The 72,089-nt window shown below is 43.6% G+C and overlaps 1 protein-coding gene and 2 pseudogenes across 1 annotated transcript; 1 reads left to right on the forward strand and 2 right to left on the reverse strand.

The window, feature by feature from the left end:
• Positions 1–13,891: 13,891 nt before the first annotated feature.
• On the forward strand, positions 13,892–33,206 carry LOC119925357 (annotated as a pseudogene).
• Positions 33,207–41,836: 8,630 nt separating this feature from the next.
• Positions 41,837–44,973, reverse strand: LOC119925358 (annotated as a pseudogene).
• An 8,180-nt stretch (positions 44,974–53,153) lies between these two features.
• Positions 53,154–54,047, reverse strand: LOC119925844 (olfactory receptor 4P4-like; the record flags this gene model as incomplete). The annotated part of the gene is made up of 1 exon (XM_038744323.1): positions 53,154–54,047. A coding segment is annotated over exon 1 (894 nt), but the record flags the coding sequence as incomplete, so codon positions are not given.
• Between the last annotated feature and the right edge of the window lie 18,042 nt (positions 54,048–72,089).

The following is a 72,089-nucleotide window of genomic DNA, read 5'->3' on the forward strand; positions in this document are numbered from 1 at the left end:
TACCTCGTTCTTGCCTGTCCCGCCATCGACCCCAGGCCCAAATCCTCCCCCTGGCCTGGAATGCCCTCCCTCCGCACATCCGCCAAGCTAGCTCTCTTCCTCCCTTCAAAGCCCTACTGAGAGCTCACCTCCTCCAGGAGGCCTTCCCAGACTGAGCACTCTTTTTCCCCTCCCCCTCTCCATCCCCCCCGCCCTACCTCCTTCCCCTCCCCAAAACACCTGTATATATGTTTGTACAGACTTATTACTCTATTTATTTTACTTGTATATATTTGCTATTCTATTTATTTTGTTAATGATGTGCATATAGCTTTTTTTCTATTTATTCCGATGACTTGACATCTGTCCACATGTTTTGTTTTGTTGTCTGTCTCTCCCTTCTAAGCTGTGATCCCGTTGTTAGGTAGGGACAGTCTCTATATGTTGCCAACTTGTACTTCCCAAGCGCTTATTCCAGTGCTCTGCACAAAGTAAGCGCTCAATAAATACGATTGAATGATTGAATGAATGAAAAAGAATAATCCTGTATATTAACTGTATGCTCCATTAAATGGCTAGCTGGGCTTTAATATTCCATCTGCAAGCGATTTTCTCAGACAGAAATCTTTGTGACATGATTTTATTTTCATTAACATTTGATCCAAAAGAGAATATAAAAGCTTCAATAAATCTAAAAATTAGAATGAATGTTTACTACCACAAACACTGGAAGGAGGCAAACAAAAGTATCTAAATGTTGATCCCTCAGTAGTGCATACTTTTTGATCTTATCCACTCACCTCAAAGAAGGGGAAAGAAGGATTCCTCTCTGTGTTTCTAGGTTTACTCTGACGATCAATGAAGTTGAGAAGTTTAGGTAATCTCCCAGACTGTGGTGAGTGGGTTCCTACCTATAGAGACAATATGTCCTTTTAAACATAAGATCTGTACTTCATTCCAAGCACAGCTAGCAATTGTATAACATACTTTAAAAATCTTTGATTCCCGTTTTGGTCAGAACTGATGCTTGGTAAGTGGCAGACTGATATTACTTTTCAAAGTAGTGACAATGCTAAGCACTGGAACTTGAAGTTTGAAAAAAAAAAGGACCTTTAACAACTCCAAAAGTTTTGCATTCAATTGCAGTACTTCTTATATTTGTGAAGCTTCTTACCTATGGAGTGGAACTTCCCCTGAAAAACTGAATCAGAGCAATGTATTATTGTCACTAAGAAGCTTATTGGGTAACTTTTTCTATTTAGAATAACATTGCTTTTAACTGATTACTCTGTGAGAGTCATTTTAAAGAAATATAGGTGTAACATTCATCCTTCATTCTTGTAGCTCTTACTTTTCCGCCATCACACCGCGTAGACCCCGCTGCTCCCGGGAGGATCCTCTCCTCAGAGCGCCAGAGAGGCCCGCCATAGACGACCGGGACTCCGTTCCCGAGAGGCCCGCCCGCCATCACACCGCGTGGCCCCCACTGCTCCCGGAAGGCTCCTCTCCTCCGAGCGCCGCCATAGACACCCACTGCTTCCATCCCCCCCCCCCGCCGACTTAAGCTTCCTTCCTTACTGTGCCCCCCAACCCCCTCTTCCAATCCTGTCCTGACTGACTCTCCCCGCCCCCCACCCCAGGGGAAATGCCTTTCTTATCTCCAAGTGACTTTAACGACAACCTCATTCGCACCTACTCAGCCTTCCTGTCCCGCCATCGACCCCTGGCCCACGTCCTCCCCCGGGCCTGGAATGTCCTCCCTTTGCCCATCCGGCAAGCTTGCTCTCTTCCTCCCTTCAAGGCCCTACTGAGAGCTCATCTCCTCCAAGAAGCCTTCCCTGACTGAACCCCTTCCTTCCTCTCCTCCTCGTCCCCCTCTCCATCCCCTGCATCTTACCTCCTTCCCTTCCCCACAGCACCTGTATATATGTATATATGTTTGTACGTATTTATTACTCTATTTATTTATTTATTTTACTTGTACCTATCTATTCTGTTTATTTTATTTTGTTAGTATGCTTGGTTTTGTTCTCTGTCTCCCCCTTCTAGACTGTGAGCCCACTGTTGGGTAGGGACTGTCTCTATATGTTTCCAGCTTGTACTTCTCAAGCGCTTAGTACAGTGCTCTGCACACAGTAAGCGCTCAATAAGATTTTCACAGTATCTTCTATTTCAGTTGAATATACAGAGCTATCCCAATAAAAGATAACAGTATTGAAAATGAGATTTAATTCAAGGGTTCAGGTCATACTGAGAATGAATTGCACCCTGTGCACCTGAAAATACAATAATTTCCTGGGAGACATATAGGTGGATTTCAAAGCCATTAATATATCAATGCAAGAGGTCAGATCAAAACATTCTCTCTGTTCCTTAGGGATGCCTCCATCCATCTGGAATATTTTAATGAATTAATATTTCTCCTAATTTGGCAGGACCAATTACTGCTGCCTGTTTTTCTCTAGAAAATCTTCTAAACTTCATAATGCCAACCCTCATTCTAGAGCAATAAATCAATAACCAGATGGTTAGTGTTCAATTTTATCTAGGCTCACTGATACAGTTACTTCAATTGCGTTTTATCTACGTCTGAGTCATCTACAGGAGACAATCATTCTGCTCTAAATGAATTAGCCTGAAGGCTCCTAGATGGCAGATATCACGTCTATTTACTGTAGGGTGTCCTCCCAAGTTTTTAGCACCATGCTCTTTACAGAGTAAGTGCTCAGTAAATACTACTGATTGATTCAAGGAAAGATTAACTCCACCGTTAGTGGGAGATGAAGCAGTGTTTGCCAAAATTAATCCGTGCAGCCAGAATGATGGAAAGGTACGATCACCTGAATCTTTGATGGATGTAGTGTTTCATCCTAGGATAATCACATTTCTCTGATTTAAGAAATGATTGTCTTAGTTTTACCAGAAAGCCCATAGATTTTGAACAGAATGGTTTCTAATTTCAGTTCCCAAACTGAAACTTTTTCTGACACTCCTAAGAGAATTTCATTTTATAAAGCTAAACTATACAGAGTTGGCTGGATTCACATAGGGCCAGTGGCCTCTGCTTGTAACTGGACAATAGTAATTATGGTATTTGTTCAGTGCATAGTGTAGGCCATCAATTTTACTAAGAGTTGGGGTAAACAGATATTTAAGAGTTACAGAGAAGTTAGGTGACTTGCCTGGTATCACAAACAGGCCAGTGGCAGAATTGGGCTTAGAACCCTGGTATGCTAGCTCCCAGGCCCTTGCTCTTACCACTAGACCACGTTGACTTCATAGAGGAGGTGGGAACATAAAGGTGCTTAAGAAATGGAGGGAGCGGTATATATTTATCATTCTATTTATTTTATTAATGATATGTATATACCTATAATTCTATTTATTAATATTGATGCTGTTGATGCCTGTCTATGTTTCGTGTTGTTGTCTGTCTCCTCCCTTCTAGACTGTGAGCCCGTTTTTGGTAGGGATTGTCTCTGTTGCCGAATTGTACTTTCTTAGCGGTTAGTATAGTGCTCTGCACACAGTAAGCACTCAATAAATATGAATGAATGAATGAATGAATGAATGAATGAATGAATGAATGAATGAAAGTCCATGACATTGGTCTCAGACCAACCTGCCAGGCTTCCACATATCATCTGAGGTACACAGATGGAGGTAGCCAGGGAAGGTAACTTAGAGAACCAATGTGGGCTAAAGGCAAGAGCATAAGCCTGGGAGTTGGAAGCCCTGAGTTGTAATCCTGGCTTTCCTGATGGGTGGCCTTTATCAAAGCATTGAACTTCTCTGTGCTTCACTTTACTCTGTAAAATGGGAGCTCAGTTCCTGATCTCCCTCCTACTGTTGACAACTCCGTTCTCCTGGAAACATTATTCTACCTCAGCTTCACTGACACTGTCCTCTCCTGGTTCTCTAGGAGGGAAAGAGATTGTATACAAACTGATTTTCTTGTATGTCCCCACGTGTTTAGTACAGTACTTGCCACAAAGTATATCACAATTATTATTATCATTCTTATTACTATTGGTAGTAGTAGTATTCCCATGAATGTTTATTAGTTACCTCATGTACTGGTAGCCACTTGCTTCTTACCTGCTGAAGTTCGCAGCCTCAAAATAGGAGGAGATTGACGCAAGAGCCGGAGGCCACATGAAGCACTAATTCTTTGACAAGTGAAACCCGGAGAGAGCTTTTCTGTCATCCTCTTAAAGTTGTTTCAGCCTTGACGATTTTCCCATGTCTCTGCACTGCTGCGATACTATATCTACATCAGAGACAACAGATTGTGGTTATATAGCATGGGCACTAGCCTAGCCTTTTTTGGGTCTCATGAACTCAAGCTGAATATTGCTGCTACTATTGAAAAAAAGTACTTTTCTCCTCAGTAATGAGACTACTTTTCAGCAAAAACCATTTAGAGAACATCTCAAATTTCCTGTTCAATATGCTTCTAGGTAGAGGATAAAAGACAAATGACTCTTCTCCCAGTATTTTAGATTCTCTTCCTTCTCTATCCATCTTCTTGTTTATTGCACAATGACATTTTATTAGGAGTCTATATAGAACACTAGGGAAGAATCCATTTTGACTTAGTGATGATTTAAATAATGGTAAAATGATCACACTTTGTAATAAATTCATTCAGTTTACTACGTCAATCAATCTCGTGTTTATTAAGTGCTTACTGTGAGCAGATCACTGTACTAAGAACTGTGGAGATTATAGTGTATCAATATAATGGACACATTCCCTGCCCACAGTTAGTTTACAATCTAGATGGGGAGACAGACATTAATGTAAATAAATGACCAATATCTACCTAAGTACTATGAAGCTGAGGCAGGGAGGTGAATAAAGGGAGCAAATAAGGATGACGCAGAAGGAGAGGGAGAGGAAAAAATGAGGGCCTAGACAGGGAAGGACTCTTGGAGGAGATATGCCTTTACTAAGACTTCAAAGGTGGTGAGAGTAGTCATCTCTTGGATATGAAGAGGGAGGGTATTCCAGGTCAGAGACAGGATGTAGGTGAGAGGTCAGTGGCTAAATAGATTAGGTCAAGGCATGGTGACTAGGTTAGGAATAGAGGAGCGAAGTGTATGAGCTGTATTGTAGTAGGAAAATGGTGAGGTGAGGTAGAAGGGAACATGGTGAATGAGTACTTTGAAGCCAATGGTGAGGAGGTTTTTTTTTATGCAGAGTTGGATGGATAATCACTGGAGGTTCTTGAGGAGTGGGGAAACATGGACTGTTTGTGTAGAAAAATGATCTAGGGAGCAGAGTGAAGTGTGGCCTATAGTGGGGAGAGACAGGAATCAGGGAGGTCATCAAGAAAACTGATATAGTAATCAAGGAGGGATAGGACAAGTACTTGGATGAATGTTGTAGTAGTTTGGATGGACAGGAAAGGGAAGATTTCAGTGATGCTGTGAAGGTAGAACTGACAGGATTCAGTGATGGATTGAAAATGGGGTTGAATGAGAATAGTAAAGGATAATGCCAAGGTTCTGGGCTTGTGAGACAGGAGGGGTGATGGTGTTGGGTACAGTAATATGAAAGGCACTGGAAGGACAGAGTTTGATTGAGAGGATAAGGAGTTCTCTTTTGGACATGTAAATTTCGATGTCAAGACAACCGAGTAAAGATGTTTTGAGTATAGGAGGAAATGCAAAACTGCAGGTAGGGAGAGAGATCAGGTCTAGGGATATAGATTTGGGAATCATCCAGATAGGGATAGTAGATGAAGCCATTGGAGTAAATGAGTTCTCCAAGGGAGTGGGTGTAGATGGAGAATAGAAGGAGAGGTAGAATTGAAACTTGAGGGGCAGCAGCAATTAGGGGGAGAGAGCCAGAAGAGGAGTCCACAAAAGAGACTGAGAACGAGCCACCTGAGAGATGGGGGATAATTAGGGGAGAACCGTGTCAGTGACGCCAAGGAGAATGGGAAGATTGACATTGTAGAATGTATCTGAGAGGCAGATGAGGATTAGGATGGGATAGAGGCTATTGGATTTGACAAGAAGAATATCATTTGTGATCTTTGAGAGGGTAGTGAAGGGGAGGTAAGCCAGATTGGAGGGAGTCTAAGGGGGAATTGGAGAATAGGTATTTGAGACAGTGGTTGCATACAGCGTGATCAAGGAGTTTGGAAAGGAATAGTGGGAGAAGGGGTGATAACTGGACAGAGCAAGTGGGGTTAAGGGAGAGTCTTTTACGGATGGGGAGACATGAAAAAGCGTGTTCGAAAGCAGTGGGGAAGAAGCCATTGGAGAGTGAGCAGTTGAAGTGGTAGTCAGGGAGGGAAGAAAGGAAAAGGCAAGTGCTTTGATAAGGTTCAAAGGGATGGAGTCAGATGTGCAAGTGGAGGGAGTGGATTATGAGAGAAAGCAGAAGATCTTTGAGATACTGCTCTGAGTACCTTTGAGAACTCCTAACCTTGGGCTTCAAGGCTCTCCATCACCTCGCCCCCTCCTACCTCACCTCCCTTCTCTCCTTCTACAGCCCACCGTGCACCCTCCACTCCTCTGCCGCCGATCTCCTCACCGTGCCTCGTTCTCGCCTGTCCCGCCATCGAGCCCCGGCCCACGTCATCTCCCGGGCCTGGAATGCCCTCCCTCTGCCCATCCGCCAAGCTAGCTCTCTTCCTCCCTTTAAGGCCCTACTGATAGCTAACCTCCTCCAGGAGGCCTTCCCAGACTGAGCCCCTTCCTTTCTCTCCCCCTCATCCCCCTCTCCATCCCCCCATCTTACCTCCTTCCCTTCCCCACAGCACCTGTATATATGTATATATGTTTGTACATATTTATCTTTCTATTTATTTATTTATTTATTTATTTTACTTGTACATATCTAATCTATTTATTTTATTTTGTTAGTATGTTTGGTTTTGTTCTCTGTCTCCCCCTTTTAGACTGTGAGCCCACTGTTGGGTAGGGACTGTCTCTATATGTTGCCAACTTGTACTTCCCAAGCGCTTAGTACAGTGCTCTGCATACAGTAAGCGCTCAATAAATGTGATTAATTGATCTCTTGAGATACTGCTGAGAAAGATTGACGATGGGACAGGATGGGGGAGGGACTCAGGAGGGGCGGGGAGCTCGAAGTTCAATTGAGTGCTTACTGTTTGCACAACACTGTACGAAGTACTTGGGAAAGTACAATAAAACAATAAACACTGACATTCCCTACCCTCAACAAGCTTACAGTCTAGAAATGGGGGGAATAGACATCAATACAAATAAACAAAAATTACAGATATATAAGAGTTATGGATGTGACGCGAATATCAAATGGTCAGAGGGCCACGGTGGCTGGCTTGTCAAAGGGAACGCCCACCCCGCCCCCACCCCATCAGCTCCACTGGAAGCAAACCCTCCGAAATCTCACATCTCTGGGAGCAGTGGAGTCTCCCCAGCCCCAGAGAGACGTTGTTTTCGAAAAGATTGGATGCGCCCACATCATCTTTATCATTGATGGGTTTTTCTGAGCCGTTGCTGTATGCAGAGAATTGCACTAAATGCTTGGGCGAGTCCAACACAAGAGATTCAGTAAAGCCATTCCCTGCCCAGAAGGAGCCCCAGGTACTTAAACCAAGGGGAGGTTTAAGGGAGATCATAATTTTCTCAATAAAGTAGGTGGCCCGTCATTAGGGGTAAAGGATGGAGGAGGCAGGCAGAGGAGGGAGTTAAAAATCTGGAATAAATGGTGAGGCATGGGTGGTCATGGGTGTCAGTAAGGAAGGAGAGTGTATTTTGCCGGGCAGAGGTAAAGCACACAAGGATGAACTTGAGGTAGACGAGGTCGGCCTGATATCTCGATTTCCTCCAGCAGTACTCTGTGACTCTGTGATTTGTGGCTTATATACAGGAGTGATGGAAGTGGACTGTAGGTGATTTAAGGCTGTGGGCTAGTGGTATGAAATCGATTAAAGGGTAGGTGAGTGAGTTGAGTTCAGTAGAGAGGGTGGTTTTCAGGGTGTCAATTTGGTAATCAAAGGAAGGTTGTTTGGGTACGGAGGCTAAATGGGGCATAATGATTTGAGAAAGTTGGACGAAGTCCAAACACTGGAGATTTCTTTCGGAGAACAGGACAGATTTGTTGGTATGAGGTATGTGGGAGAGAAGCCAGGTGAAGATGCTATTGTGAGATAGAGAGATATCACCTTTTGTAAAGGTAGAACTTGTACAGTGACTAGAGTTGATGAGATCAAATTTGTGTCCAATTTGGTGAGTGGATGAGCTGGGGTGGAGCAGGAGGTCAGTGGAGGTTAATAGTGATAGTGGGCAGTAGAAAGTTCTGTCAGTGTCGTTGGGCAGGTCTATATCCTGGGTGATGGTAGATGGTGTGCAAGGCTGAGGCTTCTCCAGGGAGAGAGCTCAGGATCCCCGGGCGGGTCTCTTTCCCAGGAGATGTTTGTTGTTTTGTGCCGATTAGTGGTCACTCGGCATAGAGAGCTGTCTCCTCAGGAGGGTCTCTGTCCCGGGAAATGATTTGTGGCTGCTCAGCAGAGAAATCTCAGTGTCCTCAGGCAGATCCCTGATCCAGGCGATGGGCGATGGTTTGCAGCCTCTCTGCAGAGTGATCTGTGTCCTCAGGCATATCTTTGCCCCGGGGGTTGTTCAGTGGTCTGTGCCAGTATGTCACTTACCCGCTTCTCAGAGGAGAGACCTAAGCATCCTCGGATATGTCTCTGTCCTGGGAGATATTAGATGATCCGTATTGCTTTGAGGTTTCTTGGTAAAGGAGTTACTAAGGATTTACTAAGAAAATCTATGAGTTCCAAGATAGCCCAGAAGCCTGGTATTACAGCCTGGGAAGAGTGTAATTGATATTTACTATCCACTCTAATCGAAGCTAATCATAAAAAGTGAAACAACCTAAAGTGTTGCACTACACTTTTCAAATAATTGTACACTTTTCACTTTTCAAAAGTGAAAGCAATAATAATAATGATGATGGTGATTTGTTAAGCACTTACTATGTGCCAGTGTCCCACGTGGGGCTCACAGTCATAATCCCCATTTGACAGATGAGGCAATTGAGGCACAGAGAAGTTAAGGGAGTTGCCCAAAATCACACAGCGGAAAAGTGGCAGAGCCGGAATTAGACCTCACGACCTCTGACTCCCAAGCCTGTGCTTTTTCCACTAAGCTATGCTGCTTCTCTACTAACACTGACATTGCTCACTTATCAAAATGTAAACATGTAGGCCTGAAGGGGATGGTATCAAAGGGACACTATAGACCAAAAATTCTGAGAGATCGTGAATGTAAGAAGGAAATCACAAGCTAGTTGTTCAGGAGTTTGAAAAGACTTTGCTAGCAGCCATGTAGCAGATTGATTGGAAAATGAGTGAAACTGATAGGCAATTAAGCTTCACCTGTGTCCAACTTGACTGTCTTGTATTTTCTCCTGTACTTATTACGGTGTCTGGCACGTAGGTAATGCATAACATAGACAATGAAAAAAAATCAGAAAATCTTTTTTATAATCAAATCATTTTAATAGGGGGCCAAGTGTCCAGTCATTCCTAAATTAGTCAAGGTGGACTGGGTGTAACAGGTTTTTAAATTACCATCAACGGCAACATGCACATTCCCATCAACATTCATTCCATGTTGTAACTTCACAAACCTGAAGCGGTAACTCCCCATACTTCATTACAGGATTGCCTCCCCTCAGTTTACTATTGTCAGTTATTTTTAATTATCTGTGCAGCTGCTTGCCACCACATACATGAATGATCTAGAGTTGATTAATTTCCTTTTTTAGATCAAACCTGAAGTTATAGGTGGGAAAGCACGAAACAATCCTGCTTAATTAGCATTTACTGTGTGCAGAGCACTATACTAAATGCTTGAGTTGGGGGCGGGGGGAACAATATAACAGTATAACTGACACATTGCCTAAAATGAGCTCCATGTTTGAGTCTGTTCAGTTTTGGTTGGCACCACAGATTAACAGTGGCATTAGGGATTATGACTACCCAATGTACTCATGATTGCAGTATTCCATGTTTGTATGTACGAACACCTTCAGCTCCCAGAATTCAATCTATTGGGAGGGATTTAAAAACATAATAAACTAGGAATGACTTTCCCTGGCCCAGAGGGAGTTGGTTCAGGTGAACAATAAACACTGTTTTCAGGGTTTAACTTTTGTAAAGTGAGTGGTATAATTTCTTATGTTTTGGGAACCAATGCTGTTCATTAGAAGAGCACACTGAAACCTTTGTGATGCTAAATGTGATGCTCATTAGGGGAAGCCAGTATGGCAAAGTGGATAAAGCATGGACCTGGGTAAGAAGGTCGTGGGTTCTAATCCCAGCTCTGCCACTTGTCTTCTGTGTGACTTTAGGCAAGTCACCTCACTTCTCTGTGCCTCAGTTACCTCATCTATAAAATGGGGAATAAGACTATGAGCTCTATGCGGGACAGAGACTGTGTCCAACCCAATTTGCGTGTATCCACGCAAATTAGTACACTTAGTACAGTGCCTGGCACATAGAAAGCACTTAATAAATACCATAACAATAATAATAATTATCTACCTATAGAGCCCACTCCTGCAGCCATTGTAACCCGAATATTACTGGTGATTTCCATATTTGTTTTGTCTGTGAAATTTAAAATTCCAAAATCAATCAGTGGTTTTTATTGAGCACGTACTCTGTGCAGAGCACTGTACTAGGCCCATAGGGAAAGTACAAATCAATAAAATTTGTAGATATGATCCCTGCCTACAAGGAGCTTACAATCCATAGGAAAGTCAAAGTCTGTGCTTAATCAACTAAAGGAAAGTTCAGCAGTAAATGAACAGCTAATATTAAATCTAATATTCAGAAATCTACAATACTTAGAGTGATTTTTATTTCACCGTCACCAAATATTCAAAGATATTTAAATAGCAACTGAAAAAATCCTATCAAGGACTTAGTTTTATAATTTATAGGGTAGGTCTAATATGAATACAATGAGGAATTCCAACAGGTATCTACCAATCTTAAATTTAGACAACAATTTAGATGATGTTTTCCTTTTAGGTGAGCAGACTTTGAAGGCAAGGCTTTTGAAAATCCAAATCCCTTAACGTTCAGGCGAACACAGTTTATGCTTAACTCCCAATGTGCAAAATTAAAAATTCAATGATTTCACAACATCCTTTAAGTGTAAAAAATTCAAGCATCCCATGGGCATGATTTATCCTAATGAAGCTTTCCATATTTATCTAAAGAAAGGTAAACAAAATGATAATAAGCTAATCCATTGCTCCCTTTGTTGTAAGCAATAGCCTGGGGACCACCTCTCAGGGGTCACCCCCAAATTTCAGAGTCCTTATCATCCATAAAATCAGCCTTTCAAATCAACCGGGGAGGAACAATCGCCTTCAAGAGGCAGGTAAATTTCTCAATAAAGCGTTCACCATGTGTTAGTAAATAGTGGACAAAGGATGCCTGTCTAGATGGCAGATTTGGCTTCTAATCCTCGATCTCTCACTTCCCACTTTTTCTCTTTCCTATTTCTTGAACTCTCTTGAATCTCACAGGGAGGTTGGGAGGATGGATGAGACAATACTATTAAGTTCTTCAAGACTGGAAGCACCTTGTAGGCAGGAGACATGCCTTCCGTGCCTGTTATACTGTACTCTCCCAAATGGTTAGTATAGCTCTCTGCACACAGTAAGCACTCAGTAAATATGCTTGATTAGCAGCAGTGTTTGATGAGCTCCAACTCTGAGCAATGCCCTCTTCTAGGCACTGTATGCTGAATAACAAAAGAAGGATAAAAAGTGGTTCTTTCCTTACAGGAGCTTGCAGTCTAATGGAGGAGATATGTCCAGTAGATAAGCATGATCATCTTACAACACTAGCTAAGGTGAATGAGTTATTTAAAACTACATATATAACTAACAGAAATGTACATGTTGAGTGGACAGTGAGGGAAGGGGTATTGTGGGTAGGGCTCATGAGGGGTTGGAATTTGCAGGGCTTGAAGAAATGGTGGAAGTCTGGTTTGGTAAAAAAAAGTGGGAAGGATTGGAACAGTGTGCATGTTTCCTCGGGCTGAGTGGAGAGAATGACCTAGGAGGAAGACAGTTGGCCTAGAGCTGTGATGTTCACAAGGAAACGATTTCACTTGATATTATTGAAAGGTATTCCTGTTGACTTCAAGTGATTCATTCATTCATTCAATCGTATTTATTGACCGTTTACTGTGTGCAGAGCACTGTACTAAGTGCTTGGAAAGCACAATTTGGCAACAGAGACAATCCCTATCCAACAACGGACTCACAGTCTAGAAGTGATGGAGTGCCACCATCCAATGTGTTGAAGAGTAGAGACTTGCTGTTTTGTGCAATATGTGATTGGACTAGGGACAGAGGGACGATAGGGGATGATGAATAAAGTTGCTAGAATGATCTAGTAATTAGGTCATAAAAGCTCTTTATCGGGCAAAGGGATGGCGAGAAGGAGCAGATTTGTGAAAATATTCTTCCCGAGTTTATTTTATGCCCATTAAAATAAACTATTCCACATGGCATGTGAACAGAAGGCATGTTAATACTTTGAAAAACTTCTTCATTTTGGAGGGCCAGATAAAACTACCCAGGGCTTTTAGTTTAGCTAGACTACCACAGAGTTGGCCACTTGATTAATTGTCTTATGTTTCAAATACATATAAACAGCTAAACTGCTCCTAGAAAACTGAACTGATCCTTAAACACTATACAGTTATCAAGTGAAGGAGTCTCAAGACACATTAGGGATTTTGTTTTATTCTTCTCTTTCACTTCACTAAATTTATTCAAAAATGAAATCCAACATTTAAAAAAAACAATCAAGACAACAGTAAACCTTTGTTATGGAAAGAATAAGATGCTAGGGAGTTTAAATAGTTTTCTTGATTCCCTGATTTTGAACTATTCCTCCTCTCACCACCATCCTGTTGATAGCACCTGTTCTTCTTGTCATTTTTCAAAAGTGAAGAAAGGAGGAGTATGGAAAGATTTCCAGGTACCTGAGAATAGGAAGACAAATACCTTTTTTTCTTTTGGGACCATCTAGTTCCAAGCCATCTGCTACTTGTCTGCTGTATGATTTTGGGCAAGTCACTTCACTTCTCTGTGTCTCAGTGACTTCATTCATAAAATGGGGATTAAGAAAGTGAAACCCATGTGGGACTTGGACTGCGTCCAACCTGATTAACTTGTATCAACCCCAGAGATTAGAACAGTGCCTGGCACAAAGTGCTTAAGTGCCATATAAAAATTTTTCACAATGCTAGAATTACAACACTACTTCCTTAACGAAGGGTCTTCAGAAAGAAAAGGTGGAACGGATAAGTGGGTAGATTTTTGGTTGTTGTTTTTGTGTGAAAATCTTTCACCCAGTCGTTGTTGGGCACATGAGCACCTAGCCTGTGTGCATGTGTGTAACTGTGTTTGTGTACAGACGGTTATGTGTGTGGAGATGTAGGTCGGTGTGTAGAGGTTTGCTTGTGTGAGCAGAAGTTGAGGAAACTTCTATGTGGGAGTCATGGATTGGGATGCTTTGTTCCCTGCAGAGAATCTGCAATTATTTAATTCCCCCAGCAGAATTAGGCCCTATAAAGGTGATAATATGTAGTGTGGTGGGAAAAATGTGCGTTCAATAATAATAAATATAAATACCAACTGATGATAAAATGAAACTCTTTATTTCTTTGCAGAATTTGTATTATTGGCTAACCTCACTACTTCCCCAGTCTCTTGAACTTGCTTCTGGACACTGACAACAAACACCATATATTTATTTCATGTTATGATCACCTCCTTGAAAAAATTGCTACTTATTTTTGTCCTGAACGGAGAAGACATATTTTGGATCCAGTTATTTATGCAATACATTGCTGAAAAAAAAAAAAACATGCGAATGAGGAAAGGCAATCAGCCACTTGTAACTGAATTCATTCTTTTGGGTTTCTCCAATCTCTATGAATTTCAGGTCATCCTGTTTATTATTTTCCTTGTAGTATATCTAATAACCTAATAACCTTGATAGGAAACTCCCTCTTAGTGTTGGTCTCCACGGTGGATCCCAGCCTTCAATCCCCCATGTACTTTGTCCTCAGAAGTCTGTACCTAATGGATATCTGCTATACGACTGCCATTATCCCCCAAATCCTCACCATTTTACTGTCCAAGGATAAAAGTGTTTCCTTTGGTGGCTGTGCAGCCCAGATGTATTTTGCCTTATTTCTCGGCCCCTCGGAGTGTTGGATCCTGACAATGATGGCTTATGACAGACAGGCCTCCATCTGTGACCTGCTCAGCTATTCACTCATTATGAACTGAAGGTTCTGTCTGCAACTGGCCCTGTCTTCCTGACTGGCAGGGATTCCCGTGGAAACAATACAGAATACACTGATGTTTACATTGACGTTCTGTGGGCCTAATGTAATTAACCATTTCCTCTGTGATAGCCCTCCTCTCTTAGACCTGGTGCGCACGGACACCTTGACGCTTGAGATATACAGTGTAACTGGGAGTGTGATCGTCCTGATGCTCCCATTTGGAGTGAACAGTGCATCTTACGTCCGCATCCTTGTCACCATCCTGAAGATGTCCTCTGCCGAGGGCCGTCACAAAGCCTTCTCCACGTGCTCATCCCATCTCATTGTGGTCTCACTGTTCTTTGGGGCTGCAAGTTCGACTTATTTCCAGGTGAAATCCTCCTACGCTCCTGAGACCAAGAAGGTGTTTTCTCTCCCCTATTCAGTCTTCACTTCCATGCTAAATCCCCTGATCTACAGTCTGAGAAATCAAGAGGTGAAAAGTGCTCTAAAGAGGATTCTGGGTAAAATGATATCTTCCCAAGATCAGAGAGGCTCTGATTTGTCAAGGTGACTTTCGTATTGAGGTATAAAGTCAATGACATTGCTCAGGCACTATTACTAGGCACATTCCTTTCTTTATCATTTGCTGAGGGCTCACTGTGTGCACGGGATATTCTGGGCTCTTGTAAAGACCATGGAGAAGTGTCAGAGGCCTATTCCTTATTCTCAGAATTAAAATAGACAACACCAGTAAGAACTCAGGCTAGTACAAAATAAAATATCAAGACATCAACACGTAAAATTGGACAATTGCTCTATCACTTAATGGTATTGATTGAGGGCTAATTGCAGAGCATGAGAACAATCTTTTATAGCATTACAGAATTACTAGGTACTTCTGTTCTACTGTTTTATTTAAAACGTTTGAAGAGAAGATCAGAAAAGAATATTTAGTAGTTCCTGGAGGTTGAAGGTTAGGTTGATTTTTCATCTCACAGACAGGTTTCTCTGCTCCTGATCCACTCCTATTTACAGGATCACTACCCTGTTATTCCAGGAAATACTCCCCCATTTGTATTTAAAAAGATGCTAGCCGTGTCTGAAAATAGAATAATGGATTTGAATTTTGAAGTAAAACTGTAAGTGAAGTGACATCTAGTAACTGTCTGCATCCAACAGAGCTCAAGTAAAGTATTCTTCTAATTCCAAAAGAATAAAAATAAGATCCTTGAATAGTAACGTCTAGAGATCTACCATGTATTCAGTTCCTTTAATCATACTTTTTGTAACGGTAGTAAGTGCTTGCTATGAGCTAGGCACTGTATTAAGCGCCGGGGTTGATATGAGCTAATCAGGTTTTGCATAGTCCATGTCCCACATGGGGCTAACAGTCTTAATCCCTATTTTACAGATGAGACAACCTGAGGGCACAGAGAAGTGAAGAGGCTTGCCCAAGGTCACACAGTAGATAAGTGGTGGAGCTGGGATTAGAACCCAGGTCCTTCTGACTCCCAGGCCCATGGTTGATTGACTAGGTCACACTGCTTCTCAATTCAGTTTATTTAGACAAGGTTGTGCATATCCTGTTTTGGGTGGGGTTATCATTTGTTAGACTGAAATAGCATTGAGGGTAAATATGACCCTTTAGAAGGTGTTTCATGAAAAAGAGAAAGAAATTCAAGGAGGATTCGAGGAAAGTAACACAGTTTAAGAAAGAGCCTGGACAGATAATCAAGTCTCACATGAGGCTCACAGTCAGAGGAGGGAGAACAGGTGTTGAATCTCCTCTATAGGTGTTCTCAATCTACACTCACTCCCTTGGTGGACTCATTCGCTCCCACGGCTTCAACTATCATCTCTACGCTGATGACACCCAAATCTACAACTCTGCCCCTGCTCTCTCTCCCTTCCTCCAGGCTCGTATCTCCTCCTGTCTTCAGGACATCTCCATCTGGATGTCTGCCCGCCATCTAAAACTCAGTATGTCCAAGACTGAACTCCTTATCTTCCTTCCCAAACCCTGCCCTCTCCCTGACTTTCCCATCACTGTTGACAGCACTACCAACCTTCCCGTCTCACAAGCCGGCAACCTTGGTGTCATCCTCGACTCCGCTCTCTCGTTCACCCCTAACATCCAATCTGTCACCAAAACCTGCCGGTCTCACCTCCACAACATCGCGAAGATCCGCCCTTTCCTCTCCATCCAAACCGTTACCCTGCTGGTTCAATCTCTCATCCTATCCCGACTGGATTACTGCATCAGCCTCCTCTCTGATCTCCCAACCCCCTGTCTCTCCCCACTTCAATCTATACTTCACTCTGCTGACCAGATCATCTTTGTACAGAGACGCCCTGGGCATGTTACTCCCCTCCTCAAAAATCTCCAGTGGCTACCAATCAACCTACGCATCAGGTAAAAACTCCTCACTCTCGGCTTCAATGCAGTCCATCACCTCGCCCCCTCCTACCTCTCCTCCCTTCTTTCCTTCTACAGCCCAGCCAGCACCCTCCACTCCTCTGCCTCTAATCTCCTCACTGTGCCTCGTTCTCGCCTGTCCCACCGTCGACCCTCGAACCACGTCCTCCCCCTGGCCTGGAATGCCCTCCCTCTGCCCATCCGCCAAGCTAGCTCTCTTCCTCCCTTCAAGGCCCTGCTGAGAGCTCACCTCCTCCAGGAGGCCTTCCCAGACTAAGCCCCCTCCTTCCTTTCCCCCTCCTCCCCCTCTCCACCCCCCGCCTTACCTCCTTCCCTCCCCCACAGCACCTGTATATATGTATATATGTTTGTACATATTTATTACTCCATTTATTTTACTTGTATATATTTACTATTCTATTCATTTCATCTTGTTAATATGTTTTGTTTGTTGTCTCTCTCCCCCTTCTAGGCAGTGAACCCGCTGTTGGGTAGGGACCGTCTCTATATGTTCCCAACTTGTACTTCCCAAGCGCTTAGTACAGTGCTCTGCACACAGTAAGCACTCAATAAATACGATTGAATGAATCCCTATTTTGCAGATGCACAGAGAAGGTCACCAGAACTAAGTGTGCAGAACTGAGATTAGATCCCAGGTTCTTTGACTCCCAGACCCATGCCCTTTGAACTTTGATATGCTGCTACCTATAAATGAAAATTCTTCTTTGGCTTGGGACTTGGCTTAGGAATCCACTTGTTGATGTATTTAGTTCAAGTGTGTGGTCCCCTCCTGTATTATCGGACTGAGTATCAGGGGGTTAAACATACGAGCAGAGCAGTTTGTCCACATTCAGTCATTCATTCGATCATATATATTTAGCGCTTACTGTGTGCAGAGCACTGTACTAAGCACTTGGGAGGTACAAGTCGGCAACCTATAGAGACGGTCCCTACCCAACAACGGGCTCACAGTCTGAGTGGCTTGACTTGGCCAGAGAATACATGATGATAGGAGATCCAAAGATCAAGGTGATGACAATGAGGTCGGAGGAACAGATGGGGCAGGCATTGTGACCTGAAAGAAGGAGAGATGATTTTGACATAGTACAGGAGTATCAAAAGGAAAGGAACCATTACAATCAGCATAGTCACGTCTTATGTCAGAACCTTGTAGGGGAAGATTTCCCCATAGGTTAGCTTCAGCACTGATGTAAGTCACAGAAACAAATGGTTACTTTTATCCAAATTGCAAAGGGCTGTGTCGAGACTCAATATATTTGCTCTATATGGACTGGAAGGGCTCTTTCACATAGCAGCCACTAGCTGGACATGCACGTTGTAGCTCATGATAGGTGGGTAATGCAAGGAGTTATATATGGCCACATAACAAGTGCATTCTCATAGCCTAGTAGAGGGAATGTGGGCCTGGGAGTCTGAAGGACCTGGATTCTAGTCCAAGCTCTGCAACTCATCTGCTGTGTGACCTTGGGCTGGGTATTTCATTTCTCTGTGTCTTAGTTCTCGCATCTGAAACTCATTGTTGGGTAGGGATTGTCTCTATTTGTTACTGAATTGTACTTTCCAAGTGCTTAGTACAGTGCTCTGCACACAGTAAGTGCTCAATAAATTCAATTGAATGATTCAGACAGAAAAACAAAACAAGTAGATAGGTGTCAATGCCATCTCCCCCCCGCCTTACCTCCTACCCTTCCCCACAGCACCTGTATATATGTATATATGTTTGTGTGTATTTATTACTCTATTTATTTATTTTACTTGTACATAGTCTATTTATTTTATTTTGTTAATATGCTTTGTTTTGTTCTCTGTCTCCCCCTTCTAGACTGTGAGCTCACTGTTGGGTAGGGACAGTCTCTATATGTTGCCAACCTGTGCTTCCCAAGCACTTAGTACAGTACTCTGAACACAGTAAGCGCTCAATAAATACGATTGAATGAATGAATGAATGAATCAGAATAAATAGAACTATAGCTATATACACATCATTAATGAAATAAATATGTAAATATGTACAAATGAAATAGAGTAATAAATATGTACAAATATATTCAAGTGTTGCGGGGAAGGGAAGGGGGTAGGGCAAAGGAGGGGATGATGGGGAGGGAAGGAGGTGGAGGAGAGGAAAAAAGGGAGGGCTTAGTCAGGGAAGGCCTTCTGGAGGAGCTGAGCTATCAGTAGGGCTTTGAAGGGAGGAAGAGAGCTAGTTTGGTGGATGTGTGGAGGGAGGGCATTCCAGGCCAGAGGAAGGATGTGGGCCGGGGGTTACGATGGGTCAGGCGAAAGTGAGGAACAGTGAGGAGGTTAGAGGTAGACGAGTAGAGTGTGCGGGCTGGGCTGTAGAAGGAGAGAAGGGAGATGAGTTAGGAGAGGATGAGGTGATGGAGAGCCTTGAAGCCGAGAGTGAGGGGTTTTTGCTTGATTCGAAGGTTGACAGGCAACCACTGGAGATTCTTTAGGGGGCGGGAGTGACATGCCTACAGCGTTTCTGTACAAAGATAATCTGGGCAGCAGAGTGAAGTATAGACTGAAGTGGGGAGAGACAGGAGGTTGGAAGATCAGAAAGGAGGCTGATGCCGTAATCCAGTCGGGAAAGGATGAGGGATTGAAGCAGCAAGGTAGCGGTTTGGATGGAGAGGAAAGGGCAGATCTTGACAATGATGCGGAGGTGAGACCGGCTGGTTTTGGTGACAGATTGGATGAGTGGAGTGAATGAGAGAGAGGAGTCATAGATGAACGAATGAAAAAGATGGTGATGAAAGTTATTAGTTCAATGTGGGATATTAATTGTTTCTGACCTTTTTAGTTTGTATCTACAACTATGCTTAGTAAAGTTCCTGGAACATAGTAAATGTTTAACGAATACCATTAAAAAATTATATACCATCACTGCCAGGAGGACACAGTCTGTAGCACCTAGAAAAATCAAAGTCTACAGCAAAGAAGCATAAACAGGGAAAGCAATACTTCTGTCCTGTGTCTAGGGGTCCACCAGCATTCTGGGGAGAGTAACTGTGGGTAATAGATTCCTAAGGGAAAATCGTATGGGGATGTTAAGTGTTTGATTTGCCTTGGTTTTATCTCTGTGGTAATAGTCAGGCAAATGACCGAGGATAACCTAAAAAGATGCCCCGGCAGTTTGGGAACACTGGGAAAATCCCATTAGAATAAATTCCATAACTTTCATATGATTTCTCATCAACGAAATAATAATAAAATTATGGTATTTGTTAAGTGCTTACTATGTGCCAATCACTGTTCTAAGTGCTTAGGTAGATAGAAGATAATTGGGTTGGACACAGTCTGTTGTTCCCCATAGAGCTCACAGGCTTAATCTCTATTTTGCTGATGAGGGAAGGAAGGCACAGAGAAATGAAGTGACTTGCCCAAGGTCACACAGCAGAGAAGTTGTAGAGTCCTGACCTCTGACTTCCAGGCCCATGCTCTATCTGTATTATATCTGCAAAATGGAACAGTCCAAGGTTGGTACTTCGGAAAAGAATGCTTGAATTGAGAGTCAGTGAGAACGGAAATATTCTTAATTCTATAGTATTAGCCCTTAATGGATTTCAAATACTTTTTACATGAAATTCAAGGTTTCTGTCATGAAATTCATTAATTTAATGCAACTTACATTTAATGTCATGTAACGTGCATATTCTTCAAGTCATCTTGGTTCATTGGAAAGGTTTTACACACCCCTGGACCAGTCATCCACTCCATCTTTCCCAAGATTTATGCAAATCACTCAAGATATTTCTATACAAATTCCATGTCAGTATTTATCCACACATTCCCGAGAACATGAGTGAAAGTTGTAAGCTCATTGTGGCAGGGAACCTTTCTGCTAAATCTGTTGTATTGTACTCTTCCAAGCACTTATCACAGTGCTCTGCACGTGGTAAGGGCTCAATAAATACAAAGATTGATGTTAACTCAGTAACCTAGTAGGTGTTGAGTCTCATGTTCGACAAGGATTAGTGTCTGATTTTTATTAACACCTGTCTCCCCCTCTACTCTCTATGTTCGTAGTGGGCAGGGAATGTGTCTACCAATTCTCCCATGTGATTAGCACAGTGGTCTGCACAAAGTAAGTGCTCAATGAATACCATTGGTGGTGATGATGTGGTCTACTTCACTGCCTCTTTAGTCTTAGCTTATGCTTTGACATACACCAAATGAATATCATAATTAATATCCTTATAGGTTGTTTGAAATAACTTCATGAAAACTTCCCCGCTGAAGCAATACTTAAAGCAGTGCAGTTGATGAGTGTTGATGATGAGGATCTTAGATGCCATATTCATACTGGCCAAATCACTTGGACTGTAAGCTCCTAATAGGCAACTTATCTACGAAATCTATTATGCTGTACTCTCCCAAGCGATTAGTACTGTGCTTTGCACACATTGAGCACTCCATAAATATGATTTATTGAGATTAATAAGAATTATGGTGAAAGTGGTATTTAACCACTCATTATGTGCCAGACACTGTACTTAATAGTGGGGTGGATAGAAGATATTCAGGTCAGACACAGACCCTATTGCACATGGGGCTCTCAGTCTACCAGAGGGAGGATTCTTGAATCCCCATTTTACATATGAGGTAGCTGAGGCACAGAGAAGTTAAGTGACTTGCCCAAGGCCACACATCCAATGAGTGGCTGTGCAGGATTAGAACCCAGATCCTCTGACTACCACGTTTGGGCTCTTTCCATTAAACCGTGCAGCTTCCTGTTTACTTTGTCTTCTGTTATTGCTCCTGAATCTCTTGTCACTTGTTGTGGTTCAGAATGCTTTCACTGTTTTCAGTCTTCCTTGGACTCAGGACAGCTGACAGCCCCGCTTCTCCAAAAGGGCAAAGCCCTCCGGTATGCACTCTGCATTCTACAAGTGGGGACCAGAGCAGCTTGACTCTTGACTCTTCTTGCCTATGGTCAGTATGCATTGAACATCATTTCACATCACAGCACAAAATACAAGCTCTTAGTACACTGCTCTGCACACAGCAAGCTACTCATTGAGTTCTATATAGAACTCACTGTTTTTTTTATCAGTGAGCTCTTTATAGATATTGATATAAAGAACTATAAAAAACCACTCCAGCGCTTAGTACAGTGACTGACTCATTTAAGCACTTAACAAATACCGTTATTATTATTATAATTATTGTTAAGTCACTTCTCTATATCTCAGTTACCTCATCTGTAATATAGGGATAAAGACTATAAGCCCCACATTTCCTGCCCTTTCACATCTTCTCCTGACAATCTCACTTCTCAGTCCAGTAAGGTGAAGAATATCCAAGCACATCAACTGCATTCTGAAACTAATCTAAAAAACTTATCTTTGTGATTGCTCAGATATCAGTTGATTAGAGGATGGGTTCTGTAACAGTGATCATGTATTTCCTCCTAAGATAATTGCTTGGCCCTCCAATTTGTCGTTATTATAACTCTTTATTTAGAAGAATGTATTCATCATTAATATTTATTGTGCTGGTAATCAATTGTATTTATTGAGCATTTACTGTGTGCAGAGCACGGTACTAAGTGCTTGGGAGAGTCCAATATAACAATGTGAAAGAGTTGGTAGCTACATTCCCAGCCCACAGTGAGTCTACAGTCTAGTGGGGAGAGGGACATTAATATAAATAAATGAATAAATCACAGATATGTATATGATGACTGTGGACCTGTGGATCACGGAGGGATTTATACTAGGTACATTGCTTTCTTAGGTGTATATGAATTGCATAAGGGGATTTTCAAATTACAATTCTACCTATTCAGAGAGAACCTCAGAGAAGGGAGAAGCAGGCTAAACTTCCTCATGACATAAAACTGTAGAAGGCAAATCTAAATAACAGAAGTCAATCAAATGGGCCCAGGGAAACACATAAAAGAGAATAAGGATTAGCCATTATTCAGTTTTTACATTTCTCCTTTCCCATGCATACAATCTTCAAAACTCTCAAACACAAGTAACAGTTTTGAGAACTTAAAACTGTTTGATACCTCGATTCTCTCAGAGTTTAAGGTGACTCATTGGAATGAGGTGGGATGCAACTCCTGAAATAGTTTACAACTTTAGAGAAGTAGCATAACCTAGTGAAAACAGCAGAGGTCTCAAAATCAGAGGACTGGTGTCTTAATCACAACTCTGCCACGTATCTGCTGTGTGACCTTGGGCAAGTCAGCAGGGCGTAGTAGATAGAGCACAGGTCTGGGAATCAGAAGATCATGGGTTCTAATCCTGGCTCACCGACTTGTTTGCCATGTGACCTTGGGAAAGTCTCGTCAAGGTGCCTCAGTTATCTCATCTTAAAAATGGGGATTGATACTGTGAACCCAATATGTGACAGAGACTGTGTCCAACATGCTTTCCTTGTATCCACCCCAGTGCTTGGTACAGTGGCTGGCTCATTTTAAGCACTTAACAAATGCCATTATTATCATTAATATTATTATTATTAAGTCACTTCTCTATATCTCAGTAACCTGATCTGTAGTATAGGGATAAAGACTATAAGCCCCAAATAGGATATGGATTGTGTCCAAACTGATTAGCTTGTATCTACCCCTATACTTAGTATGTTGCCTGGCAAATAATAGCACTTAACAAATACTATAAAGAAAACAAACAAAACCGAAAGGTTCTGCCCTGGGCCATGTGACTGAGCTGGAAGTTACTGCTTTTCAAAATAAAGGAGGATCTAACTCAATGCATTGGAATCCAAGAGAGTCTCACAAAACATTGGCAGGCACAAAAAGCGGTCCTATTTATATAATGAAATGGTTTAGAGACCTGCCTCTAGAAATTGGTCTAGATAATGAACTGTGTTCCCTCTCAGGATTGCACCTGGAGAGTATCTAGTACTCTACTAGTCTTGGCTATCGGAGGGAGAGTCAAGCAGAAGTATACACATTCTATCCTAGCTTGGGCAGTGGCTAACGAGTGGAAGGCAATCTGCCGCAAATCAAAACTCACTTGTGCTGGGCAGCAGCAACATGGGAGATGATATGGGATCCAAAGATTAAGGTGATGACAATGAGGTAGGAGAAGCAGATGGGGCAGGCTTTATGGCCTGAAAGGAGAGATGATTTTGACACAGTACAGAAGTATCAACAGGAAAGGAACCATTACAATCAGCATAGTCACATCGTATGGCAGAGGCTTATTGGGGAAGAGAGAGTGGAGGGTGGAGATTCAAAGAAGTAGGCAATGGTAAACCACTTCCATATTTTTAACAAAACTCTATGGATATACTACCAGTATGATTGCAGATGGAAGTGGAACATTCTGGGAAAGATGTGTCCATGGACTCGTTATGGGTCAGAGATGACTCATTCATTCATTAAATAGTATTTATTAAGCGTTACTGTGTGCAGAGCACTGTACTAAGCGCTTGGGAAGTACATGTCTAGACTGTGAGCCCGCTGTTGGGTAGGGACCGTCTCTATATGTTGCCAACTTGTACTTCCCAAGCGCTTAGTACAGTGCTCTGCACACAATAAGCGCTCAATAAATACGATTGAATGAATGAATGAATGAATGTCGGCAACATATAGAGACGGTACCTAGCCAACAAGGGGCTCACAGTCTAGAAGGGGGAGACAGACAACAAAACAAAACATGTAGACAGGTTTCAAAACCGTCAGAACAAATAGAATTAAAGCTATATGCACATCATTAACACAATAATAGTAAATATGTACAAGTAAAATAGAGTAATATATCTGTACAAATATATACAAGTGCTCTGGGGAGGGGAAGGAGGTAGGGCGCGGGGGGGGTGGGAAGGAAGAGAGGAAAAAGAGGGCTCAGTCTGAGAAGGCCTCCTGGAGGAGGTGAACTCTCAGTAGGGCTTTGAAGGGAGGAAGAGAACTGGCTTGGTGGATGTGTGGAGGGAGGTTATTTCAGGCCAGGGGAAGGACGCGGGTCGGTGGTAGATGGCAGGACACGTATTTTTTGGACTGAGTATCAACAGCTTAAATGTACAAGTAGAGAAAAAGGAGAGCAGCTTGTCCATATCACCTGAGTGGCTTGTCTTGGCCAGAGAATACATGAGGATAGCAGATCCAATCAATCAATCAATCAATCAATCGTATTTATTGAGCGCTCACTGTGTACAGAGCATTGTACTAAGCACTTGGGAAGTACAAGTTGGCAACATATAGAGACGGTCCCTACCCAACAGTGGGCTCACCATCTAGAAGGGGGAGACAGAGAACAAAACAAAACATATTAACAAAATAAAATAAGTAGAATATATATGTACAAGTAAAATAGATGACTAGAGTAATAAATGCGTGCAAACATATATACATATATACAGGTGCTGTGGGAAGGGAAGGAGGTAAGGCGGGGAGGATGGAGAGGGAAAGGAGGGGGAGAGGAAGGAGGGGGCTCAGTCTGGGACGGCCTACTGGAGAAGGTGAGCTATCAGTAGGGACTTGAAGGGAGGAAGAGAGCTAGCTTGGCGGATGTGGGGAGGGAGGGCATTCCAGGCCAGGGGGATGATGTGGGCCGGGGGTCGACGGCGAGACAGGTGAGAATGAGGGATGGTGAGAAGATTAGCGGGAGAGGAGCGGAGGGTGCGGGCTGGGCTGTAGAAGGAGAGAAGGGAGGTGAGGTAGGAGGGGGCGAGGTGATGGAGAGCCTTGAAGCCGAGGGTGAGGAGTTTCTGCCTGATCCAAAAATCAAGGTGATGACAATGAGGTCGTAGGAGCACATGGGGCAGGCTTCGTGGCCTGAAAGGAGAGATGATTTTGACACAGTGCAAAAGTATCAACAGGAAAGGAACCATTACAATCAGCATAGTCACATCGTATAGCAGAAGCTTATTGTGGAAGGTTTCCCCATAGATCAGCTTCAGTACAGATGCAAGTCGCAGAAAAATATGGTTAATTTTATCCAAATCAAAAAGGGCTGTGTGGAGACTCAATATATATATGCTCTTCCTGGACTGGAAGGGTCCTTTCACATAGCAGCTACCAGCTGGACACACACTTTGTAGCTCATGATAGGTGAGAAACTCAGGGGGTTACATATGGCCACATACCAAGAGCAGTCTCATGGCCTAGTGGAGGGAGTGTGGGCCTAGGAGTCTGAAGGACCTGGGCTCTAATCCCAGCTCTGCAGCTCGCCTGCTTGTGTGACCTTGGGTTGTGTATTTCACTTCTCGGTGCCTCAGTTCTCACATCTGAAACCCGCTGTTGGGTAGGGATTGTCTCTGTTGCTGAATTGTACTTCCCAAGCGCTTAATACAGTGTTCTGCACCCAGTAAGCGCTCAATAAATATGACTGACTGACTGAATGACTGAATGAATGAATGAATGAATGAATGAAAAAATGGTATGAAAACTATTAGCCCAGTGTGGGACATTAATTGGGTCTGACCTGATTAGTTTGGATCTACAACTATGCCAGGTACAGTGCCTGGCACATAGTAAATGCTTAAAAAGTAACATTAAAAAATTGTATACCATCATTGTCAGGTGGACATATTCTGTAGTACCTAGAAAAAGCAAATTATACAGCAGAGAAACACAAACAGGGAAAGCAATAGTTCTGTCCTGTGTCCAAATTTCCACCAGCATTCTGCAGAGAGTAACTGTGGGTAACAGATTTCTAAGGGAAAGATATATGGGGATGTGGAGTGTTTGATTGGCCTTGGATTTATTCCTGTAGCAATAGTCATGTAAATGATCAAGAATAACTCAAAAAGATGGCCCTGCAGTTTGGGTACACTGGAAAACTCCGATGAGAATAAATTCCCTAACTTTGATATGATTTCCCATCAACATAATAATAATAAAATTATGGTGTTTGTTAAGTGCTTACTATGTGCCAATCACTATTCTAAGTGCTGAGGTAGATACAAGATAATTGGTTTGGGCACAGTCCCTTGTTCCACATAGAGCTCACAGGCTTAATCTCCTTTTTACTGATGAGGGAACTAAGGCACAGAGAAACGAAGTGTCAATCAATGAATCAATCAATCGTATTTATTGAGCACTTACTGTGTGCAGAGCATTGTACTAAGCGCTTGGGAAGTACAAGTCGGCAACACATAGAGACAGTCCCTACCCAACAGCGGGCTCACAGTCTAGAAGGGGGAGACAGAGAACAAAACCAAACATACTAACAAAATAAAATAAATAGAATAGATATGTACAAGTAAAATAAATAAATAAATAAATAGAGTAATAAATATGTAAAACATATATACACATATACAGGTGCTGAGGGGAAGGGAAGGAGGTAAGATGGGGGGATGGAGAGGGGGACGAGGGGGAGAGGAAGGAAAGGGCTTATTCTGGGAAGGCCTCCTGGAGGAGGTGAGCTCTCAGTAGGGCCTTGAAGGGAGGAAGAGAGCTAGCTTGGCGGATGGGCAGAGGGAGGGCATTCCAGGCCCGGAGGATGACGTGGGCCAGGGGTCGATGGCGGGACAGGAGAGAACGAGTCACGGTGAGGAGATTAGCGGTAGAGGAGTGGAGGGTGCGGGGTGGGCTGTAGAAGGAGAGAAGGGAGGTAGGAGGGGGCGAGGTGATGGAGAGCCTTGAAGCCGAAGGTGAGGAGTTTCTGCCTGATGCACAGATTGATTGGTTGCCACTGGAGATTTTTGAGGAGGGGAGTAACATGCCCAAAGCGTTTCTGGACAAAGACAATCCGGGCAGCAACATGAAGTATGGATTGAAGTGGGGAGAGACACGAAGATGGGAGATCAGAGAGAAAGCTGATGCAGTAGTCCAGACGGGATAGGATGAAAGCTTGAACGAGCACGGTAGCGGTTTGGATGGAGAGGAAAGGGCGGATCTTGGCAATGTTGCGGAGCTGAGACCGGCAGGTTTTGATGGCGGCTTGGATGTGAGAGGTGAATGAGAGAGCGGAGTCGAGGATGACACCAAGGTTGCGGGCTTGTGAGACGGGAAAGATGGTAGTGCCGTCAACAGTGATGGGAATGTCAGGAAGAAGGCAGGGTTTGGAGGGAAGACAAGGAGTTCAGTCTTGGACATGCTTAGTTTTAGGTGGCGGGCAGACATCCAGATTGAGGTGTCCTGAAGCCAGGAGGAGATGCGTGCCTGGAGAGAGGGGGAGAGAGCAGGGGCAGAGATGTAGATCTGGGTGTCATCAGCGTAGAGATGATAGTTGAAGCCGTGGGAGCGAATGAGGTCACCAAGGGAGTGCGTGTAGATCGAGAACAGAAGGGGACCAAGCACTGAACCTTGGGGAACCCCCACAGTAAGAGGATGGGAGGGGGAGGAGGAGCCTGCAAAAGAGACTGAGAAAGAGCAACCGGAGAGATAAGAGGAGAACCAGGAGAGGATGGAGTCGGTGAAGCCAAGGTCGGATAGCGTGTTGAGAGAAGGGGGTGGTCCACAGTGTCGAAGGCAGCTGAGAGGTCGAGGAGGATTAGGATAAAGTAGGAGCCCTGGGATTTGGCAAGCAGGAGGTCATTGGTGACCTTTGAGAGGGCAGTTTCCATGGAATGTAGGGGACGGAAGCCAGACTGGAGGGGGTCGAGGAGAGAGTTGGTGTTGAGGAATTCGAGGCAGCGCGTGTAGACAACTCGTTCAAGGAGTTTGGAAAGGAATGGTAGGAGGGTAAGTGTAAGTGTCCTGCCCAAGGTCACACAGCCGAGAAATCGTTGAGTCATGAATGGTAGAGTCTGACTCCCAGGACCATTCTCTGTCTGCATTTCATTGACAAAATGGAACAGACCCAGATTGGTACTTAGGAAAGGAATGGTTGGACTGAGAGTCAATGAGAACAGAAATATTCTTCATTCTATATTATTAAACCTTAATGCATTCCATATAATTTTTACATGCAATTCAAGGTTTCTGTCATTAAATTCATTAATAAAAGTCATGTAACTTACATATTCTTCAGGGTTTTTACACACCCTTGGAGCAGTCATCCACTCCATCTTTCCCAAGATTTATGCAAATCACCCTGGAATATTTAAGTTACTTCCACATAAATTCTATGTCAGTATTTATCCACATATTCCCGGGAACATGGGTGAAAGTTGTAAGCTTACTGTGAGCAGGGAAACTTTCTGCCAAGTCCTTTAAGTTGTACTCTTCCAAGCGCTTATCACAGTGCTCTGCACATAGCAAGGGCTCAATTAATACCGTTGATTGATGTTAACTGTAACAGTAGGTGTTGATATGGGTCTCATGCTCGACAAGGATTAGTGTCAGATTTTTATTAATGCCTGTCTCCCTCTCTACTCTGTATGTTCACTGTGGTCAGGGAATGTATCTACCAACTCTCCCATGTGGTTAGCACAGTGGTCTGCACACAGTAAGTGCTCAATAAATAACAGTGGTGGTAAAGATTATGTCTACTTCAGTGCCTCCTTAGGCTATGCTTAAGCTTTGACATACACTAAATGAGTACCACAGTTAATATCCATAGAGGTTGTCTGAAATAACCCCAAGAAAACTTCCCCAGTGAAGCAATACTTGAAGCAGTGCAGTTGATGAGTACTGATGATGGGGATTTTAGATGCCACATTCATATTGGCCAAATCACTTAGACTGTAGGCCCCTTATAGTTAGGGAACTTGTCTACCACCTCTTTTAAATTGTACTCTCCCAAGTGCTTAGTACTGTACTTTGCACACATTAAACACTCCATAAATATGATTGAGAATAATGATAAGAATGATAGTGAAAGTGATATTTAACCATTTAGTACGTGCCAGGCACTCTACTTAACAGTGAGGTAGATAGAAGATAATCAGGTCAGATACAGTCCCTGTTGCACATGGGTCTCTTAGTCTGTCTGAGGGAGGATTATTGAACCCAGATGAAGTAACTGAGGCTCAGAGAAGTTAAGTGACTTGTCCGAGGTCACAAGGCAGACGAGTGGCTGTGCAGGATTAGAACCAAGATCCTCTGATTACCAGGCTTGGGCTCTTTCTATTAGACCATGTGACTTCCTGTGGACTTTGACTTCTGCTGTTGCTCCTGAACCTCTTGTCACGTTGTGGTTCAGACTGCTTTCACTGTTTTCAGTCTTCCTTGGGCTCAGCACAGCTCACACCCCTGCTTCTCCAAAAGGGCAAAACTTTGCATTCTGCAGGTGCGGACCAGAGCAGCTTGACTCTTGACTCTTCTGCCTGTGGTCAGTATGCATTGAACATCAATTCACATTGCTTAGAGCTGAATATAAGCTCTTAGTATACTACTCTGCACACACTAAGTTAATAAATGCGATTGAATGAATGAATGAATGAATCACATCTCCTCCTGGCAATCTCATCTCTCAGTCCAGTAAGATGAGGAATATCCAAGAACATCGATTGCATTCTTAAAGTGACCTAAGAAACTTTGTGATTGCTCAGAATATCAATTGATTAGAGGATGGGTGTGATAAAAGTGATCGTGTATTTCTTATTAAGATAATTGCTTGCACCTCCAATTTCTGGTTATTATAACTCTTTAGAATAATTTATTTATCATTAATATTTATTGTTCTGGTAACCGATTGTATTTTCTGAGCATTTACTGTGTGCAGTCCACCATACTAAGTGCTTGGGAGAGTCTAATATAACAATATAAAAGAGTTGGTAGCTATATTCCCAGTCCACAGTGTCCTTACAGTCTAGCGAGGAGACAGACACTAATGTAAATAAATTAGAGATATGTACATAATGGCTGTGGAGCTGAAGGTCAGAGAGGGATTTATAGTGGGTATAGTGCTATTGTACTTTCTTAGGTCTAAATGAATTACATAGGGGGATCTTCAAATTACAATTCTACCTATTTAGAGAGAACCTCAGAGAGGGGAGAAATAGGCTAAACTTCATTGTGACATAAAACTATAGGAGGCAATTCTAAAGAAGAGAAGAAAATCAAATGGGCCCAGGGAGATATATAAAATAGGATAAAGACTAAACATTATTCAATTTTTAAATTTCTCCTTTCCCATATGTGCAATCTTTCGCAGTATCCCCACCCCATCCCAGTTCTCCTTTCTCATTGCCACCCTTCTTCTCCCTCTCCCCGCCCAGGCCCCTGCCAACTCATCCCAATCCAAACCCTCCCCACCACTCACACCCTTCCCCCTCCCTCCCGTCTTTCTACAGCTTCTGTCAAGTGTGGCCTTTGGAACCCCCACTCCATTATATGTAAGCTCCCTTTCATCCTGGACCTATTCCTTTCCAGATCTCTACTCTTCCTCGCCCTAGCCGAAACATGGCTGTCTCCGGACGACACGACCTCTTCTGCAGCTCTCTCCAGTGGAGGCCTCTTCTTCTCCCACCCCCTCTCCCCCGACTCACAGGAAAAGGAGGAGGTGTCAGTTTCCTTCTCTCTCCCCAATGTCGCTTTCGCACTATCCCTACTCCCCCTTCCCTTTCCTTCCCCTCCTTTGATGCCCACATTATTCGCCTCTACCACCCTCTCCAGATTTGTGGTAGACCTAACATCTGGGCCTAGGTTGAAAGCCAGGCACCCCCCGGCCTTCCGTGCTCACAGGAAGACCTACAAGGAACAATGAAGGAAGTCAGGCTGCTAGATAAATAACTTGGCGCTGTTCTGAGAATTGCCTTAGGAACGTGCCGATCTAAGCATGAGCTCAGCCTTGCTGATAAGCTTGCAGTCATCCGCCTGTCACCTAACTCCCTTGAGGCTCCTCACTGTATAAAATCCTCCACAGTGTGCTGAATAAACAGTCTCCTTGTCCACCTTGAGATTCGCCGGGCCTGTGTAATTCCATTGCGCGTGCCTGTCTCCCGGCTGCGCCGGACTCGTGGAGGCAGACGGCAACAAATGGCGCCCGAACAGGGACAGGGACATGAAGCCTGGACCCTGAGATTCAGCACCGCAACCCTCACGAAGCAACTCATCACTGCGCAGTGACTCACCAAAGAAACGGAAGAGGTGAGGGCATTTAAGTTTACTTTCATTTTCAAACACCAGGCTTACAGCAGGGATGAAAATGGGACAAATTCAATTCCGTTCTCGGAATCATTATATCCAATTACTTAAGGATGTTGTAAAGGAGAGTGGGTTGATTATCACCACTGCCCAGATTGAACAATTTTTGGAATGCGTGGAAAAATGCTGCCCTTGGTTTCCAAAGGAAGGAATAGTGGATTTAGAACGATGGGAAATAGTGGGAAGGCAGATGAGTTCCAGACTACGAGAAGAAGGACCCCAGGCTTTTCCTATCGCTGCGTTCTCCTTATGGAACGTATTAAAGATGTGCCTTACTCCTGAACACAAAATTCCCTTGAAGGAAATTTGGCAGGGATAGATGTGGCCTCCAGCCCGGACGAAGCTATGATTTGTCCGGACCCCCCTTTGCCTCCCCCACCTGAATCTGCATTGATGGACTGCAATCCTGAGCTATGGCCGAAAGGAAAGTGGAATCCTTTCACTGAGCCAGCTCCGTCTGCACCACCACCTCCACCACACCCTCCATGGGTCCCGAAAGCAGCACAAACACCTCTGCAGCGAGCGATGGGGGCTGCTATGGAAGGGGGAGAGGTGATACCTATTGAACTGTTGATGGGTTTCCCTGTGATGGAGCAAACTGACCCTGGTAATCCTGGTCAGTTAATACGTACCCACGAACTCTTGAATTTCAAATTATTAAAAGAAGTGAAACAGGGTGCTGAGACATATGGACCCACGGCTCCTTATGTGCTGGCACTCATAGAAAGTATTGCTTCCTCAATCCTTTGCCCGTATGATTGGCAAACCTTAGCCAAGACTGTCCTGGATGGCGGAGACTATTTGCTTTAGAAGGCAGATTTTTTTGATTTGTGCGCGGAGCAAGCGCATCGCAATGATCGCGCCCAACCTCCAGTTCAAATCACTTTCGAGATGCTTACAGGGACTGGGCCTTTTGCGGACACTGCCAATCAATTAACTTACACTCTGCAAGCATATCAACAAATAATGATAGCGGGGAAAGCTACATGGCAGAAGCTCCCGGCGAAAGGAGAACAAAACTCCAGTTTTACAAAAATATTGCAAGGACCGTCAGAACCATTTGAACAATTTGTCAGCCGCCTGACGATGGCTATCCACCGCAGCGTCAGTGATAATGCGGCGGGAGTTATTTTATTAAGACAGCTGGCTTATGACAATGCTAACCAAGACTGCAAGCGTGCCTTAGCTGGGGGCAAACGGACCTTGCCCATTACTGACATATTACGCCGATGTCAGGATGTAGGGACAGCCTCTTTCAATGCTAATCTAATGGCCGCAGCAATGCAAAGACAAACTAAGGCAGACATGGCATGCTTTAGCTGTGGAAAGAGCGGACATATGGAGAAGGATTGTCGTAGCTCACGACAGAGCTCTTCCAGACCGCTACCAGCCTCAGTATGCCCAAAATGCAAAAAAGGACGCCACTGGACTTCTGAATGCCGCTCGATGTTCTCAAATAATGGCAGCCCTGTGCCGGGAAACGGACGCAGGGGCCGGCCCCAGGCCCCAACAGCAATAGGGGCAGCCATCTCTCTGCAATGCGCAGCTGTTCCGAAGGAACAGGCTCTGACTTCTCCCGACAACTGTCCACCATCGGTGAATTGCAGCAAGCCACTAGCGGCTCCGCTGGCTTCGACCTCCCCGTGGTGGGACACTTGATTATAACCCCTGAAATGGGGGTTCAACGAATCCCCAAGGGGGTCGCTGGCCCTCTTCCAAAGGGTACTGTGGGACTCATCCTGGGCCGTAGCGGACTAACCCAAAAGGGGTTGATTGTCTTGCCGGGAGTGGTGGATGAAGACTATTTGGGGGAATTAGCTGCTTTGGCATACAGCCTTCGGGTAGTGCAACTCCCTGAACGTTCACGCATTGCTCAATTGGTGATTTTTTCCTTTTTACGCTTTAGGCTTCGTTCGGACGAAGGATCCGCGGGGTCAAAGGGTTTTGGCAGCTCCGGCATAGGAGCTTATTGGTCCGCTGTCATTGGGCAAGACCGATCGAGACTGACGGTCCGTTTAAATGGGCGAGAGTTTATTGGTTTAGTAGACACAGGGGCTGATCGTTCAGTCCTTACAAGAAAGGATTGGCCCCCGGCATGTCCACTGCAAACCGGGACTGCCCCGTTAGAAGGCATCGGAGAGGTTACCCTCCCCTCTCAAAGTGCCACTTACCTACACTGGGAGCTTGATAGCCTATCAGGATACATTCAACGATATGTGTTAGATCGCCTCCCCATTAATTTATGGGGACGTGATCTTTTAGGACAAATGGGGGCCGTAATTATGACCGACAATTGTCACCCATGTAATTCACCGCGCCCTTTTCCTTCGCGGCCACTGCAAAGGTCGGGGCCAACCGCCCAACCGCCCAACGAATAACGTGGGCTTCTGATACACCACTATGGGTGGAGCAGTGGCCGCTACCAACCCCGAAATTGGCTGCTTTACAAGTGATAGTCGCGGAACAATTAGCGGCGGGGCATATTGAACCCTCCGATAGCCCTTGGAATTCCCCTGTCTTTGTGATAAAAAAGCGCTCGGGGGCCTGGAGGATGTTGACTGATCTCAGAGAAATCAATAAGACGATGCAGCCAATGGGAGCGCTGCAACCTGGGCTCCCGAACCCGGCTATGATCCCTAGAAATTGGCCGTTATTAGTAGTAGCTATTCAGGATTGTTTTTTCTCTATTCCGCTCCACCCGGACGATCGTATTCGATTTGCGTTTTCAGTCCCTTTGGCCAACAGGACTCAACCTGCTACACGTTATCATTGGACGGTCCTCCCCCAGGGAATGAAAAATAGCCCCACAATGTGCCAGACTTACGTTGCGCTTCTGATGGTGCCGTTCCGCGTCAAGCATCCTGAGGCATATATTATTCACTATATGGATGACATATTATGTGCTTGCGCCACCGCAGCCCAACTACACGCCTTACGGCCTGCTCTTCTGGCGGCTTTAGAATCTGGAGGGCTGCGGGTTGCACCCGAGAAAGTCCAGACAAAGCCCCCGATCACCTATCTGGGACATATTTTGACAGATCGGACAGTGTCCCCTGTGACCCCTACCTTGGATGTTTCAAAATTAAAAACCCTTAATGATTTCCAAAAATTACTGGGGGAATTACACTGGGTGCGCCCTTATCTTGGACTCCCCACCGATCAGTTCATCTCCCCCTTTTTGTTTTTCCAAAAAGGCTTTATCTAATCGTAACTGTGTTTGCAGAGCATCAGAAACATTTCTTGCAAGGTAATTAACAAAGGAGGCCTGTGTTATTTCAGTATGCAGGGTAATAGAGGATAAGGTGGTAGCAATAATAAGGGATGCCAAAGCGATAAACCCAGTAATTAACAATCCAACAAACCGACGATGTCGCCGTTTTGGAATACGAAAATGATCAGCTAGCATCTGCAGGGCAGAATCCGCAGAGGACTCAGCCCAAGGGTGGGATAATGAGGTGGGTAGTATAGCATGACGAGATTGTTCTACTATAAGAATAGTAGCAGTGGCATCACGGGCGGATATACATTGGGTAAGTCTACAATTATCAGATGTAATATTCCAGAGGGAAGGGAAGGGGATAAGGGACGGGTAGCCAACAAGGAAGGCTTGTGGTGGCAATATACATGCTCTTGTTTGCCATTCTTCCGTATGGATTGGGATAGAATTAAAAGGGACCTGTAATCGAGCAAAGGCAAGCATGATTGGACCCAAAGCACCAAAAGCCCGCCAAAGGTGGGGGTACAAAAGGGAAGAAGTTCCAGCACGAGAGGAACCTAAAGCCTGGAAAGCATCCGTGGGCAAGGACCCAAGATAACCATGCAAAGGGGATGAATATGTAAGGTTATCATGTCTGCCCCAGTTCAATAAAGTGGCTGGGGATACGTGCTAGGACATGTGAATAACCGTAGGAAAAGGTTGTCGACATGTTTGCCAAATAGGCAAAACCAACTCTGAAGGCGGCCAAGACGAGCTGACAAGCATACAAGAAGGAAGTTCGGGTACGGGGGGTGAGGTTCCCAGATGATGGGCTACAGCAGTCAAACGGGTAACCCCACAGTACACCTAACGGGGCTGGGGTTCACGCAATTCTCTTTCCTGAGCCCAAGTAATGATGTTGGTGTTGTAGATGAGGAGAAACATATAGGAGTACGGGTTGCAAGGGTTGCAATTATCTCACCTTTTTGCTACCTTGCGAAGAGCCCCGGAGCTCTCTTCCCCCCGCTCCCTTACACCACAAGCCGCCCGGGAGTTAGAGCAGGTAGTCAAAAAATTGGCTCAGGCTACGGTGGACCGTGTCACCCCAGGGATACCCTTATCCGCCGTTGTCGTTCCCACTTCTGTCATGCCTACAGGGGTTATATGTCAAGAACAACAATTGGTTGAGTGGATGCATTTGCCCACTCAGCCCTGCCGCTCTGTTTCCCCATATCTGACTTTGGTAGCCCAGTTGTTGGGTCGTTTAATTTGGCACATTACCGTCCATTCTGGGACCGGACCCTCTGCATTATACCAACCATATACTTCAGATCAACTTGCCACACTTCTTGGCAACGATCCCGATTGGCAGATCCTTTTGGCAATGCATACGGGGGCTTGGGTTACTGGTCTCCCAGATATTCCACGATTAAAGGTTTTCTCACCTTTTGCATGGGTATTCCTCTGCATCACGGTTCCGGACCCAATACCGGGGGCTACCACAGTTTTTACAGATGGAACGAAAGGCCGAGCTGCCTATTATTGTCCTCCGGACACTTTCCGCATTATCCCCATTCTGTCCCATTCCGCTCAACACGCGGAACTTGTAGCTGTGATGTCAGTCCTTCACGATTTCCCTCAATCACTTAATATTATCTTGGATAGCCGGTATGCGTGCTTTGTTACTCTTCACATTGAGACTGCTGCGCTCCGGTTTTCCGAGGCAGCCATTTTTCCTTTGTTCCAGGAACTTCAAACAACCATTCGCGTTCGTTCTCATCGTTTTTATATTTCTCATATTAGGGCGCATTCGTCCCTCCCCGGACCATTGGTTGAAGGTAATGCTTGTGCGGACCTACTTACTAGGGAAATTGCTGGTGCACCAAGAGCGATTATTTTTCTTGCACCACTGTTGGCTCCGGCTCTTCTCCCTTAGGACGCTACAGCCGCAGCCTCGCGAGCCCACCGGCGCTTCCACTAAGGGGCGGGAATGTTGCGCCGTCAATTTGGCATTTCTCGGGAAAGCGCGCGGGCTATTGTGAAAGCTTGTACCTCCTGTGTTACTACATTACCTGCGGCCTCTGAAGCCACGAATCCCCGTGGTCTTACGCCAAGAAAGCTGTGGCAAATGGACGTCACGCATTACCCTCCTTTTGGCAGATTGGCTTTTATTCATGTTACAGTTGACACCTGTACAGTATTTACTTTTGCGTCGGCTCACACTGGTGAATCAACCAAACATTTTATGGATCATTTATTTCTTGCTTTTGCCTTTATGGGAATTCCACAGATATTGAAAACCGACAACGGCCCCGCATACACTTCTAAAGCGTTCCGGTCTTTCTGTAATATTTTTGCTATCCACCATGTTACGGGTATTTCATACAATCCCAAAGGTCAAGCCATTGTCGAAAACCGTCATCGTTGTCTCAAAGCTTTTTTGGAAAAACAAAGAGGGGGAGATGAACTGACCTCTCCCCATAGACAATTATAATCTGCCATATATACCCTTAATTTTTTAACTATGGATGAGAAAGGTCTCACCCCCGCTGAAAAACGGGGTGGTAGGGACACTAAAGAACACCCCGAAAGAGTAAAATGGAAGGACCCCCTCACGCGACAGTGGCGAGGGCCAGATCCCTTATTAACGTGGGGCCAAGGGTATGCTTGTGTCTTTCCAGAAATTGAGGGCCGCCCGATCTGGATACCCACAAAGAACATACGTCGCGTCCTTTCTACAGCACGCCCTCACTCACCCTGCATACTTCAGGAGCTGACAGAGAACCAGGATACAGACTCCGTGACCCTTCCTCTGGAGGATCAGCAGCAAAGTTCCTAAAAATGATGATCGCTTTCCTGATTCTCGCCTCCTCCACTGTTGTGATTACTGAGGACTACTGGACCTTTGTTCCGTACCCTCCGTGGGTGCGACCAGTTACGTGGCAAGATCCGGTGGAAAATATTCTCACTAATGCTTCTGACCTTGTAGGGGGAGATGTGATCCCATGGGAAGCACCAGGAGAAGAGGCGCTTGTCAATGTCTCCCTCCTTGCTACTTGCACTCAACTTTCTTTTCAACGTTGTGATTATCATTACCCTCATATCTGTGTGACCCCATATTATTATAATGCCACATTTCCCGGGTTTTCGTGGTCCGCGATCCGCAATCGGCTCCAAGGAGCCTGGCATTCTTCGAATGTCTCCCTTGATTTGTCACACCTTGCCTTACTCTCTGATGCTATGCAAAATACCCCTCCCTTGGCCATTCATGCCGATATTGCTTCACCGATCATTTCTGACCTTGAGGCGTTTAAATCCTTTTAATTGGCTCTCAATGCTGCTTCATAGTCTGCCATATATTATTTTGTTGATCTTGGCCCTGTTTTGCCTGCCCTGCCTTGCCCGATGGCTATCTGTCTTCTTTCGCCCGCTTCTTACTCAACTCCATGCTTTGCAATTGTTTCAAAAACAAAAAGGGGGACTTGTGGCAGACCTAACATCTGGGCCTAGGTAGAAAGCCAGGCCCCTCCCGGCCTTCCGTGCTCACAGGAAGACCTACAAGGAACAATGAAGGAAGTCAGGCTGCTAGATAAATAACTTGGCGCTGTTCTGAGAATTGCCTTAGGAACGTGCCGATCTAAGCATGAGCTCAGCCTTGCTGATAAGCTCAGCCTTGCTGATAAGCTTGCAGTCATCCGCCTGTCACCTAACTCCCTTGAGGCTCCTCACTGTATAAAATCCTCCACAGTGTGCTGAATAAACAGTCTCCTTGTCCACCTTGAGACTCGCCTGGCCTGTGTAATTCCATTGCGTGTGCCTGTCTCTCCGCTGCGCCAGACGCGTGGAGGCAGACGGCAACACAGATTCTTCTAGCCGTCATCTACAGCGCCCCTCTCCCCGGCCCCACCTCCAATTTCTTTAACGATTTTGACCCCTTACTCCCCTTCCTTCTCTCCTTTTCCATGCCCACTCTGATCCTCGGAGACTTTAACATCCACATGGATGTCCCTGTTGACTCCTCTGCCACACACCTTCTATCTCTCCTTGATGCTGTCAACCTCCTGCTCCACCACACCTCGCCCACTCACCAACTTGGTCACACCCTTGACCTCATCATCTCCTACCGCTGCACTATCTCCACCCTCACCAACTCTGAAATCCCTCTCTCTGATCACAACGTTCTCACCTGCCTCTTCACTCATACTCCTCTCCCCTGTAAATCTGTGTTACTGCCTTACAGAGATCTCCGCTTTCTCGACCCCATCCATCTTTCGAGTGCCTCACACCACACCTCGCCTCCCTTTCCTCTCTACCCAATCTGGATGACCAGATTACTGCTCTCAGCTCTAGGCTCTCTACTCAACTCAACTCGCTCGCTCCCCTTTCCCTTCGCCACTTTCGTACCACTAGCCCTCAGCCTTGGATCACTGCCACTGTCCACCTCCTTCGCTCTTATGCTCGAGCTGCTGAACGCTGCAGGCGAAAGTCTAAACACCATGCCAACCTCGTTCATTTCAAGTTTATCTTTTCCTGCCTCAACTCTGCACTCTCCTCTGCCAGACAAAACTATTTTTCCTCCCTTATTGACACCCATGCCCATTTTCCCTGTCAGCTCCTCCGTACATTTAACTCCCTTCTCAGCCCCCCGGTTCCTCCCCCTCCTCCTTCTCTCACCCCCAACGACGTGGCCTCCTACTTCATTAGTAAAATTAACTCCATTATGTCTGAGCTCCCCAAAGTCATTCCTCCCCCTTCTCCAATCCCCGGGCTCTCAACCCTCTCCACAACTCTCCCACCCTTCCCAGCAGTATCCTCAAATGGGATCTCTTCCCTCCTCTTAAGTACTACTCCGGCCACCTGTGCTTCCGACCCCATTCCCTCTCATCTTATGAAATCTCTCTCCCCGCTCCTCCTCCCCTCCTTAATTCCATCTTCAACAACTCACTCTCAACTGGTTTCATCATTCCCTCTGTCTTCCAACATGCCCACGTCTCCCCCATTCTAAAAAAACCCCTTTCCTGACCCCACCTACCTTTCTAGTTGTCGCTTATCTCCCTCCTACTATTCCTTCCCAAAGTCCCTGAACGAGTCATCTACACCCACTGCCTTGAATTTCTCAACGCCAACTCTCTCGTCGACCCCCTCCAATCAGGCTTCCATTCCCTACACTCCACCGAAACTACCCTTTCAAAGGTCACCAATGACCTCCTTCTTGACAATTCCAACGGCTCCTACTCTATCCGAATCCTTCCCGACCTCTGAGCTGCCTTCAACACTGTGGACCACCCCCTTCTCCTCAACACGTTATCCAACCTTGGCTTCACAGACTCTGTCCTCTCCTGCTTCTCCTCTTATCTCTCCGGCCGTTCATTCTTGCTCTCCTTTGCGGGCTCCTCCTCCCCCTCCCATCCTCTCATGGTAGGGGTTCTTCAAGGGTCAGTTCTTGGTCCCCTTCTGTTCTCTATCTACACCCGCTCCCTTGGTAAACTCATTCGCTCCCACGGCTTCAACTATCATCTCTAGGCTGATGACACCCAAATCTACATCTCTGCCCCTCCTCACTCTCCCTCCCTTCAGGCTCGTGTCTCCTCCTGCCTTCAGGACATCTCCATATGGTTATCTGCCCGCCATCTGAAACTCAACATGTCCAAGACTGAACTCCTTATCTTCCATCCCAAACCCTGCCCTCTCCCTGACTTTTCTGTCACTGCAGACAACACTACCATTCTTCCCCTCTCACAGGCTCGCAACCTTGGTGTCATCCTTGACTCTGCTCTCTCGTTCACCCCTCACATTCAATACGTCACCAAAACCTGCCGGTCTCACCTCCACAGCATCGCCAAGATCCACCCTTTCCTCTCCATCCAAACTGCTACCTTGATGGTTCAGTGTCTCATCCTATCCCGACTGGATTACTGCCTCAACCTCCTCTCTGATCTCCCATCCTCCTGTCTCTCCCCACTTCAGTATATAGTTCACGCTTCTACCCGGTTCATCTTTGTGAAGAAACGCTCTGGGCATGTTATTCCCCTCCTCAAAAATCTCCAGTGGCTGCCAGTCAACCTACACATCAAGCTAAAACTCCTCACTCTCGGCTTCAAATCTCTCCATCACCTCGCCCTCTCCTACCTCACCTCCCTTCGCTCCTTCTACAACCCAGCCGGCACCTTCCGCTCCTCTGCCACTAACCTCCTCACTGTACCTCTTTCTCACCTGTCCCGCCATCGAACTCTGGCCCACGTCCTCCCCCTGGCCTGGAATGCCCTCCCTCCGGACATCCGCCAAGCTAGCTCTCTTCCTCTCTTCAAAGCCCTACTGAGAGCTCACCTCCTCCAGGAGTCCTTCCCAGACTGAGCTCCCTTTTTCCTCTTCTCTTCCCCATCCCCACTGCCCTACCTCCTTCCCCTCCCCACAGCACCTGTATATGTGTTTCTACAGATTTATTACTCTATTTATTTTACTTGTACATATTTACTATTCTATTTATTTTGTTAATGATGTGTATATAGCTTTATTTTTCTTTATTCAGGTGACTTTATACCTGTCCACATGTTTTGTTTTGTTGTCTGTCTCCCCCGTCTAGACTGTAAACCCGTTGTTGGGCAGGGACCATCTCTATATGTTTCCAACTTGTACTTCCTAAGCGCTTAGTACAGTCCTCTGCATACAGTAAGCGCTCAATAAATACGATTGAATGAATGAATGAATAAAGGTAAAAGCAAGTTCCCACATACTGGATGTCTGACGCCTTTTGCATGTGAAATAGACAAAAAATTCCATATTTTGACACAATGTCACCCTAGATGGAAAAGGGTGAGTATTGAAGACATACCTGTATTCTCTCTCGGTGATTGAAGTAACCAGAGGGTTGCTTCCTAGGGGCCAGGAACAGAGTTTCTTGGAATCCATGCATGATGACCCAGTAGGAAAACAACTTCCTAGTTCATGTGACTTTAGAATAACTGCGACAGAAACTTTTTCAGGGCAACAGTCACCTCCTTGTTACTCAGACTATATATCATGGGGTTAAACATTGGTGTTACAGTGGCATAGAACAGGGAAAGAAATTTATCCACATCCGCTGAGTGGCTTGACTTTGGCTTTAGATATGTGATGATAGCAGATCCAAAGCACGAGGTGACAACTATAAGGTGGGAACAGCAGGTGGAGACAGCTTTGTACTTCCCCGTGGCTGAAGGTAACTTCAGGATGGTGGAAACGATTTTGACGTAGGACACGAATATCAAGAGAAATGAGGCTGTCGCAAATAGCAGAGCTACAGCATAGACTGAGTGTTCATTCATAGGTGTGTCCCCACAGACCAGTTGAAGTATTGGTGGGATATCACAGAAAAATGGTTCAGCTTGTGGGAATCACAGAAGGGCAGAGAGAATATCTGTTACATCTGCCCTATCTGGACTGGAATGCCACCGATCCAGGAACCAGTTGCTCTCTGGGAACATGTCTTGTCAGCTATGATGATTGGATACTCTAGGGGTTACAGATGGCCACGTAACGATTGTAGTATATCACAGCCAGGAGGAAGCACTCTGTGGCACCAGTCATAAGAAAGAAATACATCTGGGTAGCAGAGGCTGAGAAAGGAGTCGTTCTACTTTGTGTCCAAAGGTTCATCATCATTCTGGGGAGAGTCACGGAAGTGTAACCCCCTTCTAAGACGGACAAATTCCTAAGGAAAACAATACATAAGGGTGTGGAGAGACCGATCGATTTTGGTTATTAAAATAATTAAACTATTTCCCAGGATCATCATGTAAATGACTAAGAATGTTGCAAAAAGAAAACTCTGAAGTTTGGGAGGGTTGGCGAGTCCCATCAGAACAAACTCTATCACGGTGGTGTGATTTTGCCCTGTGAGTTTCATCTGCAGAAATAGCAATGTCAAAGAATGCAAATCAGGACAAAGCATCATGAACTGATCCTGAATAGAAGAGCAAACGCAATCAACCAATCAATGAGATTTATGGAGTGCTTATCATTTGCAGAGCACTGTACTAAACACCTGGGAGAGTACAACAGAATCAGTGGACACATTCCCTGTCCACAATAAGCTTACAGTCTAGAAGGAGAGACAGATATCAATATGAGTAAATAATTTATAATACAAAATTTAAAGATATGTACATAAGTGTTACGGGATTGGGGTGGGGTTTTTATGAAATATCCAAAAGTCACAGATACAAGTCCATAGACGTAAATAACAGGAATTGCAATAAAAAGCATATGAAAGGAGATGGAATTAATTGCATTAGGTTAAGGGATTTTACGGGAGGACAGGCTATTTGGAGTATGGCTTTTATCTGCCTTGTTGCCTGGGTGAGAACTAGGCTATTAGCCTCCTTTTGACTGTGTAAGCAAAGGTAGACCTAACATAACCCAGCAGTCCCTTTCTTCAGGTTCCCTAGTTAATTTTCCAGCGCTGAAGCAATGATGTATAGATATAATTATATTTATTCTGACGGTTTAGACACCTGTCTACTTGTTTTGTTTTATTGTCTGTCTCCCCCTTGTAGACTGTGAGCCCGTTGTTGGGTAGGGGCCGTCTCTATATTTTGCCGACTTGTACTTCCCAAGCACTTAGTACAGTGCTCTGCACACAGTAAGTGCTCAATAAATACAATTGAATGAAAGAATGAATGAATGAATAAATATGTCATGAAAAAATGAAAAATGAAAAAATCGTCGACTGAAGCAATTTCAAAGGATGACAGAAAGATTATTGCTGGATTTCACCTGTCAGTCAAGAAGAAGAACCAGTGCTTCAGGTGGCCTCTGGCTCTTGCCCAATCCCTTCCTGTTTTGGGGCTGCAAACCTCAACAGGGAAAAAGTACAGTGGCTTCTGGGACACGAGAGAAATCATGCAGATTCATCAATCAATCAATCAATCAATCAATCGTATTTATTGAGCACTTACTTTGTGCATAGCACTGTACTAAGCGCTTCGGAAGTACAAGTTGGCAACACATAGAGACAGTCCGTACCCAACAGTGGGCTACTACCATAACTAGTAGTACTAATAAAGATAATAATAATTGTTAACTACTATGTGCCAAGTACCATATAAAATGTTTGGGAACATACAACAAAATTAGGTTGAATACAGTCCCTGTCCCTCCCAGGAGAACCAGAAGAGGACAGTGTTAGTGAAGCTGAGATAGGATAATGTTTCAAGTAGAAGTGGGTAGTTGACAGTAGAAGGGAGATCAGGAGTTGAACTCCTATTTTAAAGTGTGAAGTGAGGCACAGAGTGGTTCATTGGCTTCCCAAAGGTCACCCAACATGCAATCCAGGATTATAAACCAGGACCTCCAGCTCCTCGGCCCGTGCTCTTGCTTCTAGGCCACATTGAGACTCTAAATTACCCTCCCTGACAGCCTCTATCTGTGAACACCGGATGTCATTTCAGAGCCCGGCAAGCTGGTCTGAGATCAGTGCCATGGATTTTGTTCTCTCACTCCCTTTCTTAAGCATCTTTAAATTCCAACCTCCTCTATAAAGTCATTTCTGAAAGTTGAGTTCAGCTAAAACTTTTTACCAAATTAACTTCCAGCTTCATAAAAAACATTTACTAAATGCCCAGTAATAGATGTATTCCTTCATTCACTAAACTTATTTGCTCCATAGCTACCAAAATCTCATTTCAGAATAACCTAGTATAATTGAATACTAGTCAAAAAGTAAACTCTCTTCAGTGAAAACATAAAACTTTCGGCCTCTAAGAAAATTGTAGAAATATTAAACAATGATTTGCAATAGCAAAAGCAAGGGTTTTTTTCATATGTGCCATAAGACATGACAGTTGCCCTAAATTAGTAACTAAATAATAAATTGGCACGTAGGTGCAAAAGGTGGTTAAATGGTGACGAAGATTTGGAGTATTGATTGGTCAGAAAACGGTACCCTGGAGGGTTCGTTTAAAGAGTTATTTGTCTTCAGAGGTAACATGGTCTAGAAGTGAGAGCAAGGGCCTGAGAGTTAGGACACCAGGGTTCTAATCCCAAATCTACCCTTTCCCTCTTTGAGACCCCTGACAAGTACCTTAGCTTCTCCTTGTTTCAGTTTCCTCATCTATAAACAAGGGGATTAAATATCTGTTCTACTCCAACTCTTAGAAGAGGCCTTGGTCCATAGTAAACACTGAATAAATACCACAGTTATAATTGTCCTATTACAAGCAGAGACCACTAGTACTATGTGAATTCAATCAATCAATCAATTGTATTTATTGAGCTCTTACTGTGTGCAGAGCACTGTACTAAGCCCTTGGGAAGTACAAGTTGGCAACATATAGAGACGGTCCCTGCCCAACAGTGGGCTCACAGTCTAGAAGGGGGAAACAAAGAACAAAACCAAACATATTAACAAAATAAAATAATTAGAATAGATATGTACAAGTAAAATAGAGTAATAAATATGGACAAACATATATACATATATACAGGCGCTGTGGGGAAGGGAAGGAGGTAAGGCGAGGGGGATGGAGAGGGGAAGGAGGGGGTGAGGAAAGAGGGGGCTCAGTCTGGGAAGGCCTCCTGGAGGAGGTGAGATCTCAGTAGGGCCTTGAAGGGAGGACGAGAGCTAGCTTGGCGCATGTGGGGAGGGAGGGCATTCCAGGCCAGGGGGATGATGTGGGCCGGGCGTCGACGGCGGGACAGGCGAGAACGAGGCACGGTGAGTAGATTAGAGGCAGAGGAACGGAGGGTACGGACTGGGCTGTAGAAGGAGAGAAGGGAGGTGAGGTAGGAAGGGGTGAGGTGATGGAGAGCCTTGAAGCCGAGGGTGAGGAGTTTATGCCTGATGCGTAGGTTGATTGGTAGCCACTGGAGATTTTTGAGGAGGGGAGTAACATGCCCAAAGCGTTTCTGAACAAAGACAATCCGGGCAGCGGCATTAAGTATGGATTGAAGTGGAGAGAGACAAGAGGATGGGAGATTGGAGAGGAGGCTGATACAGTAGTCCAGATGGGATAGGATGAGAGCTTGAACGAGCAGGGTAGCGGTTTGGATGGAGAGGAAAGGGCGGATCTAGGCAATGTTGTGGAGTTGAGACCGGCAGGATTTGGTGACGGCTTGGATGTGGGGGGTGAACGAGAGAGCGGAGTCGAGGATGACACCACGGTTGCGGGCTTGTGAGACGGGAAGGATGGTAGTGCCGTCAACGGTGATGGGAATTCAGCAAACTCCATGGTAAAACTTTATAAAAGAAATGAAATTCTCTTCGGAGTGTCTGAAAAAATTTCAGCATGGGAATTGAAATTAGAGAACAATCTGTTCCCTATCTATATGCTTTCTGGTAAAAACTAATACAATCATTTCTTACATCAGAAAAATGTGGTTATCCTTGGGTGAAGCTCTTCATCCATCGAACATTCAGATGTCCAGACATTTCCATACTTCTGGCTGCTAAGCTTAATTTTGGCAATCACTGCTTCAACTCCCACTGAAGTGGGAGTTAATCTTTCCATGAAGTACTAAAAGCCTTACTGGGAATCAAGCTATCACTGGAATTAATTCAGCACTTACTCTGTGAAGAGCACTGTTCAAAGCACTTGAGAGCATAGACTACAGTAAGTAGACATGATCTCTGCCATCTATGAGTTACAAGTTAATTAGTTTAGAACAAAAAGATTGTCTCCTCTAGAAGACATAGACAAAACACAACTGGAGGAAGTGTATTATTGGGCTCAGATGAAATCAAACGGTAACCACCCTGGATTCTTGATTTATTGCTCTAGAATAAGGATTGTGTATTTTGAAGTTTGGAAGATGTTCTAGAGAAGAACAGATGGCAGTAAATGGCCCTGCCAAACCAGGAAAAACATTACTTCATTAAAATGTTCAAGGAATGCCAGAGGCATGGAGACATCCCTAAGGAACAGAGATTTTTTTTAATTTGATCTCTCATATTTACACATTCCCAGCTTAGAAATCTACTTCTATTTCCCCCAGGAAATTATTGTATTTTCAGGTGCACAAGGTGAAATTCGTTCTCAGTGTGACAGCATTCACAAATTCAATCTCATCGTCAACACTGTTGTCTTTGCATGGGATAGCTCTACATATTCTACTGAAACTGAAGACACTATGCTAATTAAAAGCTACAAGAAAAAAGCGTGAATGCTATGCATAGATTTTTTTGTGACTTTTATAAAGTAGTTAGTAAAAGGCAGTGCGATTTTAATAGAAAAAGTTGCCCAGTAACTCATTTCACACATCGCCTTGGTTCAGTCTTTCAGGGGAAGTGAATGCAAATCTTTTGGAGTTACTAAAGGTCACATTTTTTCATTCAAAATTGAAGCTCCTGTGCTTTGCATCGCCACTACTTTGACAAGTAAAATCAGTTTGCAACTTTACCAAACATCAGCACTGACCAAAATGGGAGTTCAAGATTTTTGAAGTATGTTATACATATGCTAACTGTGCTTGGAATGAAGTATGGATCTTCTGCTTAAAGGGGTACACTATCTCTACACCAAGTGAACCACTCACTAAAGTCCAATTAACCTTCTTGGCTTAAGTGATCAGCGGAGTAAACCTCCAAACTCGTAGAGGAATCCTAATTTCCTCTTCATTGAGGTGAGTGGATAAGATCAAAAGTTATGCACTATTGACGGTTCAACAGGTTAGAGACTTTTGTTTGAGTCCTTCCTGTGGTTGTAGTAATAAAAAGGTATTCTAATATTTAACTTTATTAAAGTTTTTATATTTTTTGGATTAAAATTTAGTGACAATCAAATCATGTCACACAAATTTCTTTCTAAGAAAATTGATGGCAGATGGAAGAGATTACTATTTAATGGAGCATATAGTTCATTCATTCATTCATTTATATTTATTGAGCACTTACTCTGTGCAGAATACTGCGCTAATGGCTTGGGGAAGTACAATGAAACAATAAACACTCACATTCCCTGCCCACAAATTTACAGAATTATTCTTTTGAAGTTTATTGCATAAACTATTTATTTTAATCTTCATAATATTTGCAATCTGAGCCATGTGTCAGAGTTTTTCCTCAGTTTCTCCATTTGAGTCTTAAAAACACTGAGTTACTTTATTGTTTTAGACTTTTCATTAAATTTGGGAGGAAACAGCAATTTCTAGCAGATCTTTGTAAATTTACTTCTAAATAAATTCCTTTGTTAATATGGATCCATGGGCAGGAGTTGGTGAGGGTGGAGGTAGTGCAGCGGTTGGAGATGATGAGGTGGAGGGTGTGACCAAGTTGGTGAGTGGGCGAGATTGTGTGGAGCAGGAAGTTGGCAGTGTCAAGGAGAGATAGAAGGGGGCAGCAGAGGAGTCACCAGGGACATCCATGTGGATGTTGAAGTCTCCAAGGATCAGAGTGGGCATGGAAAAGGAGAGAAGGAAGGTGAGAAAGGGGTCAAAATCGTTAAAAAATGTTGGAGGTGGGGCCGGTGGTGTGGCGGTAGATGACGGCTACAAGAATCTGGAGGAGGGGGTAGAGGCGATTAACATGAGCTTCAAAGGAGGGGAAGGAAAGGGAAGGGGGAGGAGGGATAGTGCGAAAGCGACACTGGGGAGCGAAAAGGAAGCCGAAACCTGCTCCTTTTCCTGTGAGTCTGGAGGTGGGGGGCGGTGGGAGAAGAAGAGGCCTCTGCTGGAGGGAGCAGCAGAAGAGACCGTGTCATCCGTAGTGAGCCATGTTTCGGTTAGGGCGAAAAGGAGGAGGAGGAGGAGGAGAGAGCTGGAAAGGCACAGGTCCAGGATGAAAGGGAGCTTACCTATAATGGAGCGGGGCTTCCAAAGGCCACACTTGGCAGCAGCTCTGAAGGGAGGTGAGGGAGGGAGAAGGGTGCGAGGGCTGCGGAGGGTTTGGATTAGAATGAGTTGGTGTGGGCCTGGGCGGGGAGAGGGGGAAGAGGGGCTGCGATGAGAAAGGAGAATTGGGATGGGGTGGGGGCGGGGAGGAGGGGAAGGAGGGGGTTGAAAGGGAGGGGTTGAGGGTTGGCGCTGGTACAGAGGGATTCTGGGGAGGGGGTGAAGGGGAGGGGTGGTGGTGGGGGAAAGGGGGGAAAAGAGCTGGGTGGGAGAGGGGAAGGGGAAGGTGAGGAATGAGAAGGGCAGTTGACAGCAGGGGAACTGGACGTTCATGGCGAGGTCAGCAAGGTAAATAACAGCGCAGCGGGTAGTTAATTAACATGCAGTAGCAATAATGCCAAGTTTTTAAAAATTATTTTAAAATCAATTTTTTCAACACGACTTTGTTAATCTCTACTTTGCAAATATATGAAATTCCCTTCATTGTGACCCAACATTTCATGTACAACCAGAATAAATAGTAACAGTAAAAATTAAAAGTCCTCACCTGCCCTTCTTTGCTTTCTCTACCCTCTCTTTATCTTCATCCCTCTCTTTATCTTCCTCCACCAACTTAATGATCATTTTCTTCACTCTTTTCCTTCTGGCCTTAGTCTCCTACTTTGTCCTCCTGATAGATCTTTTACTGTGTTACCTTCTACCATTTAGGTATTTACAATTACCCAGAACAATTATTTCTCATTCTGCTATCTAATTATGATAACTGAGCTCGACTGCAGCCTCCCGGCCCCATCTCTCACAGTCTCCTATTGGTTATCCCAGCAAGCTCCAGCTCTTGGCAGTCAACCCCAGGGTGCCTCTGGGTCTCTTGTACATTCCTACACAGTTTGGAGCTGGATTTTGTCCTGTTTTCCCTGAAATGTTGTTCAGCTCAAATCAACACATTTTACACCCTGAGGGTTAAAAATCAGGTCCCTAACTTGAAATTTCAAAAACTAGAATTACCAAACCTCAAAAGCAGAAAGGCCAAAATCTGGTATAATCATTATGGTACTTGTTAAGTGCTAACGATGTGCTAAGTTCCATATGAAGATCTGTGGCAGAAATAAGATAATCAAGTGGGACACAGTACCTGTCCCACATGGGATTCATGATCATAGCTTTCCTATTCTCCCACTCTGTTTGCATCACCCTGACTTCCTCCCTTTGTCCTTCCCCTGTCCCAGCCCCACAGCACTTATGTAAATATCTGTAATTTATTTATTTATATTAATATCTGTCTTCCTCGTCTGGACTGTAAACTCTCTGTGGGCAGGGAGTTTTGTTGTATTGTACTCTCCCAAGCACTTAGTAAAGTTCTCTGTATACAGTAAGTGCTCAATAAATACAATTGAAAGAATGAATAGCAGGAGAGTATGGATGCTAACCTTGCCCCAGACCTATCCCTAACATTACCCCTAACCTGAAATCTAATCCTAAAAATAACCTAAACCTAGTCCAACTAATAATACTAGCTAAATCAGATCCTGATTCCACTCACTTTATACTATAAAGGCTGAGTTCTTAGGTAACAAACTTCTCTGCCTTGTCTTTCAGAGTGCCATATTCTCCCAAAACCACCTCAAATGAAGGGGTTGTCACCTAAAATTCTTCCCCCCTTTCTTAAAACGCTTGTGAAAATGCTTGTGAAATATTTTGTATGAACCAACCCCAGCTGCCCCCGCCCCCCCCCAACCCCCCGTTAATTTAACAGCATAGGTTGGCACCAGAAGATTTGGTGATGCAAAACCCTAAATAGTCTCCTAAAGTTCTAAAAGAGTCAGTGAAGCTCCTTCTGTGCCTCACCTACCATCAGGGAGTGACTTATGCATATGCCACAGAAGACCCACTGAAAACTAACATTTACTGACACCACACAACCCATACCAAAACATAATTTCTGTTCCCTAGAAGTTTACAATTAATTTTAACATCATAACTGATTTTTCATCTCATTAAGCAGAAACGTTTCTTTTTAGTGACAGTGTAATTTCGCATTAAATGAGGGAATATACAACTGTGTAAAATACAGTCACTGAGTTGGAGGAAGAAGCATCATGGCTTAATGGAAAAAGCATTTGCCAGGGAGTCAGAGTCCTTGGGCTCTAATCCCAATTCTGCCAATTGCCTGCTATTTGTTTGACCTTGCCCAAATCACTTAACTTCTCTGGGCCTCATTTCTCCTGTTATTCCTCCTACTTAGACAATGATCCCCATGCAGGACAGAGATTGTGGCCAACCTCATTGACTTGCACCTATCCAACCACTTAGGACAGTGTTTGAACCATAGTAAGCACTTAGCATATGCCATAAAAAGAAGGAATTATCATCTGAAACACAGGTAGGCATCATGTTGCTTCCTAGCCTATGGACAAAGGAACTTGCATTTGCAGTGCAATTGTTTGTAGTGCATTTGGAATGTACCCAAATGAGTAGGTGAATGATTCCAAGGATAGCTAGGAGTGGAGAGAGACATAGGAATACATTTCACCTGCATGATTTTCTCTCTAAATGCAGTTTACAGCACTACACCTTCCTCATGGCCATTTTTATTGCTCAGCGTGTAGATGAAGGAGTTGAACCTGGGGGCAGTGATGGTGTAAATCAGAGCAAACACCTTATCCTCAGGGAAGGTCTGGGCCGGCCGGAGGTAAATGAAGATGCAAGAGTCAAGAAAAGCAGTGCCAGCATGGTGATGTGGGAATCTCAGGTAAAGAGGGCTTTGTGCCATGCTTCCAAAGAGTGGATATTCAGACTGGCTAAAATGGTGACATAAGAGAAGGCCAAAACTACAAATGAGATCAATACAATTGTCCCTGAATTGGCGAGGACTAAAAATCCAGTCACATCAGTGACTGAGCAGACCAGTTCTAAGAGAGGGTAAACATCCATGAAATAGTGATCAATCTTATTGGGACCATAGAAGGGCAAATATATGACAAGGAGTTACTGAACGATGAAATGGAGAAATCCTCCTCCCCAGCGTACTTCAACCTCTGTGGCACACTACTGCTTGTTCATGATGACCATATATTGCAAGGATTTGCAGATGGCAATGTAGCGATCATAGGCCATCCCCACAAGGATGAAGACCTCAACTCCATTAAGTAACTGCATGGTAAAGAGTTGCATCATGCAGTCACCAAAGGCGATGCTGTTCTTCTCAGAAAGTAAATCTCGGACTAGTTTGGGAATAACCATGGAAGTGTAGCAGATATCCATGAGGGATAAATGGCAGAGAAAGAAGCACATGGACTGCTTGATAAGGGAACTGCATCTGACAGTGATATGGATGGGGAGATTCCCTAGCAGGATCGCAACATAACAGGAGAGGAACAGCCCAAAGGAGAATATCTGTAAATTTCTGTCCCTGAACAGTCCTAAGAGAACAAAGTCTGTGACATTGTTCCTATTTTCCATCCTGGGAATAAGGAATATTTATCTGAAATGATTGAAAAATGAAACACTGTAAATAACATTTAGAAAATTGCAGTTCATTGCACATATAATCGAATACAACTTGCAATATTGTTCCAGCATGTGTGAAAACACTGCAAGAGAAATTTAATATCTTTGCTGAATATACATTCCTTTCATTTCTAGTGATATGATAAAAAAAATTTAAAATTTATTTTGCACTCACCATGTGCCAGGCATTGTGTTAAGAACCGTAAGACAGGCTAATCAGATAGAAACCAGTCCTTCTCCCATACAGGGCTCACGACCACCACTCATCCTCTAGCTCTCTTCTTCCCTTCAAAGCCCTATTGAGAGCTCACCTCCTCCAGCCCTCCCCAACACCTTTAAACTACCTCAGCCTGGTGAATTATTCCCTTAGCAAAAGTTATACACCATGTACTGAGCAAAGTGAATATGACTTTTTTAAGGTTATTTATGTTTCTACGCTGATGACACACAAATCTACATTTCTGCCCCTGCTCTCTCTCCCTCCAGGCTCGCATCTCCTCCTACCTTCAGGAGTAATAAATATGTACAAATATATACAAGTGCTGTGGGGCAGGAAACGGGGTAGAGCAGAGGGTGGGAATAAGGGTGATGGGGAGAGGAGGAGGAGCAGAGGAAAAGGGAGGCTCAGTCTGGGAAGGCCTCACGGAGGAAGTGAGTTCACAATAGGGGTTTGAAGAGGGGAAGATAGCTAGTTTGGCAGATGTAAGGAGGGAAGACATTTCACGTCTTCCAGGCTGTATTAAATATCGGCCATTAAATATTAAGGTGGAGGAAGGCATGTTTACAGTCCGATAAACTGTAAGAATTCTCATTTCTCCTGAGCGTGGGAGAAAACCTGTGTTGATTGTACAGAGAAGAGTTGGGTGGATAGAATAAGCCAAATGCAGGAGGGGAGGAAAGGAGATGTGGACATGCATTTCACCTGCCTGATTTTCCCTCCAAACACGGCTTCCAACACCACACCTTTCTCATGGCTGTTTTCATCTCTCTGTTCCTCAGAGTGTAGATGAGGGGGTTGAACATGGGGGCAATGATGGTGCAAAACAGAGCAAACACCTTATCCTCGGGGAAGATCTGGACTGGCCTGAGGTAAATGAAGAGGGAGGGCAAGAAAAACAATGCCACCACGGTGATGTGGGATGCACAGGTGGAGAGGGCTTTGCGACGTCCTTCCAAAGAGCGGGTCCTCAGACTGGCTAAAATGGTGATGTAAGAGAAGACCAAGACTGCAAAAGTAAGTAACACAATTGTCCCTGTATTGGCAAGGACTAAAAATCCAGTCACGGCAGTATCTGAGCAAGCCAATTCCAGGAGAGGGTAAACATCGCAGAAATAGTGATCAATCTTATTAGGGCCACAGAAGGGCAAAAAAATGACAAGGAGACACTGGACCATGGAATGGAGAAATGCTCCTCCGCAGCACACTGCAACCACTGTAGCACACCGCTGCCTGTTCATGATGACCATATAGTGTAAGGGTTTGCAGATGGCAACATAGCGATCATAGGCCATCCCCACAAGAATGAAGATCTCAACCCCACCAAATAAGTGCACAGTGAAGAGTTGTATCATGCAGTGGCCGAAAGAGATGGTTTTCTTCTTAGACAGCAAATCTCTGACCAGTTTGGGAGTCACTGTGGAAGTGTAGCAGAGGTCCATGAGGGACAGGTGACAGAGGAAAAAGTACATGGGCTTCTTGTTGAGGGAACTGCATCTGACGGTGATGAGGATGAGGAAATTCCCTAAGAGGATTGTAATGTAACAGGAGAGGAACAGCCCAAAGCAAAATATCTGCAAATTTTTGTCACTGGACAGACCTAAAAGAACAAATTCTGTGACATTCCTATTTTCCATCCCGGGAATGAGGAATATTTACCTGAAATGATTGCAAAATAAAACATCGTAAATAACATTTGGAAAATTTCAGTGACCAGTTCATTCTACTTATAATTGAATATGACTTACAATTGTGTGTTGATATATATTAGAACACTTAAAGAGAAATTTTATATCTTTGCCTAATATGCAACCCTTTCATTTCTAGTGAAATGATATTTTTTTTATTAAGCACTTACCGTGTGCCAGACATTGGGCTAAGTACCAGAATGCAGGTTAATCAGATAAGTAAACAGTTCTTCGCCCATATACAGCTCACAATCTAAGAAGTAGGGAGAGTGGGAATCCTATCCCCATTTTACAGCTGAGAAAACTGTATTACAACAGATGTAGCCTGGAAAGAACGAGATCCTGGGAGTCACAAGATTCGGATTCTAATTCCAGCTCTTCCACCTCCCTGTTGTGTGACCTTGTCCAAATTAACATCTCTGTATCTCAAGTTCCTCAACTCTAAAATGGGTATTAAATCCTTCCTCCCTTCTACTTAACCTGAGAGCCCCAGATGGTACAGGGACTATTCCTGGAATGATTATCTTGTATTACCACAGCGCTAAGTGCAGTGCTTTGCATATTGTGTGGCCTTAACAAATACCACTATGAAAATAATAGTGATAATAATTATCCTGCATTGTATTCTTGTATATAACACAAAGTGCCTAACAAATGTCATTATATATCAAGCAATCAATCATATTTATTGAGTGCCTAATGTTTGCAAAGCACTGTACTAAGTTCTTAGGAGAGTGCAATATCACTGAATTGGTAGACACATTCACTTCCTGATTATTATCAATACCGTTATTAAGAGATTGAGTGGATCAAGGTCACCCAGCAGTCCAGCAGTCCAGGGATAGATCTGGGACTAAAATCCATGTCTCCCACTAGCAGTCCCATGATCGTCCCACTGGGCCATGGTGACCAACAACAAACATATTCTGCTAGAGATCATATCTGCCACATGAGAAGGTTTCAAAATTCCAACAATCTGATTTTCTGTCTCTAATAAATCCCATGATTCACTGGATTCCTTTAAGGACCACCTGACTAGAAGCAAGAAATCACATGAAAGTGTTTATTGAGTTATTTTTAAACCATCTTTGAGATCTTCCTAAAGAGAAACGGCTGGTTAAACAATGAATTTTATCTGTCTCATGATAGTTCAGAAATAAGCTTGTGATTTAAATGAAGACCAAAATTTACAATCCATGCTCAACTTTCCAAAGACAGTCATCCAATCTGAACCTAGGCCATAGCAATCTGGCTTCCATTTTATACTAAAATGATAAGGAACCTGCAGAGGAAAAGTTCAGGAACCAAAAGATGAGAACTGAGAGATTAAGAGAAAACTCTCATGTTATAAAAGAGAACAAATAAACTTACCGGTTTGTTAATCTTCATGCAATGATGCATTTCTGTGTGCTTCGATCTTAATTCCAGGCATATGAACCAAAAGTTTTTTCAGAGCTGCATCAGGACAAAACTCAGACTTCAGTGGAAGTCCAGCCTTTACAATGGATGGAGACAGTTTCTGAGAAACTGGAGTTTCTGAATCTTGAATTATCTCCGGTTTCCCGAGAGTCAAATTTATTTCCTTGGGGCTGTCTGAGCCATGCATCCTCAAGCACCTATGTCTGAGCTCAGGGGGGAACAAAAAAGGAAGGAAACACAACTGCAAAGTTGTCCCCCTTGACCCAGAAACTGCTTGGTGTAGAATTATCTTTGGGAAAAGCTTTGCCTAGAAGACCCAGCTAATAAAGCAAAACAGGTCCAGGGACTCTGCCAGCTCCCAAAGTCCCTGAAGTCTTCCTTATCAAAGGTGGAGGTGGAATAAACGCAGGAACTTTTCTTCATCAAGTTGAAGCCAAGCTTGAGTAAAACAGATTTAATCAGATTATACCCTCTCAAATACTTATTCAGTTCATTTGCACTGACAGCCATCCTTACCCCTTAGGCAGACAGAGATTAATGTGCACTATTATTTAAGAATTTAATGATTCATTTGTCCATCTTTCCATTTTATTTTTCATCCAATTGGAATAATTGGAAATTATTCTATGACAGTCATCTCAAATAGGCTGTAGTATCTTTAAGGTCAGGGATCAAGTCTTTTACCTCTACTGTATCCTCTCAAGGTCTTAGGATTGTGCTCTGAATACAATCAGCACTCAATGATTACTATAGATCTATTGTTACATGAGCCAGTTACAGAAAGCAAATGTATAACCCTAATGGTGCACATAAGGGGTAAACGTTTATACATTCTTTAACAGACAACTGTTTCATCCTACCAGTAGGCTACAAAGTGATGTTGTTGTGAAAACATGAAAGAATGCACCAATCATATAGCTAAAGTGTCTTTAAAGAGAAGCTAGTAAAAATCATTTTTGCTGTCGATTTTCATCAGTTTATGTTACATGTGCGTCCCTAGGTAGCACACGTTATTTACACAGTCTGCATAATTTATGTAATTTTAAGCTTTTGCTCAATTCACATATACGGGTTTAAAAAATAGCAGGGAAATGAGTTAGAATTTCAGTTAAAATGATATTTAAACAATCAGCAGGAATGCCTAGGTAATGCAGAGCCTTATGTAAGTTATGCTAATAGCAATTCAGGAACTTCATGTAATTTATATACCTCTGTGATTCGCATTCCTTACACAATTCCTGTACCTAATGTGCCTGCCGCATCTTAAGTAATTTCCATAACTTGAGAGTCTCCCATCCACTGCCCTACTCCTCCGGCCCCATCTGCTACCAGAGCCAGGACAGACTGCAGTGGGGAGGAGGCTGCAGGCACTCACCGGGCCCATGAACACTGCCCTGTTTTCCCCACTCTGGGAACCCCAATGACCCCCATCACCTCTGGGTTCAGACTCAATGAGGGGCACAAATTACAGCCCGACAGCACCTTCTGTATGACTTTGGATCAGTCCCTTCAGTCCATAATAATAATAATAATAATTGTGGTATTTGTTAAGCACTGTACTACGTAAGCACTGGGGTTAATACAATGTAATTGGGTTGGACATAGTCCCTGTCCCACATGGTGCTCAAAGTCGTAATCATCTTTTTATAGATGAGGTAACTGAGGAACGATAAGTTAAGTGACTTGCCAAGGTTAAACAGAAGACATGTGGCAGCTGGGATTAGAATCCAGAGCCCTGCTCCCTCTTACCTCACCTCGCTACTCTCCTATTACAACCCAGACCGCACACTTCCCTCCTCTAATGCTAACCTTTTCACTGTACCTCGACCTCATCTATCTTCCGGTCCACCCCTCCCCCAAGTCCTGCCTCTGACCTGTAATGCCCTCCTTCCTCAAATCCAACAGACAATAACTCTCCCCCTCTTCAAAGCCTTATTGAAGGCATATCTCCTCCAAGAGGCCTTCCCTGACTAAGCCCCCCTTTCCTCTTCTCACACTCCCTTCTGCATCACCCGGACCTGCTCCTTTGGTTCAACTCTGTTCACAACCCCTCAGCACTTAGGTACATATCTGTTATTTATATATTTATGTCTGTGTCCATCCCCTTGACTATAAACTCAATGTGGGCAGGGAATGTGACCGTTAGTTGTTGCATTGTACTCTCCCCAACGTTTAATTCAGTGCACTGCCCATAGTAAGCGTTAAGTACAATTGAATGAATGAATGAATGAATGAATGAACTGGGATTCAGAAGGACCTAGGTTTTAATCCTGTCTCTGCCACTTGCGGCTTTGTGACATTTGTGAAGACACTCCACTTCTCTGTGCCTCAACTACCTCATCTGTAAAAGGGGCATTAAGCCTATTAGCCCCGTATGGAACACAGACAGTGTCCAACTAGATTAGCTTGTAACTACCTCAGTACTTATGTACAGTGCCTAGCACATAACAAACACTTAACAAATGCCATTTTAATTAAAAAAACCCTCTGACCTTAGAACCCCTCATCATGCTTCCAAAAATCAACTTGTAGGCAGTACCCTACTGATCGTTTAACTGCCAAATGAAAATTAGCTTCACATTATAACATAAAACTGTAACAGAGATATATGGACAGTCTCATGGGGATAGGTCCTTAATGCTCCTCTGACTTTTGCATCAAATTGTTCAGTCCATGAATATTGTATCCAGTGTTCTGAAAGCTACTTCTCTTCCATTCTAGAAGGTTCACCATTTTTTCCCACTGATCAGCAGCCATCTCCCTATTCTTAGTTTCTTTTTCTTTCAAGTCCTATAGCCTCACATCACAATTTCAATTGCAGAAGAAGGTACCACCTAGAGCACTGCCCTTTTTCTTTAAATGAAAGACATGATCTCAAATAAATCCCTTCATTAAGCAATTCTAGGCTTCCCCAACTCCTTTAAACGATCTCAACCTGATAAACTATTCCCTTAGCAAAAGTTATACACCAATAGATCGAGTGATGTGAATATGATTTTTTAATGCTATTTAAGTGCCTATTGTGTGCCAAGCACTGTACCAAGTGTTGGGGTATACACAAGATAACCATCTTGGACACAGTCTAGGTCCCACATGGGACTCAGAATTTCAATTCCCATTTTACAGGTGAGGTAGTTAAGGCACACAGAAAGAAGAGACGTGACTTACCCAAGGTCACACAGTAGGCAAATGGCAGAGCAGGATCAGAACTCAAGTCCTCTGACTCCTAGACTCCTTCTCTTTCCACTAAGCAAGACTATTTCCCATTTAAAATCAAAATGCTATTCCCCCATGTTTGAAAAGAGCTTTCAAACCCACTTTGTGCCTCACCTACAGGTAAGGAGGAAGTGAGGCAGTTGTATGAGTAGAACCCACTGAGAACCCTGCTTTGTACATAAGCATTTAATAGAAACTATATCTGCTAAAACCCACATCTGCCATCATTACACAGCACACATCAAAGACGTAACTGCCTCTCCCTAGAAACTCACAGTTAATTTCAACATCAACTGAAGACCATAATTAACTTTCCATCTCATTGAGCAGGAATTTTTCCTTTCCTGAAAATATCTTATTCTAAATGACATGGGAAAATGGATGGCTGTATAGACATTAAGATGGGTGAAGGGCAGTTTATAGTCTGATAAACAGTTAGAATTCAGGTTTCCACTGTACCTATGAAAAAACTAGGTCTATTGTACAGAGAAGAGCTGGGTAGGTAGAGCAGGGCAATAAGAGGTGAAGGATAAGTGGATATCAATTACATCTGCCCGATTTTCCCTCCAAATGTGGCTTCTAACATCACATCTTTCTCATGGCTGGTTTCATCTCTCTGTTCCTCTGCATGTAGATGAGTGGGTTGAACATGTGGGCAATGATGGTGTAAAAGAGAGCAAACACCTTATCCTCGGTCTGGGCTGGCCAGAAGTAAATGAAGGTGCAGGTCAAAAAAACCCCAACAATGCCACCACGGTGATGTGGGAAGTGAAGGTGAAGAGGGCTTTGTGATGTCCTTCTTAAGAGTGGTCCTCAGACTGAATAAAATGGTGACATAAGAGAAGACCAAGTCTATAAATGAGATCAATACAACAATCCCAGAATTGGCAAAAATTAAAAACCCAATTAAGGGAGTATCTGTGTAGGCCAGTTCCAGGAGAGGGTAAACATCGCAGAAATAGTGACTGAGCTTATTGAGTCCACAGAAGGGCAAAGAGATTGCTAGGAGCAACTGTGTCATGGAATGGAGAAATCCAACTCCCAGCAGATTGCCATCATTCTGTTGCATCTCTGCTGGTTCATGACGATCAAATAGCACAGGGCTTGTAGATAGCAACATAGTGATTGTAGGCCATCCCCACAAGGATGAAAGCTTCAATACTGCCAAAGAAATGCATGCCAAAAAGCTGCATCATGCAGTCGCTGAAGGAGATGGTTTTCTTTTCAGACAGCAGATCTCATACCAGTTTGGGAGTCACCATGGAAGTGTAGCAGACATCCATTAGGGACACGTGGAAGAGGAAGAAGTTCATGGGTTTCTTGAAATACATGGGGCTGCCTCTGACGGTGATGAGGATAAGAAAATTTCCTAAGAGGAGTGCAATGTAACAGGAGAGAAGAAGTCCAAAGCAGAATATCTGCAAGTTTCTATCACTGGACAGACCTAAGAGAACACATTATGTGACATTGTTTCTGTTATTTTCCATCCTGTGAATGAGGAGTAGTTATCCATAATGATTGCAAACGGAAATGCCATAAGTAGTATGCACAAAGTTGCAATAGTTTTTATTATATATGATTTCTCACCTAAGCCTAATAACCAAACTGCAATGGATGACATATTGACAAAACTTGGAGCTTTTGAATCAAAATTTTCATATCCTCCCTATTCAAAATCTCCGTCCTTCGAGTGATATTCTGCAAATTGAGCCCCATTAAAATCCTGTCCATAGGAAAAAATACCGAAGAAATTAATGGCCAATGCCTTTCAGATGAATATAGAAGTCTAACGGGCCATACCTCATTCCATTAGTTACAGCCAGCTGAAACCAAACATTTTTGGCTCATATGAAGCTATTTCACATTTGAATTGGGGAAAATTACATATTGACATATAAATAATCATGTTCTTTCACTGTTAGACTTCAGAGGTGTTGACCTGTTTGGGATTCTTTTAAACCTTGCCTGATGGAATAAGAATGTCTTTGGAGACTGATCTGAGGGGAGAATCTAAGCAATTCTCGAAGCATCATGGTTTTTTCTACAATTCTCTCTTCATATGTCGCTGACTGATTTTGGACATGACAGAAAGAAAGAGGTGATTGATATTGTGTCAAGTATTTTGGGTTTTTTTCTGATAACGTCTGAGGATGGTGGACACAAGACACCATACTAACATAAAAAGGGGGTAATTCAAACCTCGAAAAGTGAATTTGGTCCAGATGACTTTCCCCAGCAAAAGATGCAGTTTACAGAGATTCATCTACTGTGTTAAAGTCAGAGCATGTATGTGACTTTGAAGGACCTTATGACAATTTCCCAGCAGATAAATGCTAGAATGAACAGAATTCTATCCCAGGAGAACATATCTCTTATCCAGGAAAACGCACCAGTGCTTTACAGGAAAGCACTCAAAGACAAGCCTCGATGTGGGCAGGGAATATCACTTATGATTGTTGTATTGTATCTTCCCAAGCGCTTAGTACAGTGCTTTGCACACAGTAAGTGCTTAATAAATGAGATTGAGTAAATGAACAAAACCCTTTTTTGTAGCTAGACGATACCTAGAACTAGAAGATGAAAAGAATCAGTATAGCAAACATATTCCCCTACCATCTTACTGAAGGATTTCTCGGTGGTTCTCTGGTTAGTTTACCAGTTCCTTTCTTGGGAACCATTAAAAGTTTTCAGGGCTACATAGAAAGCACTTCTGTATATTTCACCTGCTTAAAAAATTAAGTATTTACATAAAAGCAACTTCTTAGAAACTGGAGTTCCCGAGTATCAAGTAGCTTCTGGTTTTTGTGAGTGAGATTGGGAAAAAGTCTCTCTGACATTTTCCTTCATCTAGTTGGGTCTGAGTACAGAAAACACTCAATGAGGCTAAGCCAGTAGCTCCTGTCCTTGATTCCATTAATGCTCAGAGCAGAAACCCCCTTGGGACAATCTTTGCTGAACAGACTCGGTATACTTAAAGGCACTTAGAGGTTCAGGGAATGACTTCCTATGAAGACTCCAGGGAGGGAGTCTGGAAACGTGCCGCATCTGTATTGATATTTGTTAAGCTCTTACTATGTGACTGTACTAAGCACTGAGAAGATGGAAGCTAATCACGTTGGACACAGTTCTTGTCCCACATGGGGCTCAAAGCATTAATTCCCATTTTACAATGAAGGTGACCGTGGCACAGAAAAGTGAAGTGACTTGCCCAAGGTCACATAGTTGACAAAGTGGTGGAGCTGGTATTAGAACCCACTCCCAGGCCCATTCTGTACCCAGTAGTATCAGACGTATCAGAACCAAAGAAAATAAGAACAATAATAATAATAATTGTTGTATGTGTATGTGTAGTATCAGAACCAAACAAAATAACAATAATAATTATTTTTGTTGCATTTATTAAGTACTTACTCTAAGCTAGTGCCTTTTTGGGGTTGGATCTAATTTGGGTGGATGTGTTGTCAATCCAGAAACTTTGTCTCATGCACTTCATTTCCATTTTAGTTAACTGTTTGACCTCTGGCACCATTCTGTCTAGGTCTTCTGTTTCTGAGCTCTGAGGCCAACATATTATAAGGAGAGATTTTTCTCCCTTTACCATAGGTCTCATTGGAAACTGCCATTTGGAGCCACACAGCTGAAGTCAAGGAAGTTCTAGTCAGGATATATTTGTGGAGTTGAGGAGTTAATTTATTCAAAGATAGCAAAGATAATCTGGATTCTTTCCTCCCTGGTTCTTCAATTACTATATTTTATTTTGGAAAACCCATCTAGAAGATCCAGATTACCAAGGGCAATATATATTCAACCTTCATCGTTCCCAAATCTTCTCCTCTACCTAACTTCCCATCACAACTGACAGCACAGCTAACCTCCAGGTTTCTAACGCCTGCAATTGAGGTTTATCCTTGATTCCTCTCTCATTCCTCATAGTCTATGGCCAAATCCTCCTTAAGAAAATCCTTCCTCCATATATCCAGGTTCCTGGAGGAAGGCAGGAGGAAAGTTATGAGTAAAGGGGTGGATGCAGAAGAGGTGAGAGCAAGGCACAATGAAAATCAAATAAGCATATTTATTGGGCACTTATCTTGTGCAGAGCACTTTACTAAACAAATAGTATAATATAAGAGAGTTGGTGATCACGTTCCCTGCCCACAGGGAGTTCACAGTCTAGGGGGGAGGAAGTCGTGGAAAGCTGAGGGTGTGCTAAATAAAAGTTGCAAATTCAAGTGCAAGGGTGATTCAGAAATGAGAGGGAGTAGGGAAAAGGAGAGTTTAGTCAAGGAAGGCCTCTTGCACGAGATATGAGTTTAAGACTTGAAGATGGGTAAATTGGTAGTCTGTCGTATATAAAGGAGGAGGAAGTTCCAGGCCAGAGGCAGGATGGGCGATGGGTCAGTGGTGAGATAGATGAGATCAAAGTACAGTAAATAGGTTGGTGTGGGGGGGATCGAAGTCAGTGTGCTGGGCTCTAGTTGGAAATCAGGGATGTAAGATTGGAGGGAACAAAATGGTTGAGTGGTCTAAAGCCAATGGTAAGGAGGTTCTGTTTGATGCAGAGGTGAATGGGCAACCTCTAGAGGTTCTTGAGGAGTGGTGAAACATGGACTGAATGGTTTTGTAGAAAAATGATCCAGGCAACGGAGTAAAGTATGGACTAGAGTAGAGAGAGGCAGGAGGAAGGGAGGTCAGCATGGAGGATGATGCAGTAATCAAGGAGGGAGAGGATAAGAGCTTGGATCAATATATTAGCAGTTTGGGTGGAGAGGAAAGGGCAGAATTTTATTATTTGAGAAGGTAGAATCTACAGGATTTGGTGACAGCTTTAGTATGTGGGTTGAATAAGAGAGATGAATTGAGGATAAGACCAAAGTTACAGCCTTGTGAGACAGAGAAGCAGCATGGCCTAGTAGATAGAGCACAGGGGTGCGAATCAGAAGGATCTGGGTTCTATTCCTGGATATGCCACTTGGCTGCTGTGTGACCTTGGGCGATTCACTTAACGTCTCTATGTCTCAGTTACCTCATCTGTAAAATAAGGATTAAGACAATGAGTGCTGTGTGAGACATGAATTGTGTCCAACCTGATAAACTCAAAATCTACTGCAGTGCTTAGTACAGTGCCTGTGACGGAGTAAGTGTTCAGTAGATGCCACTAAAAAGAGGGAGGATGATGGTGCTGTCTGCAGTGATGGGAAAGTCACAGGGAGGAAACAGTTTGGGTGGGAAAATAAGGAGTTCTGTTTCAGAAACATTAAATTTGAAATATTGGCTGGACACCCAAGTATAGCTGTCCTGAAGGCATGAGGAAATACAAGACTACAGGAACAGAGAATGACCAGGGCTGGAGATGAGCTTGGGAGGGGCAGAGGGAAGAAACTGGGTGATTGTGAAGAGACCATACATGTAAGGTTAATGTGTCTGGAGATCCTTGAAAACAATGCGAAGCAGTGGAAAGAGCGTGTGTCTGGGAGTCAGAGGACCTGGGTTCTAATCCTGATTTCCCCACCTGCTTGCCTGCTGTGTGACCTTGGGCGAGTCACTTAACTTCTCTGGGCTTCAGTCTCCTCAACTGTAAAATGGGGATGAAATGCCTGTTTCCCCTCTTATTTAGGCTGTGGGCCCCATGTAAGTGTCAGGGAACGTGTCTACCAACTCTGATACACTGTCCTCTCCTCAGTCCTTAGAATAATGCTTGAAACTTAGTAAGCACTTAACAAATTCCAGAAAATAGGAGGTTCTGCTTATTTTGCCTAAACCCTGGGCATTGTACAAAGATAGCCAACTAGAAACTTACTCTGAGAGACAATAATCATAGAAATGTCCGGACCTGATGGCCAGTAGTAGTTTCTCCCAAATTATGTGATACAGATCATAATAACAACAATAGTAACAATTGAATTTTGTGATTTGTATACCTTTAGAGCAGAATCTAAAATTCATTAATTCATTCAATCGTATTGATTGAGCGCTTACTGTGTGCAGAGCACTGTACTAAGCACTTGGGAGAGTAAAATACAACAATAAGTAGACACATTCCTTGCCCACAACGAGCTTACAGTCTGCGGAGGTGGGGGGACAGACATTAAATTAAATAAATAAATTACAGATATGTACATAGGTGCTGTGGGGGTAGGAGGGGGAAAGAACAAAGAGAGTAACTCAGGGTGATGAAGAAGGGACTGGGAGAAGAGGAAAGGGGGGTTTAGTCTGGGAAGGCCTTTTGGAGGAGTTGGCCCTACAATGAGATTTTGAAGAGAGGGAGAGTACTTGTCTGTTGGCTTTGAGGAGGGAGGAAGACAAAGATAAATGAGATGTTACTGGTTCTGTTTTTATCCCAAGAATGCTTTCTTGTGCCATACTTTCCTTACTTTCCTTATGGCAGTTTTCATTTCCAGTTTTCTCATGGTGTAGATGAATGGATTCAGAATGGGAGCAACCACAGTATAAAGCACAGAAAACACTTGATCCTCACCGATGGTGTTAGGAGGGAGAGTGTAGGTGAAAATACAAGGAACAAAAAATATAACCACAACAGTGATGTGGGAACTGCATGTGGAAAAGGCTGTATAATGACCTGAAGCTGAATACGTTCTTAGGTTATACAGTATGACAGCATAAGAAATCACCAAGATGAAGAAAGTTACCAAAGAAGCTGTCCCTGAATCGGCAGTGAGGTTCCCAAACACTGCATCTGTCAGCTCTGAACAGGTATTTGGGGATGGCCGGGGGATGGCAATTATTTGAGCACCGTCTTCTCCCTTATCATCCACATGAACAGCAACACCTGAACAGTGGGTCTGAGCAGCTGTGTCAGAAAGTTCTGCCCAGGATCCTGTCAGTTCATGAGAATCTATGTGGCACACAAAAGCATTGCCACATCTGAACACATCCTGGTGTATTTGGAGGTGAATATAATACCTTTTCCCCATGCACCAAAGTCTTGAGAGTCCTATTCTGTCCATGTAAAATTCCTTTACTGGCTTTTATTGAATTGCCCCCCACTACTCAAACATTAATAATTTTTTCCTTCAAGTGCAACCACTGTGGGCAGAAAAGGTGTCAGTTCATTGTTGTATTGTACTCTCCCAAGTGCTTGGTCCAGTGCTCCAGTGCTTGGCACATAGTAAGTGCTTAACAAATACCAAAATTATTATTGTTATTATTAGTAAGCACTCAATTAATACAACTGACTGACTGACTGACTGACAGGTCTATCTTACCCTAGAGCCAGCTGAGGTGCCTGTCACTCCTAAAGGACAGAAATAAACTCTTAGAAGCCAAAATGCCCTGAGTCTGCTGAGTCATTCTTTCTCATCTTCCTGAGTTCAGGAAGAACAGAAAAGCTGTTAGGTTCTACCAAGTTCTCTGCTGAACCAGCCCAAAAAATCCTCCATAAAATACTTAAATGTATCAGAAGACTCAAGGGAATGAGTCTCTAAGGGACCTTAAACTGTTAAGCTATGACCTTTAGTGAATGAGTCTAATGAGCTTGGTATCAGTTTCATCATCTGATGAAGAAAGCTTACTTGCTTTTCGTTTCAGTTGCTTCCTTTCTAATTCAGGTAACCAAATCTCAATTACTTACATACTAAAAAAAAGCAGAAGAGCCAACAGAAAGGCTAACATGATGAGTTCTTCTCCTCATCTCCTCCAACTCACCCTTCCACTCTCTCTCTCTTTTTCTTAATGGTTTGAGTTAAGTGCTCACTATGTGCCAGACACTATACAAAGAACTGGGGTAGATACAAGATCATTAGGTAGGACACTGTCCATGTCCCACATGGGGCTCACAGTCTTAAACTCTGTTTTATATATGAGGTAACTGAGACACAGAGAACTGAAATGACTTGCCTAAGGTCACACAGCAGACAAGTGGAAGAGTCAGGATTAGAACCCAGGCCTGTGCTCTTTCCACTAGGCAACACTGCTTCTCTTCTTTCTTCTCCCTTCTAGCTCCCTTCATATTTACCTATATTGTTGCTGCATTCTACTAATCAGTTCCTTCCTTCTTGCCCCATCTCAGCCGCCCCTCAAGTCCTCTTGATCTAGTGCTCCCTTAAACTCTTCGCAGAGGTGCTTGTTCACACTGAGAGAGCCAAACAACTCATTCACTGAACTAAAATCAGATTCTCAGTGGCCACGTTAACTTGAGAGATCTGATGGGTTTGGATTGTGAAACCCCTGAGGTACAGGGTCAGGGTCTAATTCCCATCTGCGGATTTTCTCCCAGACTTTAATAGAGTGGTCCACATACAATGAGTACTTAACAAATGCTGTTACTGCTACTGTAAACCATTCCTTTGATTTCAAATGCTAGGGATAGTCAGTTTCTTGTTGCAAATGTATCTTTTCTGGTCGTAGTCCCTTGATAATGTTGTGTAGTTGATGACCGTGGTGAGATTCCATCATAGAAAATCCCATAAAGGCAGGAAAGTGCTTTTTCATTTATTAATCTCTATATACAAGTCTCCATTATTGCCTAATACTATACACATGTGGCTGCTTACTGAGTGATGCTTGAATATATTTTGGACATTTGTGGACTGCCATAGGCTTAGAGTGTAATGGGTTTGGGGTTTAAAGTTAGAAAGGACCATTATTTTAGCCTAAACCTAAACATTAGTTATAATCTAAACCTGGGACTAATCACACAGTGTGTAGAGCTGGAGAGAGAGGGGAGGAGGGAAAGGGGGAAAGAGAGAAAGAGAAGGAAGACGTGAGAGACAGAGAAAGAGAAAATGTATTGGTTCAAAAGTAGCACACTCACCTATTATATTGTTATACTGTACTTTCCCAAGGTCTTAGTACAGTTCTGTGCACATGATAAAGGGCTCAATAAATATGATTAATTGATTCCTGGGGTCAGAAAATATATAAATACATATGTTTATAGTAGAGAAATAGTAAAGAATAAATTATCTGCTTCCAATAACAATAATAACAATACTTCAGTGTTTAGTAGGTGTCCAATGCACTGCTAAGTGCAGGTGTAGAGACAAGATAATCAGATGGACATAGTCCCTGTTCTAGGCAGGGATCACTGTCTATGGGGTTGGGAAATAGGTTTCTGATTCCTCTTCTCAGTTGAGGAAAGTGAGGCCAAGAGCAGTTAAGTGACTTACAGAAAGACACTCAGGTTAGCGATGAAGCTGGAATTTGAACCTGGGTCTCCTAACTCTGAGTCCCATCCTTCTTTCAATGTGGTTACATAATTAGATTAACGGGTTCCAGTCTTGATATTTTCCAGGTAAGGCCTATGTCCTTTCATCCAGTGAGGGGGAATAAAATCACCCAGTCTCATGAATATTAAAAGCAAAATAGAAACAGAAAGCAAACAATTGTCCTCAAATAATTTCTTTCAAGATTAGTTTTCATATGAATTCATGTTGGGATTTGCAAGCTTTAGCATATTAACAAAAATAATTAATTATGGTATTTGTTAAGCACTTACTCTGAGCCAGGCACTGTACTTAGCTCTGGATACTAGTCTCAACTTTATGGAGCCAGTGTCAGAGGTCTGAGGGAGGAATTATATTAAATGCAGGAAGGGCAGATGCTAAATATGCAGAGCAAATGAATTTTTAAGTTCTGAATATATTTGAAAGTTATTTGCAAAGGCAACTTACTGTCTCACTGAGAGGAACCATGATGCCACAAACACATTGAAATGAATCACATGAAACACCTGGTTTAATTTTTTATTACCAAATTATGACTGTTCCAGGAGCCATTACACATGCAAATCACTACCATTGAAAATTGTTCTCGAGGGACTTGAAGAGTTTTATGATCTTGAAGATTTTGGAAGAGGAGTAGCCTTGGAGGAAGCCCACCATAGAATGGTTGGTAGCTATGTGTTGTTAACCCTGCCACAGAGAAACTAGACATGCTGATGATCATTTGATCTCCGTGATATTAAGGATCATGTCTACCAACTCTGTGCTATTGTACTATTCCAAGCAATTAGTACAGTGCTCTACACACTGTATGCACTTAATAAATACAACTGATTGATTGGTACTAGAAGGGGGCCTGGAAATACAACATGTGGGTATGCTAATATGGACTAATGTGCGCATAAAACACGTGCTAATGGTAATTCGTTATGCCATGTTAAAGTGTACAGAAAACATAAGAAATGGAAGTCAAATTTATGCATTTATTTTCTTTCTGATAACTTTCCTACACAATATCTTTCTCCTGGCACTTTTCATCGTGGTGTAACTCAGCATTCATTCATTCATTCTCTCAATCGTAGTCATTGAGCGCTTACTTTTTGCAGAGCACAGAACTAAACGCTAGGGAAGTACAAATTGGCAACATTTGGAGATGGTCCCTACCCGACAGCGGACTCACAGTCTAGAAGGGGAAGACAGACAACAAAACAAAACATATTAACAAAATAAAATAATTAGAATAGTCAATACGTACAAGTAAAATAGAGTAATAAATATGTACATATATACAGGTGCTGTGGGGGGAAGAGGTAGGGTGGGGGGATAGGGAGGGGGAGGAGGGGAAAAGGAAGGAGGGGGCTCAGTCTGGGAAGGCCTTCTGGAGGAGGTGAGCTCTCAGTAGGGCTATGAAGGGAGAAAGAGAGCTAGCTTGGCGGATGTGGGGATGGAGGGCATTCCAGGCCAGGGGGAGGATGTGAGCCGGGGGTCGACGGCGGGACAGGCTAGAACGAGGCACAGTGAGGTGGTTAGCGGAGAGGAGCAGAGGGTGCGGGCTGAGTTGTAGAATGAAAGAAGGGAAATAAGGTAGAAGGGGGCGAGGTGATGGAGAGCCTTGAAGCCAAGAGTGAGGAGTCTTTGCCTGATGAGTAGGTTGATTGGTAGCCACTGGAGATTTTTGAGGAGGGGAGTAACATACCCAGAGCGTGTCTGCGCAAAGATGATCCGGGCAGCAGCGTGAAGTATAGATTGAATTAGGGAGAGACAGGAGGATTGGAGATCAGAGAGGAGGCTGATGCAGCAATCCAGTTGGGATAGGATCAGAGATTTAACGAGCAGGGTAGCGGTTTGGATGGAGAGGAGAGGGCAGATCTTGGCGATGTTGTGGATGTGAGACTGGCAGGTTTTGATAACGAATTGGATGTGAGGGATGAACGAGAGAATGGAGTCGAGGATGACACCAAGGTTGCGGGCTTGTGAGACAGGAAGGATGGTATTGCCGTCAATAGTGATGGAAAAGTCAGGGAGAGGGCAGGGTTTGGGAGGGAAGATAAGGAGTTCAGTCTTGGACATGCTGAGTTTTAGATGGCGGGCAGACATCCAGATGGAGATGTCTTGAAGGCAGGAGGAGACACGAGCCTGAAGGGAGGGAGAGAGAGCAGGGGCAGAGATGTAGATTTGGGTGTCATCTGTGTAGAGACAATAGTTGAAGCCGTGGGAACAAACGAATTCACCAAGGGCGTGAGTGTAGATAGAGAACAGAAAGGGACCAAGAACTGACCCTTGAGGAACCCCGACAATAAGGGGATGGGAGGGGGAGGAGGAGGCCACAACAGAGAGTGAGAATGTACGGCCGGAGAGATGAGAGGAAAACCAGGAGAGGACAGAGTCTGTGAAGCCAAGGTTGGATAGCGTGTTGAGGGGAAGGGAGTGGTCCACAGTGTCGAAGGCAGCTGAGAGGTCGAGGAGGATTAGGATAGAGTAGGAGCCGTTGGATCTGTCAAGCAGGAGGTAATTGGTGACCTTTGAGAGGGCAGTTTCCATGGAATGTAGGGGACGGAAGCCAGATTGGAGGGGGTCGAGGAGAGAGTTGACGTTGAGGAATTCGAGGCAGCGCGTGTAGACGACTTGTTCAAGGAGTTTGGAAGGGAATGGTGGGAGGGAGATAGGGCGATAAATAGAAGGGTAGGTGGGGTCAAGCATGTAGATGAAGCGGTTGAACATGAGGGCGATGATGGTGTAAAAGAGGGAAAAAGCTTTATCTTCACTGATGGAATTGGTCACGGAAATATAAGTAAAGATGAAGGGCAAGAAAAACATGTGTACCACAGTGATATGCGAACCACAGGTAGAGAGATATTTGCACCGACCTTATATGGAGTGTTTCATCAGGGTGGATAAAATGATGAAATAGGAAACAATCAAGGTAAAATGAGTTAATAGGGACAGAGCACTAGTGCTGGCAATAATTAAGACGTTGACAAAATAGGTCTCAGTACAGGCGAGCTTCAGCAGAGGAAGCAAGTCACAGAAATAGTGGTCCATTTGACTGGGGCCTAAGAAAGTTAGCTGCACCATGATGAAAATCTGCATGTGATAGAATGCAGAAAATCCCCTGGCATGGCATGGTTTTCTTCAGCCAGATAAGCATTTTAGGAAGGTGCTTGAAGTAGAAATAAAGGAGCAGAATTTCCACATTAAGCAGGATTGCTTCACCCGTTCACTGAAGACACTTATAAGAAGAAAGAACTGATGTCTCTAGGCTCAGGAAGGAACTGGATTCTTATCCTGGCTCTGCCACTGGATGTGTGTGATCTTGAGCAAGTCACTCAACTTCTCTGTGCCTCAGTTACATCACGTATAAAATGGGGATTAAGCATGCTAGTCCCATGTGGGAGACTGACTGTGTCCAACTGGATTAGCTTGTATATACCCCATTGTCCAAGTATATTGCCTGACACATAGTAAGCGCTTAACAAATACCATTTGAAAAAAGAAAAAAAGAAGAAAAAGTCTTGACCCTACTACCACGCATCATGTTTGCAAAAATCATCTAGTAGACGGTACACTACTGATTGCCTACCTGCCAAGTGAGGGGCAAATTTACCTTCACATAATAACATAAAACTGCAAAGGAAATATCTAAACAGTCTCATGGGGATAGTTCCTTAATGCTCCCCTTACTGCTACATCATGTTTTTCAAACTCCATGGATATGCACATTAATGTCTCCAGCATTCTGAAAGCTATTTTCCCCAGCATTGATCTTCCATTCTAGTAGGTTTTGCATTTTATCTTATTTAATGGCATCCATCTCCCTATTATGAGTTTCTTTTCCTTTCGAGTCCTAAATCCTCACATCATAGTTTCAATTGCAGTACAACGTATCACTGAGAACACTGCCCCCTTTCTTTAAATGAAAAATATGATCTCAAATAAATCCGTTCCATTGAGCAATTCCAGGACTCCCCAACTTGTTTAAAAGACCTCAGCCTGATGAATTAGTATCTTAGTAATATTATGCAACAATATTAATGCACCAAGCGTTGTAAAGATGACTTTTTATCGTCTCTTTGGAATGCTTACTGTGTGCCAGGCACTGTACTAACTGCTGGGGTAGAAGTAAGATAATCAATTTAAACATAATCTAGATTCCACATGGGCTTCAGAGTTTCAATTT

This window comes from Tachyglossus aculeatus, chromosome 3 (assembly GCF_015852505.1).
Source record: "Tachyglossus aculeatus isolate mTacAcu1 chromosome 3, mTacAcu1.pri, whole genome shotgun sequence".
NCBI lineage: Eukaryota > Metazoa > Chordata > Mammalia > Monotremata > Tachyglossidae > Tachyglossus > Tachyglossus aculeatus.